The sequence below is a fragment of the Meles meles genome, chromosome 3, assembly GCF_922984935.1.
Source record: "Meles meles chromosome 3, mMelMel3.1 paternal haplotype, whole genome shotgun sequence".
Lineage (NCBI taxonomy): Eukaryota > Metazoa > Chordata > Mammalia > Carnivora > Mustelidae > Meles > Meles meles.
The window spans coordinates 140,586,587-140,657,215 of NC_060068.1; the positions used below are offsets into that span (position 1 = coordinate 140,586,587).

The 70,629-nt window shown below is 47.2% G+C and overlaps 1 protein-coding gene and 1 long non-coding RNA gene across 4 annotated transcripts in view; both read left to right on the forward strand.

The window, feature by feature from the left end:
• The window catches only part of LOC123938811, a 2,367-nt gene extending 1,091 nt beyond the window's left edge, over positions 1–1,276 (forward strand). Inside the window, exon 3 of one of the 2 annotated variants that reach the window (XR_006817776.1) lies at positions 891–1,276. This is a non-coding gene — a long non-coding RNA (uncharacterized LOC123938811). The remainder of the gene's footprint in view (positions 1–890) is intronic. The other variant, XR_006817777.1, reaches the window with a different exon arrangement.
• A 22,100-nt stretch (positions 1,277–23,376) lies between these two features.
• SPARC (secreted protein acidic and cysteine rich) lies at positions 23,377–46,887 on the forward strand. 2 transcript variants are annotated; one of them, XM_046000570.1, is made up of 10 exons: positions 23,377–23,505; positions 33,706–33,775; positions 35,062–35,127; positions 35,676–35,763; positions 37,275–37,396; positions 39,795–39,915; positions 41,782–41,915; positions 42,604–42,752; positions 45,089–45,237; positions 45,689–46,887. In XM_046000570.1, exons 2-10 carry the CDS (start codon positions 33,719–33,721, stop codon positions 45,715–45,717), a joined length of 915 nt encoding a protein of 304 aa, XP_045856526.1. In that variant the 5' UTR covers positions 23,377–23,505; positions 33,706–33,718; the 3' UTR covers positions 45,718–46,887. The 2 variants fall into 2 exon arrangements, with proteins under 2 accessions (XP_045856526.1, XP_045856527.1); XM_046000571.1 differs by having other exon boundaries at positions 35,065–35,127.
• The last annotated feature ends 23,742 nt before the right edge of the window (positions 46,888–70,629 follow it).

Sequence of the window (70,629 nt, forward strand, 5' to 3'; positions counted from 1 at the left end):
CATACCAAACTCCATTTCCGTTCCATCAAATTCCTTCGTCTCCTCATTCCTATTGCCTAACCGCCAGGAAACTGCAAAACCCCACACCTAGGACATGTCGATTTTTGTCTCTTCCTTCCTTCCTATTAATTAAAAAAAACATCTCTTTAGAACTTCTTATTTCGAACTAGGCATTGATCACCAGAAGTTGAAAAGACAGTAGTAGGGGCCCCTGGGTGGCTCAGTGGGTTAAAGGCTCTGCCTTCAACTCAGGTCATGATCCCAGGGTCCTGGGATCGAGCCCCAGCTTCCTCTTCTCTCTCTTCCTGCCTCTCTGCCTACTTGTGATGTCTGTCAAATAAATAAAATCCTCTAAATAGAAAAAAAAAGACAGTAGTATTCAGGGGTCCCATGTACCCTTTCCCTAATTTCCTATAATGGTTACATCTTTCATAGTTCTTTCCTGTTAAATTTTAATTATAGCTCATCAAATCCTTGCAACAACCCCATGAGATCACTATTCTCATGACCATTCTACATAAGAAACTGAGTCCCAGAAAAATTAAATAAATTGTTCAAGATCCCCAGCAATTTGGTGCAGAATTAAGACTTAGAATCAGATTTCTTGACTCTAAAGTTTGTCCACGCTTACCTTTTTTCTTTTTTTTTTTTTCTAGAGAGAGAGCACATACATCAGTGGAGGGGGGAGAGAGGCAGAGAGGGAGGGAGGGAGAGAGTCTTGAGCAGACTCTATGCTCAGCATGGATCCTGACGAGGGGCTGGATCTCAGGACCCTGAGATTGTGACCTGAGCCGACATCAAGAGCTGGACACTTAACTGACTGAGCCATCCAGGTGCCTCTGCAATAATTCTCATTCTTCCCCCGTCCCCTCCCTCCTGATCCTCTCCAGGAAAGAGGAAAAATTCTGAAGCGGCCCAGCCCTGAAGGAATGCGGTTCTTCACATGCCTCAGGGGGAGAGCCATCCCTGCATAGCCTGGCTATGGAGTCATCAGAATGATGCTTGTGACCCAGACAGCAGCTCCAGACACTGCTTCAGCCCCTTTCCGAAGCTGGAACCAATTTTTTCCTCCCCTTAAGGCTGTTCCTTGCCTGGTGTCTTTCTTCCTCTCTCCTCTGCCTGTTTTGATGTTTCTCTGAAGCTGGGGAGTGTGGGGGGTGAGTCTCCTCCACCACGTCACGTCATCTCCTTTCTCTTAAAGGTCTGGCTGTGGCTCACCTTGTCTCACAGACACGAGAAATGGCTGTATGCCTGCTGAATAAACGTGACCTCCTCAGAGGCAGAAATCTGGTTTCTTCTCTTGAAAGTGACAGAAAATCCAACCCAAGAGAGCAGAAGCGAAAGATCGATCTGTTCCCGTTGGTGAGAAGGCGAGGAACAGGGCTGTCTGCCACACAGGGTTGCCCTGGGCTGTGTGTCCCAGAGATTGATTCCAAAAGCTTTTATCTCACTTTGTAAAGCACTCTTGACCATCTTGGGACGCTGCAGAGTAGGAGACGTCCATGGTCTCCTCCCATCAGTCAGCCCTGGTGGCCTGCGTGCTCCTGTCTGTAACCCTAGGAGGAAGGGGACACTGAACGAAGTCTCCTCCCTCCACAGCCTTCCCCAGAAGTCCAGGCCCTGACTTCTGCTGCAAGTCGTCAGCCAGAAGCAGGTCACGTGGACTCCCTGCACTGCCACAGAGCCTAGGAAGTGGGGTACTTGGAGTTGGACGTAGAGCTCCCTGAGCAAAACTGAGGGTCTGTTGGTTAGTCAAAAGAGCAGACAAGTAGCAGTGTCTGCCCAGGCTGGTTCAGTGGCTCAGGCCAATGTCCCAAGGCCAGTCTCTGTCTCTCTCCACTTTGTCCTCCTTCACGTGGGCTTCTTTGCTCACGCAGGCCTCTGTGTGATCTCAGGAAGGCTGCTGCTACTCTGGGATCTGGCATCCACTCCTAGTCCGGCCCAGGAGGCAAAGGCCAGATTCTGTGCTGCATTCTACCTTGTGTTCCTCCCTGGGACAGTTCCCGTGGCTGTGGAGAATGGGATGGCTTAGCTAAGCTGGACTCAGAGTGCAGGAGAAGGTATTACCTGAGAAGAAAATCAAGGCATAGTTCCCAAAGAAGGGGAAATGGATGCTGGTGGCCCCAAATTAAACCTAGTAAATCATAAACAAATATTCTCCTGCTGAACTTCGGGCATCCTTTTGTTTAGAGATTGAGGTGTGGAAGAGCTTCCTAAACATTTGATTAAAATTTCATGTTTTAGAGCAGTGGTTCTCAAAGTATGGTCCGGGGTACCAGGGGGTCCCTTTGAAGGTCCAGACTATTTTCATAATACTACTAAGATGTTGTTTGCCTTTTTCACTCTCATTCTGTCACAAGTGTCTAGTGGAGTTTTCCAGAGGTTACATGACATTCAGCTCTGACACCTAATGTGTTTGTGTATTCTTGTGTTTTAAAAAAATCTTAGCTTTAATTTCTAATACAATAAATACTGATGTTTATAGTCCACTAAATGAAAGTTCTTTTTTTAAATTGTTTTTATTAACATATAATGTATTATTTGCCCCAGAGGAACAGGTCTGTGGGTTGCCAGGCTTACACACTTCACAGCACTCACCATAGCACATACCCTCCCCAATGCCCATAACCCAACCACCTTCTCCCTACCCTCCCCCCGCCACCCCCGGCAACCCTCAGTTTGTTTTGTGAGATTAAGAGTCTCTTATGGTTTGTCTCCCTCCTGATCCCATCTTGTTTCATTTTTTCCTTCCCTACCTCCCAAGCCCCCCATTCTGCCTCTCAAATTCCTCATATCAGGAACATCATATGATAATTGTCAGAGAAAAACTGATTGACTTACTTCACTCAGCATAATATCCTCTAGTTCCATCCAAGTCATTGTAAATGGCAAGATTTCATTTCTTTTGATGGCATAGTATTCTATAGTATATATATATACCACATCTTCTTTTTAAAAAAAAATTTATAAACGTATAATGTATTTTTATCCCCAGGGGTACAGGTCTGTGAATTGCCAGGTTTACATACTTCACAGCACTCACCATAGCACATACCCTCCCCAGTGTCCATAACCCCACCCCCTCTCCCGATCCCCCTGCCCCCAGCAACCCTCAGTTTGTTTTGCGAGATTAAGAGTCACTTATGGTTTGTCTCCCTCCCAACCCCATCTTGTTTCATTTATTCTTCTCCTATCCCCCTAACCCCCCATGTTGCATCTCCACTTCCTCATATCAGGGAGATCATATGATACTTGTCTTTCTCCGATTGACTTATTTCATTCAGCATAATACCCTCTAGTTCCATCCACGTCGTCGCAAATGGCAAGATTTCATTTCTTTTGATGGCTGCATAGTATTCCATTGTATATATATATTCCACATCTTCTTTATCCATTCATCTGTTGATGGACATCTAGGTTCTTTCCAGAGTTTGGCTATTGTGGACATTGCTGCTGTAAATATTCGGGTGCACATGTCCTTTTGGATCACTACATTTGTACCTTTAGGGCAAATACCCAGTAGACAATTGCTGGGTTGTAGGGTAGATAATCAACAAGAAGGTCACCCTCCAGGGCAAGCCTGGGAGTTGCTTTCCGGGTCTGTTGAGCTGGACTACATGGACAGGAAGTACTGAAACAACTGCCTTTGACTGAGTCTTTTTCATGCACCAGGCATTGTGCTAAGCCTTTTATGTGAATTATCTCCCTGAATCTTCTTCACTGCTATATGGGGATAGATAGCATTATCCTTTAATACAGAGGAGAAACCTGAAATAGACAGGTTAACACAATTTTTTTTTTGACTGATTGCTATTGATGGGGTTAGTTAAAAACCATAACTGGATTTCTTTATGTTTTCTCTTCTTAGAGGAGATAGGAAAGTTCCATATGTTTATTCCAGTAATCCTGGTGAGATTGGAAAGGCAGTGGGGCTTGACCCCTTCTCCAGTTTCAGCACCTAAGTTTTCCCCTGGGGTGCCCCTCCTCCCATTCCACGCACCTGTTTGGGGTGGGAAGGCCCTTCCCCAGCTGCAGGACCAGAATGCCCCCCAGTGTGGTCGATCAGAGCATTGCATGCCTAGTGGCAGGGGGGCAACAGCTGCTCCCTTGGCTGTGCTGAAGCACACAGGCTGTCTGAGGAGGAGGTCAGCACACCGAGAAGGCAGGAGCTCTGGGAGAAAATGGACTCATATTTCACCCAAAATCTACCACTAGGGTAGTGTCTACTTTCAGATGAGTTAACATGCTCTTGGAAATGGCAGATTACAGCTAGACCCGAAGCTCTGAGAAGGCAGGGACCAAGTCCAGGTGAATCACAGCATGAAGCACAGTGCACAGTAAGTGTTCAGGAGATGATTGCGGGTCCACTGGAGGCGCTGTTGGACACCTTGATCACTTACTAAATCACAGCTTGACCTGATTGAAGGGATCCCAAAATCTCAGGCCTCTCATCTCGCAGAATAAGAAACCAAGGCAAGGGGATTCCCAGTGAGACCAGCACGGAGTGGGAATTGGGTCCTGGGCTTCCCGACCCTCTGCCCAGGGCTGGCTTTGTAACACCAGAGCTTCTCAAGGTTGGGGTTTGCCACATTTTGTTTCCAAGTGTATTTTAGCATGAAATTGCGCTGAACCCACAGATAAGTAAATTATCTTCTTTTAAAATCTTTCCCAAGCGAAGCCTTCCAATCACAGGGAGAAAAGTCTCAGTTTGGAGCTATTGAATTGCTAACACCTTTCTAGCACTTGCTAATCTTTGTTTTAACAGTAAGGGAGTCAACCTTAGGCTCAGAGCCCTCACAAGGAACAGAACTAATTTAATTTAATATTGTTATCTTAAAGTCTCATGGAAATAGTCAATCATGCTTCAAAGCAAACAATAATTTGTAACCTCCTACGTGCCCACCACCCGGCCTCAATGGCTCTCCACATTTTATCAATCTTATTTTACGTACCAACTCCATCACACACTATTTTTCAAGAGTATTTCAAAACAAATCTCATATGTGTTATCAGTATACCCATAAATAGTTCAGTATGTGTCGCTAGCAGATAAGGACTTTCTTTTCAAACTTGCAACAATTCCTCAGCTCACCTAACACTGTTGAAAGTAACTTCCTAATATCACCCAATACCCAGCCTCTGTTCAAATTTCCAGATTATCTAAAAATTGTTTATTTATATTTGGTTGATGTGATCAAGATACAAAGAATCCCACACACTATGCGCTATTCTTTTTCTTTAAAAGATTTTATTTATTTTATTTAGAGAGAGCATGCAAGCAAGGGGAGGGGCAAAAGGAGAGGGAGAGAGAGAATCCCAAGGAGACTCCCCACTGAGCACACCACCCAGGTGCCCCTACACTTTACTCTTTTTTTTCCACTTTTTAAAAATTTCTTTTCAGTGTAACAGTATTCATTGTTTTCGCACCACACCCAGTGCTCCATGCAATACGTGCCCTCCCTATTACCCACCACCTGGTTCCCCAACCTCCCACCGCCCGCCCCTTCAAAACCCTCAGGTTGTTTTTCAGAGTCCATAGTCTCTCATGGTCATCTCCCCTTCCAGTTTCCCTCAACTCCCTCTCCTCTCCATCTCCCCATGTCCTCCATGTTATTTGTTATGCTCCACAAATAAGTGAAACCATATGATACTTGACTCTCTCTGCTTGACTTATTTCACTCAGCATAATCTCTTCAAGTCCTGTCCATGTTGCTACAAAAGTTGGGTATTCATCCTTTCTGATGGAGGCATAATACTCCATCGTGTATATGGACCACATCTTCCTTATCCATTCGTCCACTGAAGGACATCTTGGTTCTTTCCACGGTTTGGCGACCGTGGCCATTGCTGCTATAAACATTGGAGTACAGATGGCCCTTCTTTTCACTACATCTGTATCTTTGGGGTAAATAACCAGCAGTGCAATTGCAGGGTCACAGCGAAGCTCTATTTTTAATTTCTTCAGGAATCTCCACACTGTTCTCCAAAGTGGCTGCACCAACTTGCATTCCCACCAACAGTGTAAGAAGGTTCCCCTTTCTCCACATCCTCTCCAACACACATTGTTTCCTGTCTTGCTAATTTTGGCCATTCTAACTGGTGTCAGGTGATATCTCAATGTGGTTTTAATTTGAATCTCCCTGATGGCTAGTGATGATGAGCATTTTTTCATGTGTCTGATAGCCATTTGTATGTCTTCATTGGAGAAGTGTCTGTTCATATCTTCTGCCCATTTTTTGATGTGATTATCTGTTTTGCCCCTACACTTTACCCTTATGTCTCATTTAATCCATTGGAGTTCCTCCCCACCACACGTTGCCCCCCCCACCTATTTTGATGTCATTTATTTAATAAAGAAACTATGTTATTTATCCTATAGAATTTCCCACATTCTCGATTTGCCTGGTTGGATAATTGTGGGGTTTGGATCTTGTGGTGATTTTATTTTATTTTTTAAAAGATTTTATTTTTAAATAATCTCCACACACACCCAATGTGGGACTTGAACTCACAACCCTGAGACCAAGAATTGCACGCTTTACCAACTGCGTCATCCAGGCAACCTCTGTGGTGATTTTAAGTGTGTCCCTCTATCCTTTTCTATTTCCTATAAAGTCAGATTCAGACTGGTACTGAAAGTGGCTCCTGAGGAACAGAATCTTAAAGATGGATTACCTGAATTGATTTTCTGGTCGAATTAAGGGCACATATGACATTATTTCCAGTGCTAAAGGGGACACCTATAGTCCATGGCACGTGGTGTCAAAATAGTTACTCAAACTATTAGCTATAGGTCCTGTCATCAAGTACCTAGAGAAGGCTAGGCTCTGAGTAACTGAATATTTGCTGTCCTAGAATGTCTTAGTGAGAATAAGGAGTGTGATGCAGTGGACTGGTTGCTTCTGAGGGTGCTGGAGAAGGGAAGGAAAGAAAAGCCTGAGTTCAGGGCTGCTGATTTCCCAGCTTAGATGACTGGAGGCTTTCATTTCATTTTTTACTATAAAATTGATGTCTCAGGCTATAAATGTTTGTTGCTAATGATATTTTTTTTTTTTTTTTAAAGGTATAGGAGAAAGAGAAACATAAACATTGAGGTAACATTTGGTTGAATTATGATAACTGTGGAGAAGGAGAACAACAGCCTGAACAAGTGTTTATATTGGGTTTTATAAACTATTTTTTTTTAATTTTTTAATTTATTTATTTGACAGAGAGAGATCACAAGTAGGCAGAGAGGCAGGCAGAGAGAGAGGAGGAAGCAGGCTCCCCGCTGAGCAGAGAGCCCGATGTGGGGCTCGATCCCAGGACCCTGAGACCATGACCTGAGCTGAAGGCAGAGGCTTTAACCCACTGAGCCACCCAGGCACCCCTGTTGCTAATGATATTAACACAATTTATTTATCATACATAATTAGTTTATCTATCCTATTGTTTCAAAATACTAAAATTAATACTAAGAATAAGACTATTATATATATATATGTGTGTATATATATATATATATATATATTCCTTAGTATATATCTCACTAAGGATGAGTGTCTAAAACACTGTTAAATTTGCTTGAAATAATGATTCTCAGGATGATTATGACCCTAATGTGGTGTACAATTAGGCTTATTTGCTTCTGTACTTTCTTTAGAAATTACTTTATCTCTTTGATATGCTTTAGTATTTTTAATTATGTAAAATATTTAATAGTTTCAAGGTTAGAGCTGTATAACAAGATATATTCAGAGAACAAGCTTTTTGAAAAATTTTTTAAAAGATTTTATTTATTTATTTGACACAGAGAGAGAGAGAGATCACAAGTAGGCAGAGCAGCCAGCAGAGAGAGAAGGGGAAATAGGCTTCCCACCGAGCACAGAGCCTGATGTAGGGCTCGATCCCAGGACCCTGAGGCCATGACCATGACCTGAGCCAAAGGCAGAGGCTTAATCCACTGAGCCACCCAGGCACCCCTCAGAGAACAGCTTTTATAAACAAGGGAACTATTTCTATTAATTTTTGTTTCTCTTTGAAAATATAAGCAAATGCATATACGGTTGACCCTTGAACAATGCATGTATTGAGGGCACCCACCTCTACACAGTCGAAAAGTTTAAGTTTTGACTCCTCCCCAGATTTAACTACAAACAGCCTGCTGTTGACAGGAAACCTTGCCAATAATGCAAACAGTGGAGTAACACACATTTTGCACACTGTATGTATTGTACACTGTATTCTTCCAATAAAGTAATCTAGAAAAAAGAAAATGTTATTAAGAAAACTATAAGGAAAGAAAAAATACGTCTACGATGCTGTACCGTATTTATTGAGAAAAATCCATGTATAAGTGGACCCGTGCCGTTCAAACCTGTATTGTTCAAGGATCAACTCTGCCTATTTTCATTTCTCTCTCACTTGCATCCTAAACATTGTTCTGCAACTTGTTTTTTATTGATTATTTGTTTTCCACCTAATATATACTGAAGATCATTTTATAGCATTATGTAGGAATTCTTCTTCATTCTTTTTTATGTTGAGTTAAAATTTGATGGCACAAGTTTTATTAGCACTGTGTCAACTGCTTTCTATTTATGAAAAGTATATCAGTCAGGTGTCTGGCAGGAACAGATGGCACTTTCAAAATGAGTAATCTGGTAAGTGAATCAAGGGACTATTCATCCAGATGTGGGCCCCATGGGGGTAAGCCACAGGGATGGTGCAGTTTCTCTGGGCCAGCAAAGGCAAGGGGCTTGAGGGGCATGGGAAGAAGTGGTTCCTCAAACCAGAAAGGGACCATCCGACAGGAGTCGGGCCCTGGGGCTGAGGAGAATAGCCAGCCTGTGCTGATCCCAAGGGATGAGCTGGAGGAACAAATACTCCAACCGCACTCTTCTTTCTTTCTCTACCCTATTTCCCACTGATGCTCCCCGTTGACCAGTCCCAAATGGCAACTGAGACCATGGGAGACCTCGGATGGGGGCTTTCGGTGGGCCTCTCTGGCCCAGAGCAGACAGGAGTGGTGGAGAGCGGATCTGAGGGACAAACAGGACACAGCCCGCGCAGCAAGTGATTATTTTTTCCACTTGATAGTGATAAAAGCTTTCCTTTAAATTCAACATATTTAGGTTTCAAAAATAAGTTGAAGTAAAGCAAATAATACAATAGGTGTTATGAGGCTGTGGCAGAAAAGGGAACATGGTGCCAGGTGACAGAAGTCTGGGACCACACTGCCCTCTTGTATTTTAGGTAATGGCCTCCTCTTCCTCCTGGCCCCTCCCTGGCTGCATTTCCTCTGGACCTTTGAGAGTTGCTGAGAAACATTAGGGAAAGGATATTTTTAATTGGGAAGAGGAGGAGAGACCCTGGTAGGTCACAGGGTGAAGGAGTTTGAGAAACCCTGAAATGGACACATGCTCTCCTGGGTCCCCGCCCCCCAACTTTGCAACCCACACCCTTGGCCACCCTCCCAGGGAGCACAGGCACTTCTTTCTTATTCCTTGAGTAATGACCTCAGAGAAGCTTCGGTTTCTCTCCAAGAACCCAGGGAGGCAGAAAGCTGTACAACTGGAGGGATGGGAGGGATAAAAAAGACCGTTCTAAAGGGATGCATTCCTCTCACCTGTCCACGCCTCCATCTCTAGATACAATCACCGTCAATTCCAGGAGTGACTGAGCCCTTCTTCTGTGCTGGGGGCTGTGCAAATGCTGGGGACACAATAGGGACAAGGTCTGTTTCTCCATCTGGAAATTCCCAGTACAGTGGGGAAAGACAGGTGAGTAAACAGTTACAGAGCCCATAGGTGAGGTGCCTGATCCCAAGGCTGGAAAGGCCGGGTTATGCAGGGACTTGCAGCCACCTGATGGAGCTTGTAGGGTAGCCTGCAGGGAATGAAATGTTCAGGCAGGCAAATGACATAATCAGATTTGTGTTTAAGAGACTCCTCATAGTACCCTAGAGGTAGCTCTCAGCTTGTCCCCACATTTCTATCTCTACTGTCCCTGGACCTCAGCAATAGCAAGTTCTCCCTCCTGAATCCCCCAGCAGGCTGTGCCTCTGCTCTAGGTGAATTTCTCTTTCCCTTGTTTCTTTCTTCATCCTCTCCCTCCCTCTTTCTTCCTTCCTCCTTCCTTCCTCCCACCCTCCCTCTTTCTTCCTTCCTCCTTCCTTCCTCCCACCCTCCCTCCCTTCCTCCCTTCTCTTCCTCCCTCTCTTCTTTTTCTCTTTCTTTCTTTCTCTCTTTCTTTCTCTCTCTCCCTCTCTCTCTCTTTCTCTTCTTGTTTTAGTGATATATAATTCACGTAACATATGCTATAGGCTGAATTATGTCTCCCCAAATCCATATGTTAAAGCCCTAACCCATAGTACCTCAGAATGTGATCTTATTTGGAGACAGAGTCTTTAAAGACAGACGCTTTACAGAGACAAAGTCTTTAAGTTAAAATGAGGTCATTTTAGTGGGCTCTAATCACACACAACTGGTGTCTTTATTAGAAGAGGAATTTTGGAGGGAAGACCGAGTGAAGACACAGGAAGAAGACAAGCCAAGGAGAGAGGCCTCAGAAGAAACCAAGCCTGCCAACACCTTGATCTCAGACGTGCAGCCTCCAGAACTAGAAGAAAGTACATTTCTGTTGTTTAAGCCCCCAGTCTGTGGTACGCTGTGTGGCAGCCCCGGCCAAGTCATACATCATCCCGCTGACCCATGTTAAGGTGTAAAATTCAGTGCGTATTCACGGAGTCGGGCCACCATCACCACAGTCGGCCCTAGGCATTTTCTCACCCCAAAAAGAAACCCCACACCCATTAGCAGCAATTCCCCATTCCCCTAGGACCATGCCTCCCACCCCCTTCCCGGCAACCACTAACCTTCTTTCTGTCTCTATAGATTTGCCTGTTCTGGCCATTTCATGTAAGTGGTATCATGTCTTTTGTGCCTGCCTTTTTCACTTAAGCATAGTGCTTTCACAGTTTGGTTGGACTACTTTCCTTAGTGTCTTTTTTTTTTTTTTTAAGATATTTATTTATTTGACAGAGAGATCACAAGTAGGCAGAGAGGCAGGCAGAGGGGGGCGGGTAACAGGCTCCCCGCTGAGCAGAGAGCCTGATGCAGGCTCGATCCTAGGACCCTGGGATCATGACCTGAGCCGAAGGCAGAGGCTTTAACCCACTGAGCCACCCAGGCGCCCCTCCTTAGTGTCTTTAAGCTACGTGTACGTGTGCTCTTTCTCCCCCATAAAGATCAGTCCTCCATGAGCACAATTCATGTCTGATTCATGACCTTATTGCCCACAGAACGTGCCTGCCATATAGTGAGTTCGTTTTTCTGTGAGATCATTTTCAGTATAAATAAGGTTAAAAAAAGTACATTAAAAAATTAATATACTGTCCTTAGAAAAGATTACATTGTGTGACCTTGCCTATAGTTCAACATGAAAGTAAAATCCCAGTTAACCCTACCATTCATTAGCATAAATTTCCCGATACTTATTGTAGCATTAAGCCTTAAACTTTCTAACCTTTGCATCGACAAATATTGACTTTGTTAAGTGGTAATAAAACAAACATAACATAAAATTCCTATGGTGCGTTCCTGATGATGGAAAAATCATCACTGTCAAACCAACGTATGTCTTGCATAAAGCACAAGGACTGTATCAGTGACCAAGACAGATAAGGTCCTTGCTCATGTGGCTCCTAGATTCTGGGGAGCATGAGATAGAGAACAAGTCCATAATTAAACACACAAATTCATCTGATCTTGTGACTGGTGCTATAAAGAAAATACCCCGGGTGGTATGGTAGAATGACTGGAGATTGCGGGTGGGTAAGGAATTCTGTTGAGATTAGGTGCCTAGTGAAGTTTTCTCTCAAGAATTAGTTAAGCTGAGATCAGATGGATGAGAGGAAGGGAGTTGTAGCTTGTCTGTGAAGACCTGAGCTAGACACACTCCAGGTAGGGGAATAGCAAGTGCCAGGTCCCTGAGGTGGGAAAACAACCATCATGCTTGACATAGAGAAGGTATGTAAAGAATATGGAACAGGGAGAGAGTAGCTAGACCCGAAGCCTGATAAGCTGGGGCCAGAGACGGGTCTGGGCCTGATAAGGCTTTGAGGGTCAAGAGAAAGCATTTGGATTTTATTCTAATGGAATAGGAAGCACTAAGGGTAAATCAGTGAAAACTAAGTTTGGTGGCAAGTAATAGAAAACCTCAAAATAATAATGACTTAAACAAGATAAAAATATTTCTTTCTCAGGTAGAATTCCAGAGTTGATATGGCAGCTCCTGGCCATCAGGCACCAAGCTGTTTTTTTCTATTACCTTAGCTAATGGCTTCCATCCTTAAGGTCACTCTGTGGTCCATGGTGTTTGCTGGTGCTCCAGCCATTGTGTCTGAATTCTAGGCATCAGGAAAAAGGAAGAAAAAGAAGGGCAAAAGAAGTGGGCTTCTGTATGGTAATCAAAGTATTACTAAAATTAACAATAATTCTGTCCTTTGGAGTCCCTTTTCATCCCACCAGAAGTGAGTGTCTGCCATCTTGGGGTGGAGAAGATATGAAGAGGCCCAGTTTAGTCCGCTCTGCCTGCCAGGAGTGAGCATGAGGAATCTGAGGAGGAGAGTCCACAATACATGAGACATTTGGATTTAGCCAGAGGCAGAGCTGCTTCTAGAGTGCACATTGCCTTGGCCAATTTTTTTGGTGGGTGGAGTGGAGCCCCTGTCTATATAAACAATTTGATTTATTTTATTTTGTTATTTTTTAAACAGTTTTTAAAATTTTTTATTTTTATTATTTTTAAAGATTTTAAATTTATTTATTTGACAGACAGAGATCACAAGTAGGCAGAGAGGCAGGCAGAGAGAGAGAGAGAGGGAAGCAGGCTCCCTGCTGAGCAGAGAGCCCGATGCGGGTCTCGATCCCAGGACCCTGACATCATGACCTGAGCCGAAGGCAGAGGCTTAACCCACTGAGCCACTCAGGCACCCCCGAGCTTCTCCCTTTAACTGAACGGGAACCTATAGGTTAATATATACCTGCAGAGTGAGAGTCCTAATCAGTGATAAGTAGCAAGTCACACAACAGTGTGTCCCCGAGGGGAGGGGGGCAGGTGGTCCCCGGATGAGCCTGTCAGACCATGCTCCACACTGATGTGGCAGGGACACAGTCACTTTTCTGTGTTTCCGCTAAGTTGGAGGTAAGTTTCCCCCACAGCTGTGTCTGTCTGTGCCTGTCTCTTCCTGTGTCTACCTCTTCACTTCTGTGTCCCTCCCCATCCTGACAGAACGCACGTGTCTTTCTCTCTCTCCCTTTGGCTCTGCTCTTCTGTCTTGATCTCACCAACTCATTTAGCCATTTTGCCTTGGCCCAGGAGTCAGCTATGTGCCAGGACCTGCACCAGCAGCTCTGGGGAGCGGACAGAGCCGAGTCCAACAAACCCTTGCTCTCTGTCTGCATTTCTTTTCAGAACTGGAAGGAAATCAAGTGGAAATTCTGAGCGCTTGGAGGAGAAGAGGCCGAGGGTGTGGGACGTGGCGGGGAAGGGAGGGCCCGCCAGCTGCCGTGGGCTGTGAGCGAGTTGCCGGCTTCAGCTGGCTGGGGCGGAGATGATTTCACACCACAAAAATGTCTGAATCAGGAGAATAACCCAACTTGGGATGCGGCTGGGAGGCAGGCAGTGGAGTGGGGGAGTGGGGGCTGGAGATGGGTGTCGGGACCAGGAGCCAAGATAAGTGGCTGGCTACAAGTCATCGTGGCCATTGGGTGTCCCTCATTGTTCCAGGATTTCAGGAAAGAAAGGCTCTCTTCTTTCTTGTTGCAAGGGAAATCGCAGAGCCCGGCCTTGAGAGAGATAGCAGGTTAGACTCAGGGTTACAACACAGAAGGATCATAAGCTCTGCTTAAACCTGAGGATCCGAGCAAGCGATCCCAGGGAGGGAGAGAAGCAAGAGACAGAAGAGAAACCGAAGAGGAAATACCGAATCTAAAGACTAGAAGGCCTTCAGTTAAATGACCTAGGGAATTTCAAGTTGCATTAGCTGCAGAACTCTTTGGTCACATGAGAGACGGCTACTAAAATAGACAAACAACAGCTCCCTCTGGGGCTTCTAGGGGGAGAACCTGAGCCTCTTGGTCCCCATCATCACTGTTTGGAAATTATGACCTAATCTAACACCCTCCTCTTACAAATGAGCAAACCAAGTCCCAGAGAGGGGAGAAGACGTGCCCAAGGCATTTATGGAGTGGGCGAAGAGCCTGGGTCTCTTGACTCCTTGCCCAGTGCTCTTTTTAAAAGGATGGGAAGGACAAAAAGGGGAGAAGTCCAGAAGGAAGGGGAGAAGAGATATGAGACGATGAAAGAGAAGAGGAAAAGAAGGAAGCAAGAAGCTTGGACTCTCGAGTTTTCCAAACCAGGAGGTTAAGTGCTAGCTGTTCTGCCAGAATAATACAGAAGAGGGATGGTTAATTTCCTAACCATCTTCTTTCCTAAAGACAGGTGAATTCAGCCCCCATAAGTAAAGATACCAAACTGGTGGCCCAAGGGGATATTTCTCTCCAGCACATGCATTTTGTTTGAGGAGAAAACCTTTAAAAGGGGGAAGGAGGGATCTGAAAGCCTCTGGGTAGGGCATATTCTCTCCAGGTGGGCTCAGGCCCCACGGGTGTAGTCCTGGGGTATTTCTTAGAAGGGATGCCTGTCCCTGAAAACACTGAGCTTGCCTGCCTGGTAACCCCGGTTTGTCCTCTAGGATGTACCGGGCTGGGGGAGGAGGTAGGCACTACCAGCTGTCTGCCCAAGGTGAGCAGACTGCAAGGTTCTGGGGAGTGGGTCTGACATCCGCCAGGGCTCTACATGGCTCCTGGAACCTGCCCCTTTCCACGGCGCCCAGCAGCATTTGTGCTTGTGATACTCTGTATCCTTGGACAGATGACCCTCTCTCTCCATGCTCATTGTTTCTTCGCTGGTAGAGCCGGTGGGCCAAAAAGAAATTTGTGCATTTCAGGTTGGTTTTTTTTTTTTTTAAGTAGTGAAACCAGGGGCACCTGGGTGGCTCAGTGGGTTAAAGCCTCTGCCTTCGGCTCAGGTCATGATGTCAGGGTCCTGGGATTGAGCCCCGAATTGGGCTCTCTGCTCAGCAGGGAGTCTGCTTCCCCCTCTCTCTCTGTATGCCTCTCTGCCTACTTGTGATCTCTCTCTCTCTCTCTCTCTCTCTCTCTGTGTTAAATAAATAAATAAAATCGTAAAAAAAAAAAAAAGTAGTGAAACCAGTATGTCAGATGGAAAATAGTTCTGGTGTAAGCAGGGATGAGCTGTAGGCCTGGAGATCTGCCCCCTTAAGGCTTCTGCTCAGAGCTCCTAGAGTGGCACAGAAGGCAGTCTGAACACCATGGACACAGCATCACGAAGCTTCCTTACTAGAAGGTCCTGTCTGAGGAAAGCTGTCAGATCCACGAGCAGGGAGAGAGCACATCCTGAGGCAGTGTTGGACCAGCCTCAGAAGAGGGTCATGAGGCCTCCGCCTTGGAAGTGGTGGGGGAAAAAGAGATCATCATTGGAGAAGAGGGGTAGGGGCTCAGCAGCTTAGTCCAGCTCTCCGTCCTCATCCCCGAAGCTGTCCCCTAGGTGGGCTGAGTCACCGCTGCCACGTTGCTGGGCTGGCGGGCCTTCCGAGCTCCTGGTTGCAGAGCTACTAAAACTGAAGGGAGGTTTGGTTTGCGGGCCACGTCAGGCAACAGTTAGGAGCTGCCACGTTGGAGAGTTGAGTTATTGGGCCTTCCCCCTCCTTCAGAAAAGACTTCCAGGCGTGTGGGGTTTCAGAAGAAAATTGGTGCCTGCGTGTGAGTGTTCCCTGGACCTGGACCAGCAGCTGCAGTGGGACAGAGCCAGGGACGGGAGCAGACAGAACCAATCCACCGCCGAGCTCCTCCAACCCCATCCAGGCCACGGGGAGCCCCGCACAAACAGTGGGGGAAACAGAACCCAGGAGAAAGGCTGAGGGACCTGCCAGTTCCTCACAACACTGTACACATCTTTAACATCTGGGGACTGCGTGTCCACATCAGTAGCGGAAGTCATTTTTCTCAGCGTAGTCTAATAGAAAGAGCAAGAGCCCAAAGAATTCATTAGATTGGGTCCTGCCCCAGCTCTGCCATTTACTGGCCAGGACAAGTCACTTCATCTTCAAGGACTTTAGTTTCTTTTTAAGACAAGGGCTTTGGAAGGGGCTCCTGCATGGCTCAGTTGGTTAAGCATCTGCCTTCGGCTCAGGTCATGATCCTGGGTCCTGGGATGGAGCCCCACATCACCTCCCTGCTAAGTGGAAAGTCTGCTTTTCCCTCTCCCTCCGCCCCTCCCCTTGCTCATGCTCTTTCTCTCTCTCTCAAATAAATAAATAAATAAAATCTTAAAAAAAAAAAAAAGACAAGGGCATTGAATCAAACTTTTCCCAAGGAGTTCTTCACGGAACACAAGCTCTGTGGGATGCAGGCACAAATTCATGAGAAAGATGGCTCTGTGACCGTTTCAACAGAGTTCAGCTGGTTTCTCTCCTGCAGAACTTCTTGGAGGCTTTAATGTTCCATCGTGCCTCAGGGATAGTCATGAGCAAGGCCACAAACGCTCCATTTCCCGAACTCACTGGAACCAGGGTGCCCCTTTTTCCTGACAACTAACATTTTGTGGAAGACACTTTGGGAAATGTTGACTATCTCACGCTTTAATGATAAGAGAGGGAACATTGACGGGCAGCTCAGGATGTGCAACAGCGAGCCAAAGGGGTGACAGTGATGATCTCACGACTCCTCACAAGAACCCCGTAAAGTGGGGGCTGACTCTGTACGCTTGGGGAACTGCAGCTGGAGGTTAAACGGCTGCCCCAAGTGTCCAGAGCTCAGTAACTTGCCCTAGAACCCAAGCCCAGAGATCGGACCCCACAGCTGGGCCTCTTACTGATTCTCTAAAACCCATGCTCCCTTGAATATTATGCTTTGCACCCGGGAAGGTCAAGTGTGATCATGCTCATTTTACAGATGAGGAAAGCCAGGCGGAGAGGAGAGATGAGTTGCTCAAGGACAGACTATAGGCAGGGCCTGAGGACATAGGTGCTACTAAGGACAGAGTCCAGCTGGGAGTCCAGGTTAGCACTTCTCCTCGGGTGGGTTTGTGTCAACATGAGAAAGGGCAGCCATGTGTCACCTCAGTGAAGAAGGGGGCTCTGTGAGGTATGCCTCGTCAAGCTCTCCGTGCAACCCCGGGGGAAGCAGCAGGTGCCCTGGAAGGAGACCCAGGTTGGCTGTTAAGTTTGGATGTTTCATTTTAGCTCCACCATGGGCCCCCTGTGTGATCTTGGGCAAGTCCCAGAGGGACACAGCTCAAGCCCAACATGTGCTTAGCACGTCCTGACTTTTCTACCTTACAGACCAATTGTGCCACTCAATAAGATTGTGGGTGTAAAGTCCTTTGTGGGGGCGCCCGTTAAGTGTCCAACTCTTGGTTTCACTCAAGTCATGATCTCAGGGTGGTGAGATGGAGCCCAGCTCTGCACTCTGCAGGGAGTCGGCTTGACAGTCTGTCTCCTCTCCCTCTGCCCCTCCCACGCTTGTGCTCTCTAAACTAACTAACGAACGAACGAATGAATGAAAGGAAAAATAAAATCATTAAAGACATTTGAAAATCCTTTGTGAACCGTGAAGAGCTGAGGGAAAAAATCCAAAGCCGCTTGGTGGGAGGGTTACAGGTGGGGAGAGCGCTGAAGTGAAATTTCATCGCGCTCTCTGTTTGGCCTTGCCCCGGTCAGCGGCCTCTCTGCCCAGGGGACGGAGGGCCAGATGACAATGGGGTTTTTGTGCCCTTCAGCCAATGGAGGGCCTTTCTGGGGAAAGATATGGTAACAAGACGACAGGCTGAGTCAGTCTCTATGCACTCGGGCCTTTCTAGCTCTGCAGCCTTGACTTTGAGCCCGACACACAATGAGGGTATTTCAGAGTTTTGATACATAATCTTCAGCCCAAAGGGATCAGCAGGTCCAGTGCCTGCCTCCAGAGACTTGGAGCAGTCAGAGCTGGCCTCAGCCTGGGCCTGGAGTTGGGAGACCAGGGCTCCAGCCCGTTTGTCCGCACTGTGACCCTGGGGGCTCTATGATGCTCGCATTCCTCAGCCCTGTAGGGAGGGTGTAGGTTTGAGTAGGGCTCCCAGGCTTACTAGCTCTAAGCGTTGAAGAATAGGAGAGATTCAGCCTGATCTGGGGCAGGTTTGGGGCAGATGGGAAAAGGGAGGCAGCCTCACCAAAAGTGTGGCATGGGCAGCGGTGTGTGTCCAGAGGCAGTGGAGAGTAGGGGGTCTGGATGGGATCTACAACTCTGGGGCTCTGAGCAAGTGATTTAGTTCTCTGAACTTTTGTTTCCACATCTTTGAATCTTTTTTTTTTTTTTTCTTTTTTAATCAGGGAGTGAGAGAGAGAGAGAGAGAGTGAACACAAGCAGGGGGAGGGCAGACAGAGGGACAAGCAGGGTCCGTGCTGAGCAGGAGCCCGATGTGGAACTTGATTCCAGGACCTTAGGATCATGACTTGAGCCAAAGGCAGACACTTAACCACTGAGCCACCCAGGCATCCCTGTTTCCTCATGGGAATAGTAATTGTACTTATCTCAGGTAGACCAAATGATAGCCCCCCAAATGTGTCCGCGTCCCACTCCCCTAATTGTAAATATGCAATCTTTCATGGCAAAGGGGGCTTTGAGGATTAAGGGTTTTGAGCCAGGTAGATTACTCTAGATGAGCCAATGGGCCCTATGTAATCCCAATCTTTATAAGATAGAGGCAAGAGAGGCAAAGTCCAGAAACAGATGCGATAAGGAAACAGAGGTTGGAGTGATGTTCTTGGAACACGAGGACAGGTCACCAGCCAAGGAATGCAAGTGGCCTCTAGAAGCTGAAAAAGGCAAAGAGGCGGCTCTTCCCCCAAGCCTCCAATACCTCGATTTTAGGACCTCCGACCTCCAGAACTGTTAAGTAATGAATGTGTGTTTTAAGTCACCAAGTTTGTGGTAATTCACTACAGCCATAAGAGGAAATGAATACATCACCTAAGTGTATATATTAAGTGAAGATTAAGTAGGATAACGGATATAAAATGTTTGGCCCAGTGTCTGCTCAGTCTTACTGGAATTATCATTTTTCTTCCTGGTTAGTCAGAATTGTTCCTTCAGGACCCGGTTCCCCAAGGGGCCTTCAGGTTTCCACAGACACAATTTGTCAGTCTTCCTCCCTGCAAGGCCCATTCAGGATTTATGGCCTGGAGATCTGAAACACCGAGATTCTGATTCTGTTTCTGATGTAAGGCCTTAGGGGATGTTTCTTGGCACCATTTTTATTTACTTAACTTTCTGCTTGGTTGCTTTCCTTCTTGCCAGAAGCCAAATCAACAGAGACACCCTGATCTACTTCCAGAGTTCAGACCTCTTGTTCCCTGTGCGGGTACAGCTGCCCATACCTGGGAACACTCGTTGCCCACTGGGCCCCAGTCCAGCTCCCAGAGATGGCCCCCCAGTGGTTCAGGTGACAGAGACTTTGGAGTTACCCAGCAGAAAGACAAGCAATTCTTGGTGGGGTTGAGAATCGGCATCTGAGTCAGGGGTTAGGAGACCTGGCTCTAAGCCCCAGCTCCCCTGGATGGTTGGGGCCTCGGTTTCCCCATATCTACAATGTAAGTTGTGAGCCTTACCCTGACTCCCTCACCAGACTACTCTGTCGCTCACTGAGATATTATGCAAGGAAATAATCTTCGAATGGCTGAAAGGGTGTAAAAATTGTAGGAATGGAGAGGGGAAAGAGAAAGGAGAAAAGGAGGAACAGGAGAAGGGGGACCTCCAGTGATTGGCAGTTCTAGGCACACTTTCAGTTACTTGAAGAGGCCAAGCTCTCCCCACTCCAGGGTCTCGGCATTTATTCCCCCTCCCCCCACCCCTCTGGCAATGTTCCCCCTGCAGCCCTTCTCACTGAGTCACCAGCAACTCTCCTCTCCAAGTCAGCCTCTTCTGAGAGGCCTACGCTGACTATGCTCTCTGAAGTAGTTCCCCCATCCCGTTTTCATTTCATCCTGTTTCTCTCCTTCATAGAATTGGTCACAACCTGAAACAGGTTCATGACCTGCCTTAGCTATTGGAATGTCTCTGTCCTACTTACTGCTGTGTCCCCAGTGCAGTGGAGCCAATAAACAGATGAGGGAGAGAGCTGATGAGCTGATGTTCTAGACTTGTGGGGAGCCCGGATGTGGTGCATGTGTGGGCATTCCCAAGACAGTGGCTGGTAAAGCCTCCTCGAGTCCTCAGGCTGTGGCCGGACGCTAGGGTCAGGAAGGGCAGGACCGAGGTAGAGTAGGTAATACCTAGAGAGCAAAGCTGGAGAGTGGCCAGACGGGGTGGTGGCAAGGCAGCAAGGATTCCGAGGTACTGATTTCTCATTCTGCAAGCTGAGGTGGGTAAGCCGCATTCTCAACCAAGAAGAGGGGGACCAAATGGTTGTGTGGTCTAGGGTCCACAGATGTCAGAGCTGGAGGGAAAGTTAGGGGGAGGCAGAGTGGTTGAACATTTGGGTCCCTTAACCCTGGCTTTGAATCTCTGAATCGCCATGTGCTGGGTCCATGAGCTCGGGTGTACTATTGCTCTGACCTGAACCTCATCTTCCACATCTATAGAATGGGGATGATAAAAGTTCCTATTTCATAACAGTTAGATCTGAAAGTATATACAAAGGATTTAGTTCAGTGTGTTTAGTAAATTCTGTCTTGTAATACTACTATTATGCTGTCCATGCATATTACAAATGGAAAAGTTGTAGTTCAGGTGGGCATGAGCCCAAAGTCATTTGCTGTCCCAGCGGCAGAGCAGGGACACACACCCAGGTCCACCACACCTGGCCCAGCTTCACTTCTTTCCCTTCCTCTAAAGCCCTTGGAGGTGGCAGGAGGACCAGCCTTAGTCCTGGCAGTTCCCTTCCTAGGTCAATATTCTTGCTTCCGAGGCTCCTGCTTCTCAAAGGGTGCTCCTACCCTGATATGAAATCTACCTAGTTTTCCTCAGAGGGATCCCGGCTCAAGGTATCCTCACGGGGGCCCATGAGTCGCTCCTGAATGGGACCTCTGTTCCAGACTGTTAGCCTTGCTCCAACCAGCTTTCCAGTTCTGGAAATAAAGGCCACATGGGAATGGTTCCATCCGCTCATTCTCATCAGAAACATTATCTCAGTTTATGAAGAAAAAACACAACGCTTAAGTTAATTTTAGTCCCCGCGATGCCTGGGAGCTGTAGCAACCAATTGTATAAAAATATGCAGCTGTCCAGATGGCAAAACTTATCAGAGTCTGCCAGGAGCCTGTATTGAATAGCCAAGACAGAGCATCAGCTCTTAGCCCCTGGATCAGGGAGAGGTTTTTGGGGAGCACGGGGAGCAGAGGTCCTGTCTTGGATTCCTGACTTGTGCCTTTGAGAACCTGAAGAAAGCCATGAGCCTTCTCTGCAGAAAAATGCACAGACACCCAAAATTTATGATCAATTTTTCTAAGTTTGAGGGTCTTTGGTGGAAGACCCACGTTGGGCACTATTCCAGGCTGGAACGCCATTAGAAGACAACCCGCTCATTAAGTGAATGCCAGCTCTGTGCTGGCCGCTGTTCTAGACACTTTGAATATTGCAGCATGTATTGAATACATGACCCCCTGCCCTCGTGGATCATTTGTCTGGTGGGGGAGACAAATAGTTTCTGAGAAGGACAAATGTTAGGAGGGAAGAAAGACAGTGTAAGTCGGTGAACTCTGTCTGTGAGAGAGGCAAGGAGGCTGATTCCCACTGGGTGGTCGGCAGTGGGTGGGGAAGCAGGTCCTCTAGGAGATAACAGAGACCTGGTGGGTGAGGAGAGTCCAGGCACAGGACATCCAAATAGACAACTGACCCTGGCAGGGGTACGAGCAAGTGCAAAGAACCAGGGGTAGGAACAATGTCGGGGTTGCTGAAGAACTGAACGGAGGCCAGTGACCTCGAGTAGATCGAACAAGGAGGAGAGGATGGCAAGAGAGACAGGGGCCATTTTATGTAGAAGTTTATGAGTCTCTGTCTTCTCCCTTTCCATGTTGTTCAAACCAAATCCATGCTTCTCGAGCCGCCTACTCCAGCCAGCCTTCTGCACTGCCCCAGTCCAAGCACGCCTGCACTCTGAGCCCTGGGATAAACCTCACAGTCTGCACCACTCGTGGGAGTGGGTGTATGCGTTAGGCGGGCCCTCTTGGCAGGCTCCAAAGCTCCTGCAGGACAAGGACCAGCTATTAATTCTCGTATCCCTCAGAGTTCTAGGAATGCACTCACGAACATTCAACATTCATCAATATCCTCATAAAGTTTCAACCAAGACCTGTTGCGCCGAGAAGTTCATGTAGCACAAGAGCGAACCAGTCCGGGCGCCTGAGTGGCTCAGTGGGTTAAGCGGCTGCCTTCGGCTCAGGTCATGGTCTCAGGGTCCTGGGATCGAGTCCCGCATCGGGCTCTCTGCTCAGCAGGGAGCCTGCTTCCCTCTCTCTCTCTCTCTGCCTGCCTCTCTGCCTACTTGTGATCTCTCTCTGTCAAATAAATAAATAAAATCTTAAAAAAAAAAAAAAGAGTGAACCAGTCCAACGGTGGTGGACTCAGCCTGCCCAGACTCCTGTAAAGCAGGTGATCTTGGGCAAGCGACTTAGCCTCATTGGGCCTCTGTTTCCTTATTAGTAAAATGGGCACAGTAACTATATCTAAGTCAAGGGGTTGCTGCTGAAGACTATGAAGTCTCCATAAGCCTTGACTGTTGTTACTTCTAAGATTATTATCTATTCTATACTGATGATACAGACTCCCCAGCTAGAAAGCAAATCTCTTATATGTCTATTCCTGGTGCAACTAGAGTCAGAGTTCTTATTTTTAGACCGAATTTCCCATCTTGTCTGTACAGAGGCGAGTCTTGGCTTTGCCTTTGTCACAGATCCAGTCCCCTCGAACTGGCAATGCCCTCCCGCACATTTCCTAATCTTGTAAAGATCACTGGTTGGGAAGTCAGGACACTTGGGCCTAGTTCTGCCCCTGGGGGCCTTTGGGTAATCCTTAGCCCTTCCAAACCTCAGTTTCCTTCTGAACAAGAAGGAGGTGGTTGCAGATGAGTCCTGTGGACCCTTCCAGCCCTGGCGCTCCATGAGTGTATAGGCAACAGCCAGGGAACCCATGAGGCAGGCAGGGTTGGGGAGTCTGGTCAGGACAGCCCACCACAAGGGGAGGAGAAGAGAAATGAAAGACCTAGTGGGCTTTGGCGGTGGGGAGAAGGGGGAGGGGGAGAAGGAGGAGACAGAGGAGGAGGAGGAGGGACCGAGGGGTGGAGGGGAGACAGACCCAGCCCAGAGCCCTGAGTGGTTTCCTGTTGCCGGGCTCTAAACCCTCCACATTCCTGCAGACCTTCACACCACCCGGAGCGCACTCTGCCAGCCACCTGCCTGCCACTGAGGTACGCACGACCCCTGCCCGGCCTTTCCCTCCTCTGGGTGCTCCACCCGACCCCCTAGTTCCCTCCTGCAGTTTGTGTACAGAAAGAGGAGCTGTGCTGGGAAGTGCTGGGTCAGGGATGGGTATGCGTCTCCTTCGGGCACCAACCGCACTCCCGCTAAGGACAGGAGCCTTGGACTCACTGCCTTTTGCTTTTCAGGTGTTATAACTTGGTTTCCCTTTCAGGTTTGCAGCAAACAATCTCACTGTGTCTTTGGGAGAGTGTTTTCTCTGTCTCTGTCTCTGTCTATGCCTGCCTCTCCGGTTTCAGAGGCTGCCGGCTTAGCCTCTGGGCTCCCTTGGCAAATGTGGCAGCCTGCTTTCCTAGGAATCTGATCTGGTCACAGCTGCATGGGGCCCTCTGGCAGCCAGGGTCTGTCCTGCTCCCCATTCCAGGAGAAGACTCTTCCTAGACTAGGTTTTCCGTCAGGGGTTCTGTTTTCCAAAAGGAACTTTGCATGAATGATAAATAGAAGGCAAACGGAGGGGGGTGGGTGTCTCGACTTCTACCTCGAATCAGCCCCTCTGGGAAGGTTCCCTTTTCCCTGGAATTCTCCCCCATCGACCCCTCCCCCCAACACAGGCACTCCGAAATAGCACAGTCAGATAGTCACTCCCGGGTTAGGCATTGTTCCCATCCTGGGCTGCCGGGGTGTAAGCATAGGAACTTACTGGCAGTAGCCCTCAGTGTATGTAGATCTGAAGACCCCAGACATCTGATATCATCCAACCCAAGCCTCTGGGTCCTATGGGAGGCTGGGTGTGGTGGGGGATGCTGCAAGAAGGGGGGTAGGGGTAAGGCAAGCCAGAGAGAGTCCCTGGGCAACCTTCTCACACCTCCTTGTTTAGAAAGTCCACACTCTACAAGGAAACGGTGTCTAGCCTTTTAGGATATTAAGTCCTCTTTGGACACACTCTTTCTACCTTCTTTGGCCCATTGGCTGGTTGGTGAGTGGACTTCCTGGGGTCTGAGGGACACTAAGGGAAAAGGGGGCATTGAGATGAGGCATGTCTTCAAGGAAGTCCAGTCTGCCCAAGAGAGAACAGAGAGGCACACATTTTCCTCCTGAAAGGACAGCATTCTACATAGAACACGGGGAGAATGTTCTTACTAGCAATTCTCTAGGGTTAAATTTCTATCTTCTCTAAGTGCCAGTGGGAGAATGAGAAGCAAATAAGAAGTAGGATGGCAGCCTTAAGACACACATTTTATATGCTATCTTAGGTAAGTCTTTTGGACTTAGTTTCCCTATCTGTAAAGTAAGAAGGTTGGACTTGATGGTCTTTGGGGAGCCTGATGTCATCTGAGACTTTCAAGGGGAAGTCTCTTAAACCAGAACCCATGGACTGGCCTTTGAATGGGCTTTAAGATATCTTCAAGCCACTTAAAATTGTATGTATAGTAGTAGTAGTAGTAGTAGTAGTAGTAGTAGTAGTAGTAGTAGTAATAGTGTGTGTGTGAGAGAGAGAGAGAGAGAAGGAGAACAAGAACAAGAGGCATTCACAGCCTTTAGTGTTAAGATATACTCCAGTGGATGTACTGCTTCCCACAGGGCTGGAGGGTATGATGATCTGGGAGATGGAGTGTGGGACTGGAAGCAGATGTATATTTGCAGGGGGATCCACAATTTTGAAAGGCAGTGTTTGGGGAAGAGAGGGTTAACTCACAGAGCTCCGCTGCCACATCGACAAAACCCAAAGCAGAGGGAGGGGGGGGGGGGAGGGGGGAATCGAGTGCCTGGAGAAGGAATCAACTTTTGAAACTTTCTCCAAGTCCCACCCACAGAAAGGCTCTTCTTTGCTGTGACTCATTCTGGGAGGAATGCGAGTTGCCACGGTAACCTTTTTTTCAGGGTCTCTGCCTGCTGGCTGGGAGGGGACACTGAAACACTCAGAACATCAGGCTCCATCTGAATGTCCCCCACCCCACTCTATCCCCAAGTATCAGGACAGCAAACTCCAGGTCCAGCCCTACTGATCTCCCAGGATCCCAGGGCAGCTGTGGGGCTGTGATAGCCTCCTTGATCCTGTGTTTGAAGACCTGAGTTGCACTGCTGTTCCTTCCTTTGGGCGGTGCCATTTGACCTTGACCTCATGGATTCTCCGTTCTGAGCCCCAGTTTATCCCTTGGTTACAGAGTAGCAACAACGGTCACCTCGGTCACCTCGAAGGGACATCATGTGGAAGAAATGGGATGCTATGCAGGAAACACTTGGTACACTGTGGTCCCCCAAGCCCACCATGCGGCGGGGTTTTTAGAACCGATAAACTCAGGGCATGTGAAGACTTGGTGAAATCATTTCCAGCTTTTTTTGTCTGGCAGCTCTATCATCTTGGGGTTTGCTTATAACTTCTCTTTATTAAAAGTGCTAACAGGCACACTTAAACAAAATAAATGTTGTTTAACTCCATTTTGATTTGGGCACCTTTGTCTTTCCCAAGAGTGTTGTACCCTGTCCAGTGTGAAAAGAGCATTGGCCAAGGGGATGGCACAGGCAAGTCACAACTCACAGTGAGTGACATTGGGTAAGACCCTTCCCTTCTCTGCGCCTCCGTTTCCTAATCTGTTTAATGGGGAATCTAGGCGGTCTCCAGGGGTCCTTCCAGGTTCAAAGTCCTGAAAACCTAAATCCCAGAGGTTGCTTTCATGAGAAGAAATGACTGGCCTGCATTTTTAACCCCTGAGTCCCTAGTTGGAAAGGAAACAAGAGAGGAGGGGCTAAGGAATCTTGAGTTGCGTAACAGTCCTGCTAAAATCTTTGTCCATCTGTAGAGACTTGTCAACCAAGAGCATGGCTGGGGTTTGCTATTTACAAGAGCAACTTCCCTTGCTATAAATAAACTATAAATAGGAAAGGACGATGGAGAAAAGGCAAGAGCTCAGGATATGAGGTAAACAGGAGACTATTTGGCCTTCATGTTATTTAGCTAGGTAGCCAAGCGTGCAGGGATCAGGGAAGGACACAAACCCACAAGGATGTAGACTGTAAACATTGATTTTACCAACAGGCACCCACTGGCATAGCTAAAAATAAATGCCTCCATACGTGGGCCAAGACAGAAGGCCCCGCTCTCACACGCCTCCCCCTGAGGCATACGTTGACTCACGGACAAGTTCCAGGTATACAACCTGATGCACGTACAAACCCGGGTGCTGACCTACATGGGCCCCAACAGACAGATGCTGCGCCCGGTGGACACTCACACATACACAGCTTCATGCAGATGTCCTCGAGGCTATAGGTCACCATGATAGACGCACTGCCAGGCGCGCAGATGTGACTGCTGCTTGTAGCCACGCGCTGATGTGCATAGTCAGATGTAACTGCAGGTTACAATGAGGGGGTAGACACTCTGGACACCTACAGCACCAAATCACTGGCCGCGCTTTGCAGGGAGAGAAAGTGAGGATCACAGAGGGAGGATAATCACTGAAGGTCACGCAGCCAACCGATGTCTGAGCCTAACTTCCAGATGCTCAGAAGTGTCCAAATGTTCACTTTCCTCTCTCCTTTCCTTCCCTCCATCCTTCCTTCCTTTCTAATTCTTTCCTTCCTTCCTTTCTTTGTTGGTTTCCATCTGGTCACTTTGGTTTCACACCTGTGCACCTCCTTCTACAGGCAACAAGCCCTGTGGATGACCAGTGATAGTGATACTTTCTCCCTCTCTTTGTGGGCCAGTGTGGCCTATCCCAGCCCTCAGGGCTTTGCCATGAGGCCCCCACAATGTGACTAATACTATTCCTCCCTTCACCTGTCTTTAAAGGAGGAAAGAGAGGGCTGGAGCTGAGCTCTCAGTGAACCTGGGGATTAATGAAGCTACTACATTTTCTCTACAGCATAGAGCCCAGATCCCGACCCCAACCCTGAACTCCAGGATGGCTGGGCTAGACAGAGCCAGGGCCAGCAAGCAGTGACTTGGCAGAATAGAAAAACAACTTCCTCTTATCCAGGAGGAAGAGATGTCTTAGGTAGAAAATTAGCTCTACCCTCACTCTCAAGGAATGGAGCTTGGTGTCTATAGAAAAAAAATATGGATAGAAATAATCAACACTGTCCAGAACTGGGTTCTTTCAGAAACTTGATGTTAACCTTCTCATCTGGGGATCCCTCTGGGTCGTCTCATGATAGTCATGGCATTAGGGTCCCAGACTGATCAGATGAGAAAAGAAACAGCTAAACAAGGTGAACATCTCAATGTTTCTGAATATCTGGAAGTTTAGCGTCGATATCAGCCTGCTGTGTGACCCTTGAGTGGGTTATTTTCCCTCTCTGAGACTTAGTTCCTCTGTCTCTAAAAACAGAAGCATGGCATAGAGGGTTCTCCTGGCTTGACAATACCAGTCCATTGGTAGTGGCTGCCAGAAGAGCTATGTTCAGGATTCAGATGCCACTCTGCACTTTGGGGGAAGAAGTCATGTGATCGATTAGTAATGTCTGCCACATGCACGGCAGGAGCAGGTGGAGACATTTCCACCAGGTATTTGTTATCTTTGGTATGTGACAGCCTGGATTCTGATATTCTTTCTCATCCCCTCCATTTGTGGTCACCCTGATGCATCAGTGGCCCCTAGAGGGAGCCAAGGAGGAGAGCTTGAAGCTCCACCCTGGGCCTCTCCTAACCACCAGGAAACAGTGAAACGTGGCATCTTAGATGCCTTTATGGAACCTCAGTTAGGCTGATTCTAGTCCCAAACTCCAGGGCTGCTTTGGAGTTGCCCCAGAACCACTTCACTCCTAGGCTTGAGCACCCATAACACCCTAAAATTTTCCCCTATCTTCTTCCCTTCCGGCAAGAAATATTAAAATTGGAAGCAGAGTCAAGGGACAGGTTTGGGGGGAGGGGGGTGATACTCTGAAAGGCTTCTGCCTGAGCTGACTTAAAAAGTCAGGGCTGAAAGAAACCTCAGGGACCATCTTGCCCCAGGGTTTTCAGACTGTGTTCCTAGGAGAACCCAGAGAGGCTCCATGGCATCACAGGGGCGTCTGAGTGGGGAGGACTTTCATCCCCATCTCAACTCCTGCGGACCTGCTGTTGTTTTTTTAATTTCACGCTGATTCCTTGAACAGATTATAGTGAACTCATGTTTCAACAAATGCGAAAGGCTTTTAGCTACTTTAAATATTGGACTTCCCAGAAGACCTCATTGAAAGAGAGGGCTTACATAATTTTGAACAGCGCCAATCTAAAACAACCTCCCCATTGTGCAGATGAGCTGTGGTCCAGGGAGGAAAGGAGCCTTCCCTAAGTTTGCACAGTGATCTGGGAGCAGCACTGCCAAGACAGCATCCCGGGACTCCCGACGTGCTTGTCACGAGACCACCTCTGGGTGGCTGTGCTTGCTCCCAGGCGGGAGCCAGCCAGGGTGGCCGCATCGGCTGCCACGGCGCCTCTCTGGCCTGGCTCAGACCTCCTTCCAAGTCTCAGCTCCCTGGCGGGCCTGGCTCACAGAGGGGGTTCCTTTATTAGCCTCTAGACTTGTTTTTCTCTCTTTGGGCTTGTTTACCAGGAACGTGTGTTTTTGGAACCCTTGTTTCCAAGCCAAACAGTGGGAGAGAGATGCTTGGTTTGCGTCAGCAGCCCAACTAAGCGGCCAGCCTGGGGCCCAGGCTTCATCACTGGGTTCTCTGGAGGCTGGGCTGGTGTCCCCTTGACCAAGAGAAGCAATGTCTCCTTTGTTCCACCCCAACACCCTTTCTCCCTGGGCCGAAGACAAAGAGCCTGGATTCTTGCCCTGGATTCTTGAGGGGGATGGAGATCCTGGGATCTGTGGGATTACGGTGCTCTTCCAAACAACGTTGCTTACTTCTTGTATTCTCTCATATAAATCACCCATGAGCCTTTCAAGGTAGGTGTGTTATTTCCATTTTACAGATGGAGAAATGAATTGAGGCCCAGAGAGGGAGAGTCCCTTTCTGAAGGTCACACAGTGGCCAAGTGGCAGAGTGAGAATTTGAGCCTGGACATTCTGTCTCCAGAGCCCCTGCGCTTGCCTTTATGCTGCATTGCATAACCACTCTGCATAAACACTGGTTACCTTTATAACCACTCTGATGTGTAGCCACTAGCCCCATGGGGCTACTTAAATTTAAATGAATTAAAATAAAATCTGATTAAAAATTCAGTTCGTTTACACCAGCAATATTTCAAGTGTTTGGCAACCACATGTGGCCAGTAGCTATCATAGTGGAAGATACTGACACAACAAATTCATCATCTCCAAAGGGTTCTGTTAGACTGCACTGCTCTGTAAACCTCTTTCTTCTCAAATCGGATTTGATGATTGTAACTCAGATTCTGTGCTTCTCGTTCTTAAGAGCCCGTGATTCCAAGATTTGCAATCTAAAAATCCGTGATTCTGAGATTTCCCCCGGTTGTGACATTCAGGGACTTTTCAGTGTCCAGGGAGAGCCCGAAGGAGGCCCTTTATATTTTGAGGGAGATGAACTGGGGGGCTGGCTGTACTTTTCCATCCCCAGAGTCTTTCTAAAGAAAGAGAAGTGACCTCGGCTTCGGGTCCTGCTGGCAGCCAAGGACGGGTTTTCAGCCATCTCCAGAGCAAATAAAGGCAAAAGGAAGGGACTTGATGTACGGAACAGGGGGAGGAGGCGGTGGTGGGGTGGGGGTGAGCAGTGTCTGTGTTTGATGACCACCAAGCCAAGGGAAACACACCTCATGTTCCTGCCCTGGTCCAACTTCTCTCCCTGGACCTCGGGCCAGTTCCCAGCCCAACTGGGCTCCATTCAGGTGAGCACCTGGGAGGGAGCAACTGCCAAGAGAAACTGTGAGATGAAGAGCTGGCCAGTGGTGGAACAGGGCTGCGTGGGTCCTCATTCAGCCCTGCCACTCGCTCCCTGGGACTCTTGGAAGATTTCCTCCCTTCTCCAGGCCTCAGTCTTCTCACCTGTGCTGCAGGACAGCAAAACACTCCTTGAGCCTCCAGTGGGATGCTCGAATGTCAAAACACTTTGGAAAGGATAGACATAGGCATCCTCATAAACTAAAGAGATATGAAGGAAGGAGTTTTCATTTAATACTAGTCATTTGTACAAAGCTGTTGAAATTTTCACTGAGTATACCACATCTAGGTTTGATTGGCAAAGGATGTGTTCCGAATACTGGGGTTTGATTCTGTGTTCTGACCTCCTGGGGTTATGGAGCCCCCCATGAGCTGTGCAGGATGGGTGCCAGACCCATTTCAGAGAGCCTCAGGGAGGGCTCCCATACACATTGGAAGTTTGGCTGTACAGGAAGAACTGTCCAGCTGTGGCCCTTCCCTCTCATCCCAACATCTGGAAGAAAGAGTTCTAGGACTGGCAATGGAGCACTGGGCACTGGGCAGAGCCCCAGATTTGGAAAATCTCTTTCTCTAACATTTTGGCTCTTTTTAAAAACAAAACAAAACAAACAAACAAAAAAAAAACCACTGGCGCTTTCTGCCTTTCTCCTCCACTCCCCCACCAGACGGAACATAGTCCCTATTAGGCCCAACTCAGTTCCACGAGATGGGGGCTTAGTCAAGGCAGTCTGATGTACAAGAGGCCTGAGTGTTGCATGATTTCCTGCTTTCAACCACAGGCTCATCGGGAAAGTGGGACTAGGACCTCTCCCACGCCTTGTCTGTGTCCGTGGGACAGCATGGGTGTGAGGCCTTTAGACACTATAAGCAGTACAAGATTTAGAATTATTTTTCAGTTCTGGCTGTAAAACCAGCTGCAGGAAGGGTGAGCATGCCACTGGGAAAGAAGTGCAGGAAGTGGGGGAGGCAGGACAGACAAAAAAGCTGACCAACCGACCTTCCCTTGGTCAGAAAGGGGAGCGTGGTTGCTCCGTTCAGATGAAGGATGCAGACCGTAGTGATGTTGGTTTTCCAGGCTCTTCAACTGTAAGATTATTGCATTTCCAGTCCTAGCATGGACTAGTCAAGTTCCTGACACGACTTCTGTCACTGGAGGCCGGACAACACCTTTCTGTGTTTCTAGCTAGCCATCTCACTCTGCCCCTTTGACTTCAAACAGTCTCAGACAAGTCCTCCATTGATGCTTTCTCTTCTGTTCCATTCATAAAATCATAGGCTGGGGTTGTCTTGCTTGTATCTTCCAAATGCGAAAGGAAGCAGGGAGATTTTTCCACCTCTAGGCCTGGGAGGGAACAAGCATACAACTGTATGGGGCAGGAACATTCTAACAACTGCCCGGAAAGGGAAGACTGGACTCCTCTGGGAGTCAGAGCCAGGGTGAAGCAATGCCAGGCCCCCAGGCTGATTCCTCTAGATTTCTGTTAGTTTTATTTCACAGGCCATGAAATAAAAGGTAAGGTTTTGTGTCTATATTAATACCATAAAAGGCCAGTATGAAGTCTACTCTTCTTTGCCTCTTTCTACTGTTCGAATGCTATAATCCAAGTGAAGAAGGGTTATACCACAGGTGATGACACAGGCCAAGACCAGCATGTGCCTGCAGCATTTTTTTTTTTAAGATTTCATTTATTTATTTGACAGACAGAGATCACAAGTAGGCAGAGAGGCAGGCAGAGAGAGAGGCGGAAGCAGCTTCCCCGCTGAGCAGAGAGCCCGATGCGGGGCTCGATCCCAGGACCCTGAGATTATGACCTGAGCCAAAGGCCGAGGCTTAACCCACTGAGCCACCCAGGCGCCCCTTGCCTGCAACATTTTAAGAGCATTTCAAGAACCCACCCTACAATCTCAAAGTTTACCTAGTCTAACCCTCACAATAATGAAAGTGGAGACAAGGTCTAGAGAGGACAAGCCATTAACCAATACACCCAGATAGTTTTGAAGCAGATCAAGGATCCCTGGCATTGAATTCCAAGCCAAAGGTTTTTTTTTTCCCATGATGCCAGCGTACCTCCAAGGTGCTTGGTCAGTTGAAAAGTCTTAGAAAGAACTAGGGATGATGAACTCAATATAGAAATTTGTGGGGACGAAAGAGGGAAGACATGGCTACAGCTCACCTTGACTAAAAGCTTCTCAGGGCCAAGGGGGCACTCTTGTTTTGTATAGCCACGGGAGGAGGAACAGAGTAAACCAGATGTTTGAGGGAGGCAAATTTAGAACCCTACAAGAGAGAGCTTTCTAAAGCCATTTGGAAATAGAAGTCCATCCAGTGAGAACATGAAATAAAATGTCCCCCTACTGTTCCTCTGTGAGAGATGGCATTTTGGCAGAGAACCATCAGAGAAGATTCTGCTCCCAAATCCTTTGTAGTCATGAGATTTTTGGAGTAAAGAGCTCAGCATCTGGAGAGTAAGGTCTCAGCAGTGATCAGGGCAGGAGAATATTCTAGATCTCAGCTAACATCCTTTAGCTCTGAAGGGAAAAGAAGAGAAAATATGAACACATGCAAGTATTTGGATAATTTCCTTAGAGGATCCAGAGAGGTGCTGCTGTCCCTTCTGGGTAGAAAAATGTGGCTACCCCCAAGTTTCCACTGGTCACACTCCAAGACTATTGTTCCTTGTTTTAGAAGGTAGATCTCATTGTCTCCAATTGGCAGTAGGCTTCTGCCTATTAACTCTGCCCATCCCCCTCCTTCCTTCAGAGGGAGTAGGAAGGAGGAGGAAAAGGAAGAGGGGGAGGGTTAGGAGGATAAGAAAAAAATTTAAAAGAATCCTAGAACATCAGGGATTTAGGGGTCCTTGAAGACGATCTGATTCAGTATCGTCCAAGCTTGACTTAGTTAGCCAAGCACCTTTGTTGAACCACTATTTAAAAACTTCAATAAATGTACTGACAAAAGAGACTCCATATCCTAACCATAAATGGAAAAATCTTTGTCTCTTGTCATAAATGGAAGGAAACTATAAAAATAAACACAAAGAAGACAAAACAACTTCGTTGGAATTCCAGCGGGATATAGTTTCCTGTGGAGGCCCTGAGCCAGAGGCCTGTTCTCTGTTACAAAGGAGATAGATAAGTGCTTGAAAGGTATTTAAGACATCCTAACCCCGAACTGAGGTTTTCTCTTCATACAGATGGGATTGGAAGATAATTGAGTAGAAGCAAATTCTCTTGCATCTTTTACTATGACTTAACATGCACCATCTAAAATGACCTCGTGTATCACAGGAATTCAGCGTCAGAAGGAGCTCTTCATCAAGAGGATGCCCACTCACTCAAATCTCAATCTCTGTCCCCTCACAGGGTTCCCAGCACCATGAGGGCCTGGATCTTCTTTCTCCTTTGCCTGGCCGGGAGGGCCTTGGCAGCCCCTGTAAGTACCTAGAGAGCATATCTGTTGGTCTTCCACCACCAGCTCCGTGGCACTGGCCCCTGGTTGCTTGGAGGGGTCAGGGACTTCCCTCTCTTATTATTTCCCTTATTTTTAAAAAAAGATTTTTTTTGTACACTGGTAAGCACAGGAGAAAAATTGAGACGGCCCCCACTGGATGCAGAGCCCAGGGAAGAGAGATCTCCATGTAAGGAGAACGTGAACTTTTTAGCATCCACAGAGCGGGCTGGTTAGTTTCCAGATCATTGAGGACTATCCGGTTGCAAGCCACAGGCTCCAGTCTGGCCAAATGAGGGTGGGTAGGGGAAGGTTACAGAGGTAAATTGTAAAGTCAAAGGTATTGGGGAGGACTGGAAAAGGGTAGGTTCAGGATCTGGGAGGTAAGAACAGACAGTGGTCTTGGAGATGTCACCATCCGAATGGACCTGCTCCAGCAGTTTCGTGTCTTGCAAAAATGGGTCAAGAAGACTTAAAAACAGTTCAAGGAGAACCCATCTGGTTGAGCTTGGGTCCTGGTCCTGCTTCTTGGCCAGGGGAGTGTGGAGCACCCTGATGGACAGGTAGTCCCTCCAAGACTTGCATGCAGGGGGCCAGTAATGGTCGTCCAAAGCTAAACAGGAAGCCATTACTGGGAGAGGGAGGAAGCAGCATGCGCAGTTTCTCTCAACCCCTCATTCCCCCATCCTCTCTCCACTAGGAGGTCTGAGTGATGCTAGACTCTGGCAGGTGGATTCTGCTGAAAGATTAGGCAGGCTTAGCATTACTTCTAGAAGAAGCCCCAGGCGGCCAGACACCTCAGAGCTGTATATTATCTTGCTGCTTCTTACTCCAAGCTGACACGGCAGGAAGGAATCACAAAATCACAATAATAGTATCGTACTTGTGGGGAAGATAATGACTTCTGTTAAAATGCATGATGTTCTTGCCCGTGGGTCTCTGTGGGTCCCACTCTAAGCTGAAAGGAGTTGGTTTGCATCAGTGGTCTTCAGATTCATAGGAGTTCAAGGCAATGGAAATGCTTCTCCAAGCTAAATCTTCTATAGACACCCCAGATATAAAATATAGAAAGGGGGGTGCTCCAAAGTTCCATAGGGCCCCTGTGTTTGGCTTCTCTTCTGTCCTCATCACCCTCCTTCCCATGGCAGCCCCTGAGGCAGAGCCGTGGGGCTCTCCAGTGAGCTGCTCTCCTAGCTCCCCTGGCTGGAGGCACTTCAGAGCCAAAGCTGGCCTTGGCCCTGACCTCTCTGAAACACATTTTCTCTTCCCAGCAGCAACAGGAAGCCCTGCCTGATGAGACAGAGGTGGTAGAGGAAACCGTGGCTGAGGTGGCAGAGGTAGGTGGGTGGAGACCCCAGACTCCACCTTCATTCCGTGGAGAAACCCGATGGGTGCTGTGGGGTCTTGACCCTGGAACAGAGCATTTGTCCCTTCCCATGGGCACACACAGCACAGATGTGAATCCCATGTGTCCCCCAATCCTGACGCTCCTGAACGCTTCCCAAACCTTCCATGGCACTCTAGAGTTGGGAACTACGATTTTGAAATTTTTAAGCTACGGGATAATTTTTCTTGGGTGACTACCCATAGGCTCCCCATACACAAACACAAAGGGAGAGCTGCAATGGTGCAGCTGGCGGGGGTGGTGGGCTTGGTACCGCTCCTACCCCAACACCCCGGTGGTGGCCTCTGCAGCATCTCAGTGGGCCTGTAAGAGTCCGTCTAAGTTCTGGACCCTGGCATTTGTGCTCCCTGGGCCCTGGGCCCGGCGCGACTTTCCAGCTTGTCTCTCCTCTTGTGGGACCTAAAGCTCCGGGCAAGTCCCCTCCAGTGTTTATCCGCAAGTGTAGGAGCCATTGGACTCATCCTTCTCCCTCCACCCCAGGGACCTGTGGGAGCCAACCCCGTGCAGGTGGAAGTAGGAGAATTTGATGAAGGTGCTGAGGAGACTGAAGAGGAGGTGGTGGCTGAAAGTAGGTCCTATTCTCGTGTCTTGTCGTACCCAGTCTTTGCCCCCTGCCGGTTGAGCTTGGGGCCTGGGGACAGCCTACGTGAGGTTCCTTCCCAAGGAAATTCAGGGTGGGCTCCTCCCTTCAGGGTGGGCCGTGGGGGAGAAACAGTGTGGACTTAAAGGCTGGGCATCTTCTCTGGAATTTGGGCATGATCTGCGTATAGCCCCACTGTCTATGCTCTGAGTGTCAGGAAGGGATGTTCCCAGGCTGGAAATGAACTTCTCCCCTCACAGCTATTTGCCCTGATGCCAAAGTTGGGTCTCATGTTCCCACTGAGGGCACAGGTCCCACACGGTCACTGCGCTCCTTGACGACCTCTGTCTCAGCCCATGCCCCAAGTGGGTGCAGACCTGAAGGGACTCCAGGAGTTTTCACGCTCCTTAGCTTATTTGATCTGCATACAGCCACGAGGAAATAAGGCCTGGGAACCGGATAGAGCTCATATAATGCTACGCTTGGAGTTGGTGCCAGGAAAAGAGAAATGTCCTAGGGCTTCCGCCTCCCGCCCACTGTGCTGGCATCTCCATCCTGCAGAGTGGAGAGACATCATACCTGAGGGGGTTAACAGCATGGACTTGGGAAGCAAAGCCACCTAGGTTTGCCTCTAACCTTGTTGACTCCCGCTGAGAGTGCCCTCTGACAGCCTGCTTAGCTGCTCTGAGCCCAGCTCCCTCGTCTCTAACACGGGACTGATGAAGACGGTAGACCCTCACCCCACAGTTGTTGGAGGTTATGAGATGAGGCACAAGAGCCCTTGGCTCAGCGCCTGGCAGGGCAGCCATCCAATAAAGAATGACTCAAATATCCCACATCACACATATGGAGGAAACGGCCAAATGGAGCCATCAGCTCGAGGGCACAGAGTTTTGGCTGGAGCAGGTGGGCATCTACTGAGTCTATTCCTTCCCTCCTCCAGGCCCACCCTCATCCGGTGTTTACCAGACACAGCGGGGCTCTATTGTTCGGTGCAGGCCTCAGGGCGCTTCTCCCTTTTCCTTTACGACCACTCAAGTCTGTTTTGCTTGGCCTCTCAGCTCCCTGGCTCCCTGACAACAGCTGATTTTCCGAGTCATTCAAGAAGGTTTATTTTATTTTATTTTATTTATTTATTTTTGAAAGTTTATTTTATGACCCAAAAATGCCTCACTATCATTGAGGAACAGAGAGCTGAGAACGCAGTGGTAGCTTCAATCCTCAAGGGAGTCACATGGTATCCAGTGCTCCTGGGTCTCAGAGTAAGCCTGTGGCTCCCCAAAATGTGCCTGACCCTGACCCTGACCTCACACTGAATCTCTAATCTCCGAGATTAGACCGAGCCAATTTCTCCCTTAAGCGCCAACTGCTGGGCTCAGCAGAAGAGAAAGGAGGACTGAGGGCTGCCCAGAGCAAGGAAGGAGTTCTGCCCCAGGATCCATCTGGGTGGGTTGGGGTGGACCCAGTAGTGCTAACTACATGCCCTTGTGCTCTACCAGACCCCTGCCAGAACCACCACTGCAAGCATGGCAAAGTGTGCGAGCTGGATGAGAACAACACTCCCATGTGCGTGTGCCAGGACCCTACCAGCTGCCCTGCCCCCATTGGCGAGTTCGAGAAGGTAAGGCCAGGCGGTTGGGGGCTCAGGCCTTTGAAAACATGAGTGGCTGCCCAGAACTCTGGTGGCTCGGTGGTTCTATGGGGCAGCTCCAGTCTCAAAAGTCCCCTCACTAGATAGTCACAGCAGGAAAGTGGAGGTAAGGCTCTGCCTGTCACTGGGTCCCTCCAGCAACCAGCAAGAATTTATTCGGCACCAGCAGGTTCCCAGCTGCGCACCAGATCCAGAAAAGGAACATACCAAGAACATCAGACACTGAGATAGAAGCTTTCTCAGCTTGGAAGCAGCCTAGCGAAGCATCGGGTCCAAAAACGTGGGTTCTGAGGTCTGACGGAAGGTTGACTTCAAATTCCACCTCCGCCGTGGTTAGCTATGAGATCTTAGCCAAGTGCAGAGATTTTCCAAGTCTCAGCTTTCTCACCTCTAAAGTGGGGGTAGAAATGGTCTTTATTTCTTAGGACTTTTGTGGGGATTTGTTAGGTAGTACTTAGTACTTAGTACCCAATATACGCTATTTTTTTTTTTTAAGATTTTATTTATTTGAGAGAGAGACAGAGAGAGAGCATGAGCAGTGGGGAGGGACAGAGGGAGAAGCAGACTCTGCACTGATCAGGGAGCCTGATGCAGGACTCGATCCCAGAACCCTGGGATCACTACCTGAGCTGAAGGCAGACACTTAATGAATGGAGCCACCCAGGCATCCCCCAATATATGCTATTAAAAAAAAAAAAAACGTTCAAAGCCCATCCATTCTGCCTCCAGTAGGGCTCCTCCATCCATCTGTCCATCCATCTGTACAATTATTTATTGAGTGCCCACTGCTGACAACCAAAGTGCTCGTGATGACCGAGCTCAGGACAGCAAATCTGGAATCAGCATTGCTCCCACAACTTCCTGTCTGGGCTTTTCATCTTCAGTCTCTCCCCAACATAACTTCTCCTCTGGGCTCCAAATTTTAGCATCATTGTCAACTCTTCTCTCCTCCTTACCCCTGTTACCCCCATCCCGCTGGTCGCCAGTGTCCATCCACTCTCCCTCTGCAGTGATATATAAGCAATTCCAAGTAAGTGAGTACAGGAGGTATGATATAAGGCTCCCTGCCCCTAACACAGATACTTACTGCCACTGTCCTTGCTCAGCCCTTGCTACCTCTGCTCGGCCACCCCCCTGGACAGACATCCTTTAGGAGAACTCGCACAACTCAGTGCTGGGCTATATTCACAGCGAAGACTTACTACAGTGACATGTTAAAGATACACAGCTAAGGAATAATGGAACAAGACATAGGGAGAGTCTTAAAAAAAAGGGAAAAAAAAAGACACAGGGAGAGTCCGGAGGAATCCACGCACAGGCCTGCTTACTTTCTCCGCTGCACGAGGCGGTCTCACAAAAGGCTTTCTCGCCGCAGCTACGAAGATGCAGCCACGTGTGAGCAATGTTTCTGCTCAAGGAAGCCCATTATTTGACTCAGCACCCAAAGCTTTCACTGAGTGCTGCCTAGCACGTCCTCAAATTCCTGACTCCCAGAAGGAAAGCAGACTTCAGCGTGAACCGTGTTGTTTGTACAAGCGGTCTAGGCACAGTGAGGCATCCTTATCATCTGTGGAAAGTTTTACAGCTGTGCAGGGACTTGTTTACCAGCCAAGATCACAAGCAGGCCTTTCTAAGCATACCAGGCTTGCTGTGTTAACTTTTTCCTGTAGACTCTTCCTCTTTGCCATCCCCATCTTTATTTTTAAAGATTTTTATTTATTTATTTGACAGAGAGAGAGGTCACAACTAGGCAGAGAGGCAGGCAGGGGGTGGGGGGGAAGTAGGCTCCCTGCTGAGCAGAGAGCCTGATGCGGGTCTCAATTCCACAACTCCGGGACAATGCCCCGAGCTGAAGGCAGAGGCTTTAACCCACGGAGCCACCCAGGCACCCCAAAGATTTTATTTATTTACTTGACAGAGATCACAAGTAGGCAGAGAGGCAGGCGGGGGGGAGCAGGCTCCCTGCCGAGAAGAGAGCCCAGTGTGGGTCTCGGTCCCAGGACCCCGGGACCACCACCTGAGCTGAAGGCAGAGGCTTTAAGCCACGGAGCCACCCAGGTGCCCCTGCCATCCCCATCTTTAATTCATCCTTTCCAGAGATGCCAGGTTTGTTTTCCCCTAGCTCAGTCTGATTCGGTCGTACCTCTGCTCAGAGACCAGCAGTGGCTCTTAGCATGGGCTGCACATTGGTCTGGGGGCCCAGAGAGCGGGTCCTTGTTGCAGCCTCACCACTAACTCCCTGTGTGATCTTGGGCTAATCACATTCCTTGCTGGCCCTTTGTGTCCCCGTCTCTGAAATGGGCAGAGATGGTGGTACCCACAACGGGCTTTGGGAATGAAGGCGAGGTGCTCTATGCTTTGCCTACAGGTATGCAGCAATGACAACAAGACCTTCGACTCTTCCTGCCACTTCTTTGCCACCAAGTGCACCCTGGAGGGCACCAAGAAGGGCCACAAACTCCACCTGGACTACATTGGGCCTTGCAAATGTGAGTCTCTCCTTGGGCACTTCCAGCCTCCCAGCCCACAGAGAGCCCTGGGCTCCCTGGACGCTGGCTCTGCCGCCCTCATGCTGTGTGACATTGGGCAGGTCTCTTCCCCTCTCTGAGCCTCTAACAGGATTGCCATTTATGAAGTGAGAGGATTGTCTAGGAGTCGCTTCCTCTCAACTCTGCATTCAGGACACCTCCCAGAAAGGACTGAACAGTTGTGGAAGCATAAGACCAGGGAGGATTTTTCTTTAGCATCGAAGACAACTCATTCTGTTTCTTTAATGATCAGGATGTCTTCTACAGGGCTAACCCAAACTTTTACTGCTTCAACATTGTAAAGCAAAAATGATGTTCTGTCTCGACCTATAAAGTGGTTTTAGTTTTTAGTTTTTATTTATTTATTTAAGTAATCTCTACACCCAATGTGGGGCTCAAACTCACGACCCTGAGATCAAGAGTCGCATGCTCTTCTGACTGAGCCAGCCAGGCACCCCTGGGCCTATAAAGTTATTTAAAATATTTGAATTTGAATGCTTTAAAATAGGAGGCATGCCTGTCCGTTCCCTTTAGGCCCTGTTACTCAGTGTTGCCATATCCTTGGCCTTTTTACTCCATCACATTCCTATCTGTCCACTTAAGGCACATGATTAACCACGTTCTTCTAGAAACCCGGGGAGTCAGGTGTTGGGGGGAAGGGACGCTATGGTATTGTCTAGCTTTTTGTTGGTGATGCCAGGTACAGATTCCATGGGCCCAGGCACCTCCTTCAGCATTGGCAGTCTCCTTATCATTTGAAACACCCAAGGCCACATCCGGTTCCCCTCCAAGATAACACCCATGTTGTGTGTCTGGTACGCTCTGGCACCAGATGGCACTGGGGAGAGCCACTCACCTGCCTTAGGTGTGCAGAGTGCAGAACTGTAGAGGAGAAAACCAGGTTCTCCTGTAGTCAGCCCCACTCTCCCGGTTATGGGGCCCGGGGTGTGAAAGAAGGCCCAGGAAGGAGGCTGGGGAAGGAACGTCAATAGGAACGTTGACATAGGGAGACTGAGTGTGCCAAGGGGCCTTTTACCAAGTGGCCCTTGCTGTCCTCTGGGACGCATTGCTCACTTGCTCCCACTCCTAGTGTGTCCCCTACAGATGCTGCCTTCCACTCCCTGGCTGGTGGTGGAGAAGGAAGTGGTCCTAACCACAGAGGGAACTTACCCTAGACTTAGGATGAGGGAGGGACAGGCCTCTAAGCTCCGGGACAGCCACATGCCCTGGATGATGGATGAGCTCTGATAATGTGGTCTTGAGCAAGCCCCTTCTCCCCAAGCTGACCTTTGATAAGTCCAGCAAGAGGGTGGACTTGGTCCAACATTCTGGGATTATCTAAGTTCCAAAGACTAGGAGGGAGTCATTATCACAAAGAACGTTCTGGTGGCTGAGCAGTCCTGACCTCCCCACCCCCGCCAAGCTGGGCCCATGGATAGATGTTACTCCTGAGCCTCACAGCTTTGAACCCCTCCCAATGGCTGGCAGCACCAGCATGGGATGGGCGTCTGCTTTCAGGCCCCATCACTTAGAGAGATGCAGGAGTCACTGGGGTGACCCATTTCCTGCAGCAGGTCAGATCAGGCCAAGGGGAAAGCCTTGTGTCTGCGTTTGCAGCGCATTCTTCCCTCCACAGAATCTCCTATGCTCATTGTGGTGTGAAGAAACTGGCCCAGAAGGGCCAAGCCACTCACTGTGCCAAGGCCACTGGCTGAAGCAGCTGTGGGAGGAGGCCCTGCGCTGGGAAGCGGGGCCTGGCCAGCATGTAGGCCCTCAGGCTTGCAGTGTCCGAGTCTGTGCTGACAACTCTTGTGTTTTGGACCCCAGACATCCCCCCCTGCCTGGACTCTGAGCTGACCGAATTCCCCCTGCGCATGCGGGACTGGCTCAAGAACGTCCTGGTCACTCTGTATGAAAGAGACGAGGACAACAACCTTCTGACCGAGAAGCAGAAGCTGCGGGTAAGTGCTCTCTTTCCAGCCTGTGCCAGTGTCCCTGCCTGGCACCGAGATGGCTTCTGGCCCCGGGCTGGCTGAGGCCCACAGTCCCTTTCCTAGAACTAGGCTCCCAGGTGTAAGCCTACACCCCTGCTCTGATGAGCGCCCTTTTCCTGCGTGCTGGACACAGACTTCTCATTGTCTTTGGAGGCTGAGAGTACGCATTCACTTCTCAAAGACTCTGAGAAGTCCTGTAATGAAGAGACCTGCTCGCTTTGTCCAGCCCCCAGCGTCAAACAAAAGGGACACAAACTGCCCTATTTCTTTTCCCTTCTGAGTCTGTGGATCTTAAACTTGACTGGATCTGTCAAGCACTTGAGTACGGATAGAGTGCAGATTCCTGAGCCCGGCCTCCTGCCTGCAGAATGACTGTCCCTGTGAAACCAGGCCTAGGAAGCTGCATTTTAATACACTCTCCTGCTGAGTTTGATGGGACAGCTCTATGGGGACAGAGCCCTTTGAGATCACCCCACTCCTCCACTTCTGCGGATGAGATGCTGCTACCCGTGTCTGCCACTTCCTTCCCTCACTTTGAACCTTGGCCGTGGCTGGTCTGTTCCAGCGCTGGCCTACTGTCCAAGGTGGAGGGGCCCTGGACTGGGCCTGGCCCGTGTCCTTTGGACCCTTCGTCACACCGCATCTGCTCCCACAGGTGAAGAAGATCCACGAGAACGAGAAGCGCCTGGAGGCTGGAGACCACCCCGTGGAGCTGCTGGCCCGGGACTTCGAGAAGAACTACAACATGTACATCTTCCCCGTGCACTGGCAGTTTGGCCAGCTGGACCAGCACCCCATTGATGGGTAAGACCTCCGGCCCTCAGGATCACAGGGGGCCGTGCTGACTTGGCACGGGAGTAGACGGCATCACAGGTCAGGGCCAGTAAGCGCACTGGGTCCGGAAAACCTCTCAGCAGCCTCTGCTGCTCCCAGCCCTGGAGCCCACAGTCTGCGTAGGGGCCAAGGCAGGAGGACCGGGCATAGGAGAAAAGATGCACACCCGAGGGAAAGAAAGCCACAGTACATTTTCATGCCAGAAGAAGCAGAAGTCGGCAGGAACGGAAAATCCCCCCTGACCCCTGGGCTTGCTGGCCGTGGGTGTCCATGAGTTGTGAGAGAGCGAGCTAGGAAGGAGCACAGACTCCATGGGGCGGCGGGGTGGAGCGCGGGACGGCCTGCACGCTCACTGTCCTTCAGCAAGACCAGAGACGCCGCCCCAACAGGGTGAATGAGCCCTGGGGGTTCATAAAAAATCCACAGAGCCAATCCCATCCTTATTGCAAGCCCTTGGTTTAACTGTTCTTGCCTCTCATCCGGATGAGTTCTGAAGTGTCATGGATAGGCAGGCAGCTGTCAGCCAATGAACGCTGCCTGAGCATCTACTGTGTGCTCAGTGCTATTCTAGGCGGGTGGGGATGGAGGAGGGGGTGGGGCACGGTGTTTAATCAGAATTGATGCGGTCCCTGCCCCTGGGACACTCACACTGTGGTGATGATCTGCTCTCACAATCGAAGGAAAACGTGAAAAGGCTCCCAGAAGGTGCAGGTGGTGGCTTGCTGCATGGGAGGCCGAGCGGTGGTGGTCACGACCCTCACGTAACTTTCTGGTCTCCTCTTGCTTGTTTTCGGAGGCGCATGGGAAGGAGGGCCATCCTGTGTACACGCCTGGGGGAGCTCACTCTCTACAGGGTTGCTTCTCTCTGGGGGGGGTCACCCCTTATTCTTGGTCCAGGCTGTGTGTCTGGAGTCCGCCCCCCCTGGCGGCAGTCCGCCTGGGCTGGGGTCTCCTGAGCTCTGGGAAACTCCTTGCTGCTTCTCTCCCAGGCTCTTTTCATGGCTGGGATCCAACTGAGTCATTTGTGGTGGAGGGGGGAGGAAAAATCAGGGGGACATCTGGACCTCAGGCTGAGCAGCTGGATCCCACCAGGATGAAAGGACCAGGAGGGAGGCTTCCAGCTGGGGCTACAGGGACTGCACAGGCTTCCAGCTGTGGCTACAGGGACTGCACATCTGGGAAAGTGCTCCAGCCTGAGCCAGGGGATCCATCCGCCCCCCCTTCTTGTCCCAGAGCTGCCTGAATCCCTGAACCTCTTGGGACCTCAGTTTTCCCACCGATATACTATGTTAGGGGAAGGAGTGCTCCTTCCAGTTCAAACATTGTGTGGTTCCTCCCATGAGTTGGGGGGTAGGGCAAGAGGGTCTGGGGGTTAGAGAGAAAACTGGTCTCAGTGTGGCCCCTTGGGGAAGACTGTTTTGAGGACAACTAGTTGAGGGCTCTGGGACATAGGGAAAAAATTCATACATGTGCGCTGGAGTCAAGGCTGGCTGAAGGAACAGGACAGGACAGTGGGAGAGAAATGAGACGGCCTCCCTCTCTCACATTATGTTATTAAAAAATTAAAGCTCTCTGAAGGTTTCAGTTCTTCTGGCCCTCCTGCCAATTCCAGTCCTTTCCCACTTCTCCCCAGAAGGCAGCACTGTTATATTTTGATGTATCTCTTTTTACAGTTTTTTTTTTTTTTTTTTTTTTTTTTTTAAAGAGAGAGAGCGGGGTGGGGCAGAAGGAGAAAGAGAGAATCTTAAGCAGGTTCCATGAGCACATGGAGCCTGACGTGGGGCTCGATCTCACAACACTGAGATCATGACCTGAGCCGAAATCAAGAGTCAGACGCTTAACCAACTGAGCATCCAGGTGCCCTTGGACTCTTTTCTGTGCATTTGTAGCTACATGAATGTGTGTCCACCAGAAACATGCATTGTTGTTTCATAGGAGATGTTGATCTTCCGATAGCAGAATATTTTCATTTTAAGTTTCTGTACTCTGATTCTCAGCCAGTTAAGAAACAGTTAAATGCACCAAGAGACCTGTCTTATGAAGCTATGGGATCTCAGAACTGGAAGGACTCTTAGACATTCCGGTCAACTCTCCCTGCTTTGCTGGAGGGGAAACCGAGGCTCAGAGTGGGGCAGTGCCACAAAGTGCCACTAGGTCCTACAGCAGGTCAGCGGTACACTGAGGGGTAGACTGGGATCCTGGCTTCCTGTTCTGTTTGCACGCCCCTTCCTTCTGCCCTGTGGGGCAGGCTCGCTCTCCTCTGTCTCTCATGGAGAGTCCTCAGGCCCTCCCCCTCTTGCCCGCAGGTACCTGTCCCACACCGAGCTGGCCCCACTGCGTGCGCCCCTCATCCCCATGGAGCATTGCACCACCCGCTTCTTTGAGACCTGTGACCTGGACCATGACAAGTACATCGCCCTGGATGAGTGGGCCGGCTGCTTCGGCATCAAGGAGAGTGAGTGTCTGAGCAAAGGGGCCACTGTCCTCTCCCCACGTCCCCTCTGCTCTCTCTGTCATCTGTGTGTCCATCCTCTCGGCCCAGCTCTTCCCTCTGTGCCTAGTTAACTCCTTTCTCTGCTCTCCCTGTCTGGGTGGGCCTTGTTCGCTCAGGTGGCTTCTTGTCCATCTGCTTTCTCTTTCCCTTCCTCACTCGTAGCACTCGGTCTGTGCCTAGCGCTATTTTGAGAGCTGGCAGGCACCCAGAGAGGGACAGGAAGTAACTTGGCAGCATGTGTAAATGACAGGACAGGCCAGGGACAGGGAGACCAAGGTCCTCAGTCCCCAACTTCCTTGGTGACCTTGGGCTAGTCCCCTGACCCTTGCCCCGGGATGGGTGGGACCCACCAATTCCTGGGCTAGTGTGTCTTCCTGAATTTCTAATTCTGTTTTCTTCTCTTGCTTTGCAGAGGATATTGACAAGGATCTGGTGATCTAAATCCATGCCTCCTTCTGCAGTGCCGGATCCTCCCTCTTTGATCTTCCCCCTCCTGTTTCCCCTAATGTTTAAAATGTTTGGATGGTTTGTTGTTCTGCCTGGGGACAAGGTGCTAATATAGATTTAAACGAATACATTAACGGTGCTAAAAATGGAAATGGTAACCCAAGTCATGACATTCTTAATCATAACACGGCTATCGATGCCTCTTGCTCACCCACTAACGGTCCCATTCTTCTCTCACCATTTGCTATGCTGCCCCATGTCCTAGTGGTGTATGGGTGGGAACTTTGATTTGCTCAAGTTTGCCTTCAGCACATCCTGCATTTTCAGATTTTCTCTCCATATCTCTGTTTGAAACTAGTACTCACCAAGTTAGTCTTTGTATTCATTTTATTTCAAGGTATTGGCTGCCAGGGGGTCATCCCCACGTGGCCTGAAGGTGGGCAAAGGGAAGTAACAGGCACGTGATGCTGCCAAGGATGTTTCTGGAACTAGGGGACTAGTGGGAGAAAGCCCTGTAGAACCCACCAGCCAGAACTGCAGATACGAAGGCTTTCACCCAGAGAAAGGACCTGAGTCTGTGTTAGGAAAACACATTAACTCTCACATAAGGCCGGTTCCTCACCATTCTCTACCCCTTCATCTTTCAGTGCCCTTTCTTTTCACGTTAGTCTGTTAGTTCAAACTTCTGGGAGCCGGGGTGGACCATCAGGTCTCTGGAATCCGCCAGGCCCCTGGGGAGTGGATCACCACACCCTGCAGGGCTTCTCCCCTCCTAGCTGTCTTTGGGAAATGAAGGACTGGGAGGCTGTTCTGTCAAGGAAGGCCAAGGTCAAGAGTGAAGTGTAGAAAATTGCAAAGTAGAAAAAGTGGAGTTGGGGAATTGCTTTTGTTTGTTTTGTTTTCACATTTGGATAGTTGTCACGAGAGGTCTTTCCCTCGGTTTCTAGCATGTTCCTCCTTTTCTCCCTCTCTCCACCTTTTTTCCTTCTATTAATCAAGAGAAACTTCAAAGTCAATGGGATGGTCGGATCTCACAGGCTGAGAACTCGTTCACCTCCAAGCATTTCATGAAAAAGCTGCTTCTCATTAATCATGCAAACTCTCACCACGACGTGGGAAGTTTGACAAATCTTTCAAAATAAAAAGTAATGACTTAGAAACTGCCTTCCTGAGTGATTTTGCATGCATCTCGGTCTTAGACACCTCATTACCCTGACCTGCAGACACAGGGATTGAGTCGTCTACACACAACTGCATGACGGCAAACCTTTGCAAACACTACTACGCTTTGGTGCACACACAGGCTTCTTTATACATAGGGGGTATATTTGTACACGGGGAATATATGGTTCCTATAAGCACAAATTTAGCTTATTTTTAACACTTTATTTATTGGGGGTAGGCAGAGGGAGAGGGAGAGAGAGAATCTCGAGCAGACTCCCCACTGAACATGGAGTCGACATAGGGCTTGATCTCATGACCTTGAGATGATGACCTGAGCCAAAACCAAGAACTGGATGTTTAACCTACTGAGCCACCAGGCGCCCCAAGCTTACTTTTAATTTTATGAACTGTGTGCTGAACTTCTTTCATTACTGCATTTCATTATCAGAAACACCAGGCTAAGCAACTACCTCTTTCCACCACCCATTCATCCTCTTTTTAACCCCCCATACCTATTTATTTATTTCAAAATTTTATTTAAATTCTAGTTAGTTACCATACAGAGCAATATTGGTTTCAGGAGTAGAATTCAGTGATTCATCACTTACATACACACCCAGTGTCCACCACAAGTGCCCTACTTAATACCCATCACCCATATTGCCCATCCCCCACCCACACCCCTCTATCAACCCTCAGTTTGTTCTCTGTCTTTAAGAGTCTCTTACAGTTTGTTCATCCATCCATCCAACCAACCATCCATCCATTCACTGAGTCAACAAATATTTATGATAGACCAATTAGGCACCAGGTCCCATGCCAGGTGATAGAGACTCTATTGTGGCAAAGCAGGCAAAGCATTTGTTCTAGAACTTCTAGTCTAGTAGATTAAACCACTTCACAACTAGGGGCCCCTGATTGGCTTGGCAGGTAGAGCATGCAATGCTTGATCTCAGGGTTGTGAGTTCAAGCCCCACAGTGAGTAGGGAGATTACTTAAAATAAAATATTAGAAAAGCAATTGCACCCCTAAATATAGGTGACAAGAAGTGGGAAGTGCAGTTAAGGAAGAGTAAGAGAAGCCATGAATATGTACAATGGGAGGGCGCAGCCTTACTCCAGAGCTTCGCGGTCCACATGGTAGCCACCACACTGTGTGGCTATCTAGATTATTTTAGTTTAGTTGTAAGTTTATTTAATTAAACTTAATTAGTGGTTACCTATTGAACAGGGTAGATCTAGAGCATCTTCATCATCATGGAAGGTTCTATTGGACAGGGCTCTTCCATGGCTTCTTTGAGAAAATTGGAGCTGAGTCACAAAGGAAAAGAAGGGATTAAGCTTGTGGAGTAGGGAGAGAGCAGGGAAAGAGCATTCTAGGCAGAGGGAACAGCATGTGCAAAGGCCCTGAGGTAAGTGGGGAGCAAGATGAGTCCCAAGCTGGTAGGGTTGGTGCACAAAGTGAGGGGTGGGTCATATTGGATGAAACTGAAGAGGTGAGCACAGGCCAGACCACGCAGTCCCATAAGCTATGGTAAGGAGTTCGGATTTTATTTTTTGTGCACTGGGAAGTCATAGAAGGGTTTTAAATCAGAGAGACAAACACTATTAGATTAGCTTTAAAAAGAGCACTCTGATTCAGGAAAGAGTTAATGACCTTGTAAGTCCACAGAACACTTTTCAAAGTTCACGCGTGTTCATCGTGCTAGTGTGATAGCTCAGGCTAGTAATTCAAGACTCCCTTTAGAGACAGAAAAATAGGCTCAAGAAGTGTGCTCCACTGTAGTGGGTCAGAGGGCTGAGTCTTCAGGTGCCAAGTTGTTCCCCCCAAACTTTTTTTTGAAATTATTTTCAAACCATTAAAATAATACAAACTCATAAAAAAAATCAAATTGTATTCCAGTATTCTCCTTTTTCAAGAGAGAGGAGTTGACTGGCTTGGTCCTGCCATTTGAGGAAAGCAAGCCCAGAACTAGTAGTCTCAATCTCAAGGGATCCAAACAGAGACTGATTAAATTGAATTCTGGTATTTGTTCATTCACTCATTCCTTCAGTGGTATTTATCAGATGACTGCAGGATGCTAACCACGTCCTACATGCTCATGAGTAGGGCAGGTGTTGGTCCCTGCCGCCTTGGAGCTTTCCTTCTAGCTAGGCAGACAATGCACAAGCAAGGAATAATACCATTTCAGGTAGGACATGAGCTGTAAAGGAAATGAAGCAGGGAGCTGTGATGGAGCATGGCTTTACAGTAGGTTTGTTGGGTAAGGAGGGAGATGTGACCTCTGACGTCAGGACCTCAGGATGTAGTCCTTATGCCTTGGTTAACCCCAGGGCAGATTATCCGTGAGATGCATGGCTCCCATGATTATAACAGCTCTGCCACCAACTTACAGATGAGAAAAGAGGTTCAGGGAAGTTGAGTGACTTGATCATGTGATGAGACCATGAGAAAAGGAGGAAACTGGAACCCAGAGCTTTCTTCCCCATATTGAAATGTCTCCCTCTGGGAGCTTTTCAAGGACAAGGCAGCATCAAAGGGGCATAAAGCATGAATCTGCTGGCTGTAGAACCATTGATTAGCTCCTTTAACAGGGGCCCTCCGAATCTAGAATCCTTCAAGGCAGTGTGTCTATATCTTAATTGTGCTTTCCCTACCTTTAAATCAAATCACTTAAAACAAAACAAAACAACTTAATATTTAAAGGAAATTATTTCATTACCTTAGGTAGAAAATCAGTACCATTTACTGTAACTAGAGATAAACCATAAAGATAAATACAATAAAAATATAAATACAGTGAAAAAAGCAATGTTATGCAATTATGAATGTGTCCCATGTTTGAAGGGTGGTTCTGTTTCTTATTAAAAGGAAAAAAAACCAAGAGATTTTCTCTTTGATAACCGGATGGCCCCAGAGAGAACTGAATTTTAACTAATGTCAAATCTATAACGCTCCTAAAATCATCTGGGCCAGGGCTGGGTAGGTGCCGGGGTGGGGGGGTCTCTCTCCCTTTGGGCAATTCCTCTCTGCAGGGAAAGGAGTGTGGGTCCTTTGGAGACCATCTGAGTCCCAGGTAACAGAAGGCTCCTTCCTTCTGAATACCTGTGCAGAACTAGATTGAGTCCTTCGAGTCCAATGACCCAACTTCCAGTTTGTTTCTTGTCTGATAATAATGGTCCCTCATAGGTCATTGTGTCTGACACAGAGGAAGCCAATAATAATAAAAAGACTAATACTTCCAACTTAAATGTGAGGTGACCGCCCTTCCCTCCCCCTGCCCCAGACTGATCCTTTGTCCCTGGTCCTTTCTCAGTTGTAAGGTTTCCTGCTTCAAGGCCATGTTCCTTTGTGAAGGGGGTCTGTGCTGGGCTGCCTGGTGTCTATAATGGTTTTGGCTACAGGACTGCAAGGGTTAAACATGTTCAGCAGGAAACGGAGAAATAAGGCTCCCTAAGGAGGTAAAGGGGCCCTGGTCAGGGAGACAGGAGTCTAGTTTCTAAACCAGTGGTGTGGGCCTGGGCAAGTGCCTTCCCCTCTAGGGGTCCAGTCTCTGGTTCTAAATATGGGTAAGGGAGCTGGATGAGATGGTCCTTATTTTCAGAGAGTCTGTGAGATTTCTTCTTTCCTTGTGAACAGGCCGTCCTAGGGATAAGTAAGGCCCCAGGGCCATGGAGGCCTTGCAACCTGGTTCCCAGATGGCTCCCCAGAGCCAGCGGGACCCATTTGTCTCCTGGCTGAGCCACAGCCAGCCGGGCTGTTGAGGAGGGTGAGGGCGCCTCCTGGCGGGATTGGGGAGAAAGGCTCTTAGAGCTGTGGGATGGGTCTAAACTGACTGCAGGAGCATCCAAGCCATAAAGACCCATAGACGTCATCTAGCCCAATCCCCTCTTTTTCCAAATGGGGAAACTGAGGCTCAAAGGGGTGAAAGATATTTCCTCGGGTAGAGTTGTCAGATAAAACACAAGATTCCCCGGTGCCTGCGTGGCTCAGTCTTTGGGCATCTGCCTTTGGCTTGGGTCCCAGGGTCTTGGGATTGAGGCCCACATTGGGCTCCCTGCTTGGCGGGGAGCCTGCTTCTCCCTCTCCCACTCCCCCTGCTTGTGTTCCCTCTCTTTCTGTCAAATAAATGAATAAATAATTAAACAAAAAACCCCACAATATTCCCACTTAAATTTGTTTTCAGATAAACAATATTTGGGGGGGGGTAATAAGTATGTCCTATGCAATACTTAGGACATTCCTCTTCCTCCTCTTCTTTTTCCTTTTCTTCTTCTTCTTTTAAGATTTTGTTCATTTATTTGACAGAGAGAGAGAGAGAGAGAGCACAAGCAGGGGGAGTAACAGAGGGAGTGGGAGAAGCAGGCTCCCTGGGGAGTAGGGAGCCCTACGCAGGGCTTGATCCCAGGATTCTGGGATCACGACCTGAGCTGAAGGTAGATGCTTAACTGACTGAGCCACCCAGGTGCCTCTGTATTTTACTTCTTAAGAAACAAAAAAAGAGGGGCTCCTGGGTGGCTCAGTGGGTTAAAGCCTCTGCCTTCGGCTCAGGTCATGATCCCAGGGTCCTGGGATTCAGTCCCACATCAGGCTCTCTGCTCAGCAGGGAGCCTGCTTCCCCCCCTCTCTCTCTGACTTCCTCTCTGCCTACTTGTGATCTCTCTCTGTCAAATAAATTAAAAAAAATCTTTAAAAAAAAGAAATAAAAAAAGAACTGAGGCAAATATGGATGAACAATACGGTTTTTAAAAGCAGATAGTGAGTACGTGAATACATACATTATTCTATTTGTTGTAACATAAATATTTCACTAAAAATACTTGTAAGACTTAGGAGTACTTTAGGGGACTCTGATGTAGGTGGTCTGAAGACCATCATATGAGAAACACTGGCTTAGGAGGCAAGAGAGTATAAAGAATGGCCCACTTCCAAATATATATTGGTTGTCCTCCATGTCTAACAGCTGGGAGAATCAGGGAATTTATGGGGTGAGCTGGACAGGGCCTGGTCTTGAAGGGTGGGAAAGATTCAAAGAAGCATAGGTAAGTATCACAGTCAGGGAGCAAGTTGTCTGAGTAAATGGGAGAGTAAGAGCCAGGAGACTAGGGTTGTGTCTTGTTCATAGCTGGTATCTAATAAAAGACCTCTCTGGCCCTGTCTGCTTTCACTACCCCCTCAGTAACTACGCTTTCGCCACAGTAACATTCCTTGTGTTCCTGAAACATAACAAGTTCTGCCCTGCCTCAGGGCCTTTGCATTTGCTGTGCCCTCTGTTGGAACTATAGTCTTTCTCCAGCTTTTCCTTAGTTTCCGCCTCTTCATCACACTGTTCAAATGTTACCTCCTCAGAGAGACTGTTGCTGTTTACTCTTCTTACTTGCATTTCCTCTCCTTCATATCAATAATCACAATCTATAATTATTATCTTATTTATTAACTTTTGTTGCCTTACACCCCCACCCCAAAGCAAAATGTAACACAGGCACCTGATCTCTTTTGCTTACCACTGTGTCCCTAGCCCTGATTACATTTCTTGGAACATATTAAGTTCTCCCTGTCAGTATTTGATAAATGAATGAATGGATGAGAGGTGGGGCACGGTGTGAGTAGGAAAAGCTCTTAGAATGAAGACAAGGGTAGGTTGACATTGGGGTCTGAGAAAATGCTGGGAAAATCTCCTTGACATTGGTCTTGGCAAAGGTTTTTCGGATTTGACACCAAAAGTACAAGCAACAGAGCCAAAAATAAACAAGTGGGACTTCATCGAATTTAAAAGCTTCTATAGCTAGGGAAACCATCAGCAAAATGAAAAGGGAACCTATAGAATAAATGAAAATATCTGCAAAACATCTCTCTGATAAGGCGTTAATATCCAAGATATATCAGGAACTCATACAACTCAACAGCAAAAAACCAAACAACCTGATTTAAAAATAGGTGAGTACTTGAATAGGCATTTTTCCAAAGAAGATATTCAAGTGGCCAACAGGTATATATATGAAAAGGTGCTCAGGATCACCCATCATCAGGGAAATGCAAATCAAAACCACAAAGATACAACCTCATGCCCGTTTGAATGGCTGTCATCACAAGGACAAGAGATAATAAGCATTGGTGAGAAGGTGAAGGACAAGAAACCCTTATCCCTAGTAGTGGGAATTGGTGCAGCCGCGATGGAAAACAGCATGTGGACTCCTCGAAAAATTAAGAAGAGAACTACCATGTGATCCAGTTGTTCCACTTCTGGGTATATATCTGAAGGAATGAAATCACTATCCCGAAGAGGTATTTGCACCCTCATGTTTACTCCAGCATTATTCACAGTAGCCAAGACTGGAGTCAACCCAAGCGTCCATCAATGGGCCAATGGATAAAGAAGATGTAGTTTGTATATACAATGAGGTATTATTCAGCCGTAAAAAGGAGGAAATCTTCCTCTTTGTGACAACATGGATGGACCTTGAGGGCATTATGCTAAGTGAAAAAAATTCTGGCAAAGAAAGAGAAACGTTGTAAGTGCTTGCTTATATCTGGGATCTAAAAAGGCTGAACTCAAAGAAATTTGAGAGTAGAATGATGGGTGCCAGGGGCAGGGGAATGGGGAAAATGGGGAGATGTTTGTATAAATGCCAAGCTATAGGATGAGTGAGGTCGCACAGTGAGTGTAATCAACAATACTGTGTGATATACCGGAAAGTTATTAAGAGAGATCGTAAATGTCGCCACACACAAAATAGGGGTAATTTTGTGAGGGGACAGGATTTTAACCAGCCCTATTGAGGTCGGCATTTTGCAATGTATCAAAATCATCCCACTGTGCATTAAATCATCCCACTGTACACCTTAAACTTACCTAGGTTATTTGTCTATACTATCTCAACAAAGGTGGAAAAAACAAAACAAGTAAAAATCTCTGCATTTCCCAGGTCCCTGCTAATTGAGTAATATGTAGCTCTCCGTCTGTTAAAAGCAGCCTGGGGTCTCTTTGGTCGCGCATTTGCCGAGGGAAGGGCTAAGGAAGCCGGCGGTGCAAGTAGGCCAAGACGGTAACAGCTAGGTGCCGCTGGTGAGGCCGGTTTCTGCAGCGGTGACGGAGCCCAGGGGAAGTGCCAGGCCGAGCAGAGGGCGAGCATCCATCCACCGAGTCCCGCTGCCCTGCAGTATGTCTTAAAGCAGAGCAAAACAAAGCAACGACAAACAAACACCCAAACAGCTTTGTCGGCGTTTGCAAAGGAGAGCTACATTCCGGGCTCAGATCTTTGGGAATAAGTTCATGGGTTCGTTGAAAAGCCACGCGGGCCGTGAGACAATTCTTCGTGGAGCGGGACTGTCGCGGGCCCTGCTGGACGCCTGAGTCTCCGCCCCCGCCCCCGCCCGCTAATGCCGGCTGTGCCCCGAAACTGTGGCGGACCCCGCAACTCCGAAAGGACTCCCCCACGCCCCCCGCGGGGGAGGGGCGCCATACGCCACCCCGGAGAAGCGGTTTCCTGGAAGCCGGCTGAGTACCACCTGCCACCAGCAGGGGGCAGCCTGACTCAAGAAACGGGAAGTCCTGGGCCTGGCGGCGGACTCCTCCCAGGTCGGCTGGGAGGGCCCCGCCTGTCTGTCCTCAGGATACCCAGGGAGCTTCTGCTCCACTGCAAGCTCCCAGGGCCCACCGTTCTACAGTGGGAGAAACTGAATCTCAGACAGGCAGAGGGATGGGAGATTTGCTCCACACCTACTTTGGTGGCAGTCTGTGAAGCGATTCAAGGAGCGGAAACCCAGAGCCCTGTAATGTCATCATCCCTGTGCTCTGAGAAACATTACTTTTTTTTTTTTTTAATATTTATTTGAGAGAGACAGAGAGTGAGAGAGAGCATAAGCGAGGAGAAGGTGAGAAGGAGAAGCAGACTCCCCGTGGAGCTGGGAGCCCGATGTAGGACTCGACCTGGGACTCTGGGATCATGACCTGAGCTGAAGGCAGTCACTTAACCGACTGAGCCACCCAGGTGCCTTTTTATAAGATTTTATTTATTTATTTGAGAGAGCATGAGAGTCAGGTCACAAGCCAGGGGGAGGGGCAGAGGGAGAAGCAGGCTCCCTACTGAGCAAGGAACCCGATGTAGGGCTTGATCCCAGGGCCCTGTGGGATCGTGACCTGAGCCAAAGGCAGATACTTAACTGACTGAGCCACCAGGGAGCCCTGAGAAACATTATCTTCACATCCCTGGTTCTCAGCCATGGGACACACAGCCAGTCATTGAGCCCTCTGGTGCCCAAGGCTGGCTCCTGGGCTTAGCAGAGAAGACAGTGTGCTAGGGGGAAATAAGAGAAGCCTGCTGACCTGGTCCTTGTCCCAACCCTGGCAGTAACTGCAGGACTACCCGATTCCCCAACTTTCTGTCTGTAATGAAAGTGTGGTAGGGACACCTGGCTGAACAAGGAGCAGGATGTGGGATGTGATTCCAGGCCCCTGTAATCATGACCTGAGCTGAAGACAGACACTTAACAGACTGAGCCACCCAGGTGTCCCTCTGGAGAAATGTTGTAATATAATATGTAAAGATATTTGTGTGTGCATATATATGTATACATACTTTTAAAAATTTTTTATTTATTTAAGTAATCTCTACACCCATTGTGGAGCTTGAACTCATGACCCTGAGATCCAGAGTCCCACGCTCTCCTGACTGAGCCAGCCGGGTGCTGTAATAAAATATACATTTAATAAATATACATTTAATAAATATACATTTTATCACAGATTGGATTATAGTATACATTTTATTATGTGCTTTGTTTGTACTTTAAAGTATCACTAGTAATCTTTCCACAGCAATGATGTGTATTTGCCTCCACAGCAATGATGTGTATTTGCCTCCCTTCTTCTGGTGCCTGCATCCCATTCCACGATACAAATGTCCCACAGTTAAATGGCCCTTCTCTGCCTGCCTCCCTCCAGCCCAAAGAGTGTCGAAATCACATGAGGTCGCCCCAGTTCCAGTTCCTGAGTCACTGTGGGAATCTTGTAAGTCTTTCCCTGCCTGCCCATCAATTTTCCCACCTGGTTTAGCAACTTCTGCCTTCCCTCCCAGGGGCTCCTATGACCCTCCTATGAGGGTCTCTTGAGATAACATCTTATGAAGGCCTTTGCCAAAAGCATGCCTTTTTCTGCCCCTGGAAGGAATTATTTTCACTTGTTCTGAAGAAGAGTCTCTGCATGTACTTGTAACTCCTGCCAAGAAATCTGAGAGGCCCTGAATTCCTCAGTGCCTGGATCCCAGAATCACTTAATCTGCTGGCTGCTCCCTTCCAAGGGGCACTGAGATGAGGGAGTTACATGCTGCTTAAAGGCTTAGAGGGTGTCAGCTTGAAGAGAGGAGAGAGTGAGGGAGCGTCTGCTGCCACTTGGCTCGACCTCTCAGATGAAAAGGTTTGGGAGAAGCGAATGTTTACAGGGATTAGGGCAGACACACTGGAAGAGCCAGAGTTCCCCTCTGCTTCTCAAAGATGACAGAGGATTGTCATCATCAAAGCCCCCTGAGGAAGACTCGGACTCTTTCCATTCCAGAACCACTTAGCATAGGGGACTGTGAGCACCTGAAGTTTTGTGGGGATTGGGGCAGACCATCACGGCTGCTTTACCTTGCACAACTCCAGGGGGCTCTGTTTACATTGATGGTGCTGTGAACAGTGCCCAGGAGAGGTACAAAGTGACGCTGATGACCATACTACAGCAGCCAGTATGATCTTTCTAAAATGTAAAAAACAAAAACAAAACCCACAACAACCAAACCCCAAAACAAAAAAACCTAATGATTTCTTGTTATACCCAAAATAAAATCCATATATCTCTCTGCATGATCCAGCCTCATTTTCCTAACTTTATGTCCTACCATCATCCTGGCTCACTAAATTGCAAACACACTGACCTTGCTGATCCTCACACTGGTCTAGGGGCCTTAGCTCCTACCTCAGGGCCTTTGCATAGGCTGCCTCTAGACCTTCCCAAAGTTGGCTGCTTCCCGTTATTGAATGCTCATCTTATTTTCAAACATGGGCCCTTTCTATTTACTCCCATCTTATATTCGAAGTCCCATCCACAAGAAGCTATGCTCCTTTTGAATATACTCGTCCTTTTTCCAGCAGCTGGCAGATTAAGCTTATATCCATAGAATCAGCACAATACATGGGACCTTATAGACATTCACAGTTATTTATTGAACAAATATTGACTTGAGTCAGGGCAGTGATGACACCTTTGAAACTGTAAGGTGTTGTACTTGGATGAAAGCCACCCCAAGAAAGCCTACACCAAGTAGGAAACTTAGTGTCTCTTAGTTTCATAAGTTCTTGAAAAACAGAACTTTTCTTTGGGGTCAGTGCATCATTTTATCCCTCCCTGCCTGTGTAGGCTTACAAATGGTGGGGCTAGCAGTAACAACCCAATCCAGCTCCTTTACTGTAATGACAGGGAAACCGAGACCTTCTCAAAGGCGAAAAAGACACAGACATTAGAAGTTGACCTGGGACTAAGAACTACTGGGCCAGTGTACCCGGTGTCCACTGTATAGATGAAGAACTGAGTGGGTAATGTACTTTGAGGGGCACCCTGATCTGCCCTGAGAAACCCATCACAGTGCCCCAAATTTCCAAGCATTTCTCTTTCATCTGGGTAAGGGCAGTGTGTCTGTAGAAGACTCCTATGAAAACAGAAATACTTTATGACCATCTCATCCCTCAGAAGAGATTTGCTTCTTAGATAAGCAGATGTGGAAAAGTGAAGGATGGGACCTGAGTGGGGAGAAAGTTCCTGGGTGGTGATGGCAGCGTTTGTGATGAAGGGGGGAGTTTGGGGGTCTACGCTTGGGGGCAGGAGAGTGGAAGGGAGGTGTGGCACCCTTGCCAACCTCTGCTAATCTCATTTTGCCTCAGGCTGGCCTCAAAAGGGAACCACAGAGAACTGTTCGGATGCCAATAAATGAATACCAGCAGCAAACAAAGAGCTGTTTGTGCTGGGGAGAACCAGTCCCACGGGTGGTTTGGGTGTAGCGGAAAGCAAGGCTCAGGTTTTGGGACAGATGGCATTTAGAAAGCTGAGGAAAGAGAGGGCCATCCCCTGTTTCTCTGGGCCACCCTGCCCATCACCCCTGAGTCTTGGGAACAGTCCGCATCAGAGACACCTCCCGGGGGGCTGCAGTACCCCATTGGAACTCCTGTTCAGTCACTCTGCCCTCCTGGAGGGTGAGGTGAGGGAGACCCGGGGCAGGGGGTCTGTCTAGAGTGCTTGGACAGCTGGAACAGGCAGAAAACAAGCAAGTTCAGCAAGACTCTGATATTCTAGCTAAAAAGCTGGGAACTGTCCACACCCTACTCCCTGCAGTCCGCAACTAGAAACATCTCCAAGAAACGCAGTGGAAGTAAATAATGTTACCAGCAGACCTGGGCCTGAGCATTCCCTGGTTTTGTCTGCGAGGTCTGTTCCATTCAACCTCTGCTGCTCCAGGGAGGGAAATATAAGGCCAGGAACTGCCTCCAGGGTTTAGTCTGAGGTTGGCTGAATAGGCTTCCAAAATGCATGGCATTTCTCCTTTTTCTCTCCTTATTCAAAGCCCAGCTGTTCCAAAAGGCTCCGCTAAAATCCTTTCTGGTCCACGGCAGCTTCTTTCCTTTGAGCTCCAAGGGCTGTTTTCCTCCCTTGGCACTTTGCACAGGCAGCCCCATATGACCACTGGTTGTCGTATCCCCAAATCCTCCTTGATCTCCTTGAAGGCACGGTGCTGAGCACACAAGAGGATACCCCTGATTAAAGCCTGGAGCCAGATGGAACCCGCGTCACCATGATTGTCTCTTCCCCTCAAGTATAGATGCAGAAAAGTAGAGTGATATGTACCAGGGGCGGGGAGAAGGGGGCAAAGGGGAGTTGCTGTTGAATGGGTGCAGAGGTTCTGTCCTGCAAGATGAAGAAGTTATGGAGACTAGCTGCAAAACAATGTAAATATCCTTACCGCTACTGAACTGATGACGCTCAAAAGTGGTTAAAATGGTAAACTTTATGTTGTACATATTTTACCACAAACTAAAAAAAATTAAATAAGTCTTTAAAGCTATTAAGTGATGTAGCAAATCGTGGATGCTCCCCAAGGGCAGGGATTTTTATCTGTTTTGTGCACTGCCGTGTCCCTTGTCCCTTGAAGGGCGCCTGGCATGGGGCAGGTGCTCAGTACATGTTTAGGGAGTGAGTGTACCCTAGCCACTTTGCACTGATGATTTATTCACAACCCCTGTATTTTAAAATCATTTTTATTTTTAAAGTAAACTCTACCCCCAATGTGGGGCTTGAACTCCCAACCCCCAGATCATGAGTCTCATGCTCCACTGACTGAGCCAGGCGGGCACCCCTATTCATGACCCCTTTAAGTGTGATGGTGATACTGCAACCACTTTGAAGGTCAAGCCAAACTCCAGAGTGTCTTATGGGACTTGCCCTTTCCCCTACTTCTTGCAACCAGCTGGTGCCAGAGCAAGGACGCCAACTGCGTGTGGGCTGTTATAACCCAGAACCTACCTATCGGCAGACCTCACTAGCATTCTTATGGGGAACTTCAATAGAGAGTCATGTTTCAAAACACCCTTTGCTAACTTGCCCTATCAGACATGAAGATATCAAACCATATCTGAAACTGGACAAAACAAAACAAATAACTATGTCCGAAGGGCACAGTACTTCTCATTTCTGTTAAAATGACTGTTTTGGCCATATTCCTTCTCTTCCCCAACATGCTTGGCTTGAAGCGGGAAGCTGTGATATGCCTTCATCCTGTCTTCAGCATTCTTACACAATTTACTTCCATTTGCTCCATATCTACTCACACCTACTTTCCCCTTTTTTATTGTTTATGTCAACTTTTTATTGAAGCAAAATACACACACAGAAAAATGCACAAATCTTACGTGTACAACTCAATGAATTTTCACAAACTGAACACATCTATGTGATCAGTACCCAGTTCTGGAAATAGAATATTACCAGCTCTTCAGAAGTTCCTTTGTGTCTCCTGGAAAGACTCTTACTGATTTCTGGTCCAATATTTTCATTTTGCATGAGAAAAAAAACAAACAAACAAGGCCCAACAGGGAAAAAGATGCGAGCCCACAGCACAATGCTTTGCTGCAACCTTGTAGACTTGGAAATGCAACGTCTCCTGCACGGAACACACCCCCTATGGTGCCTCCACAAGTCCCTGTGGAGTGGAACAGTCTGGGCCCCTCATTCCCCTCTGCCTGGATGGTGCTGAAGTCAGGGCATGAGCTGTACCTGCTTTTTGTGGGACTGTTGCTATACCCTGGCCATTCCCAGGGTTCTGTTCTGGCCTCTCCCCCTGACAACACGCTCCTAAGAAGTTTAACAAGATTGTGCCAAAGGGCCCTAAAGATCTGATCATCTCATGGTTAGCAAAAGAAAGAAAGAAACAAAAGGAAAAAGAAAGAAAGAAAAAAAAGAAAGAAAGCCCTCAAAATGTTATTCTTAAAATTCCCTAAATTAGTGAGTTGTTATTGCAAAAAAAAAAAAAAAATCTAAAAATAGAGAAGCATACTAAGCAAGTATAGAATATTCTCTTGTCTGGATTGTGAATCAGTCAGGGGTACCCGTGGCTGCATGGTTGATGGGCTTTATACATGTGTGTCTGTGTAATTTTTTTTTAACAGCTGCCTCTTTTCCTTTCCTCCTCCTTGGCTTTCTCTCAAAGTCATTGTTTTGCTGCCAAAAGCTGGATGAGAAGGAGATGGGAAAGAGATAGAGTGACTGCCCCTGGCCATGTACCACAAAAGCCCAGGCTTCCCATTCATTTTTGGTGTGATGACTTTGTGTGTGATAGAAACACAGAGCAGCAAGGGTGTTCTTAGCACCGAGGTCTCTGTAAACAGGATCATGCACTGGAAAACAAAGAAGCTAGAATGGGATGCAGCTGTAATGAATGTTCAACCACATAATCCTTCATATGGTTGGTGGATCTCTCCCACAAGAATGCAAATAAAACCCAAGTCCTTTGACTCCCAGGGCAGTGCTCTTTGTACTCTTCCACCTCAGTTCCCAGGGTAATTCTATTCACTTTTTCTATTCTGCCCTCCTTCCTCCTCAAACATCTATGGGTACTTGTTGTACTACGGGTGCCAATTTTGGATTTGTGAAACAATGTCATCATGGCAATAACACAGCAAGCTTGCCCTTGAAGAACTGAATTGGCTAGGGAAATCTGGCCAGTAGCATGCATAGCAGTCAGAATAAATTAGGTTGCAAGTGACAGAAACTGAGATCAAATGAACTTAAGCAAAAAGGGAATTCATCAGCTCATGTAACTGATAAGTTGGGATTTCAGGCATAACTGGATCAAGGGCTCTCTTCTCTTTCTCTCCCTTAGCTCTTCTCTCTTTGCCTGTTGGTGTTAGCCTCTCTTTTTTGCTGCTGCTAGGCTTCCTTGCATGGATGGGTGTGATGGGTTGAATGATGGCCTCCAAAAGATGTGCATGTCCTAATCCTCAACTCGTGAATGTGTTACCATACATGGTAAAAGTGATTTTACATATATCATTAAGTTAAGGACCTTGAGATGGGGATGATCATGGGTTATCCAGGTGAGCCCAATGTAATGAAAGTCCTTATAAGAGGGGGGCACGAGGGTCACAGTAGAAGAAAGAAATGTGATGAGAGAAGCAGAGATCAGAGAGATAGAGAGTGTTTTGAAGATGCCACTCTACTAGCCTTGAAGATGGAGGAATATGCAAGCCATAAGCCAAGGATTGGAGATAACCCCTAGAAGCTGGAAAAGTCAAGGAAATGAATCATTCCCTAAGGCTTCCAGAAGGAATGGGACCCAGGTGACGCCTTGAATTTAGGACTTCTGACCTCCAGAACTATAAGATAATAAATGCATGTTCTTTTAAGCCACCAAGTATGTGGTGATTTGTTACTACAGCAATAGGAAATTAACACAATGGGCTTGTGTCTCCAGGTTTAAATCTTCTTATGTACTAATCCAAGTGGTCTTTGGGGGTGGAGAAAGTTTCTTTCTCCCAAAGTCCCCAGGAGATTGCCAAAGATTCTCCTTGGCCACAATCAGGTCATGGGACCGGTGTACCAATCACTGGTGCCAGAACAGGCAAGTGAGAAAGCTGGCTCGGCCTGAGGGTTGTGTCTGGGGCGGTGGCTTGGGCGGGCACACTGTGACCCACAGGTCCCTTGGAATCACCTGAAATGGAGAGACAAAGGCCTGCCGGAGGGGTAAAAACAGCACACATTCCCTGCAGTAGGGAATATTTGGAGTGATGTGAGGAGAAACCGAAGGCTGGATTAAGAGGTGCTGAGGGTAGGAGGGGTGAGTGAGCCAGAGGAGTGGCAGACAGAACTGTCTGAAAGTTCTGGCCACTTCTGAGCCACATGAGAATTTTTGTTGCTGCATTGCAGAGTTGTCAGTGTGAGAATAGCTGGAGGCAGATTCTGTGTGTGTGTGTGTGTGTGCATGCACATACATGCTCTGCACACATGTGCATAGGAGGTAACTGAGTATGGTGGTTAAGCTCTGAAAAGTCTGAGTTCCTAGCCCAGATCTGCACACTGACTAGGAGAGCAACCTTACGTAAGGCTCTTCATCTCTTCTGAGACTCAGACTCCTCATCTGTAAAATGGGGACACTGGGTTGGAGGTTAGAGTGCTTGCCTTTTAAATTTTCCTCTTGTTTGGGAAGCCAGGGGCTGTGAGCCCTCAGTAGGGGCTATTCCTGGGTGAGTTGGTCATTGTGGTTTCAGAAACTCTTCAGGCTCCGTCAAGTCTACATGCATTTGGTTCTGACATGCCTGGCCTGGGATTTCTTCCAGGCTTTCAGCTTGCAGCCCCAGAGCTTGACTCTATCCCTAACTTGTTCATCTGGAGCTCATAGAGAGAGGACTAGTTCATTTGTGCTCAGTAGCTGCCTAAGGAACTCCATGCAAAAGGCTTGGGAAAGTAGCTTCTGTTTGGGGATAAGATGTCAGTGTCCCCCTGGAGAGTCGAAACCATCAGCAGTTGGGCCTTTGACCACTTCCCGCATGCCTGGCCCTGTGCAAACTCCTGTCAACCAAAATTCATCTCCACTGCATAGCAAAATGCCAAGGAACCACAGCTTACACATATAAGGGTTGTTTTTCCTGTTTATAAGGAGGTTTGACACAAGGGGTTCCATATTGATGTGATGGTGCTGTGTAATTATCAGGAATCTGGAATCCTATCTTTTTCTTTTTTAGGGCAGCATTTCCCCAAAGTCTTTGGTCAGATAAATTTGAGCCATACTACTTACTATAAATCCCCTTTAGAGATGGACTCACACTCAACCCCAATATGCTTTGGACCTGCACTGCTTCCCTGGCACTTTTTATGGATAATATTAAGAAGTATATGCTTTTGGAGGAGGAGCAAGATGGCAGAGGAGTAGGAGACCTAAATATCATTGGGTCCCAGGAGTTCAGCTGGATAGTTACCAAATCATTCTGAACTGCTACAAACTCAACAGGAGAGCAAAGAGAAGAAGAGCAATTCTTTTTTTTTTTTTTCTTCTTTTTCTAAGAAGAGAAATTCTAAGAATAGAAAATCGACCACTTTCCAGAAGGTAGGATGTGTGGAAAAGTGAATCCAAGGCAACATTTGAGAAGATAGACTGTGGGGGGAGGGGCTGGCTCCCGGCAAATGAGAGAGCAGTAGAGCACAAAATCAGAACTTTTAGAAGTCTGGTCTACTGAAGGATATCATTCCAGAAGCTAAGCAGGGGAGTTGGGGGGGGGGGGGCGGTGTGTGGAGCCCTCACAGGGACAGTGTGGTCTCAGGACCTACAGGGTCACAAAAAGACCAGGGATGTCTGAGTGTGGCAGAGCTCCCAGGTAGCAGAGTTGGGCTCTCAGAGGAAGGGCTCTCAGTTCAGGGTTACCTTAAACTGTGATCCAAGGCACAGCTGGGCCACTGCTTTTCAGGCAGGGACCCAATAAGTAACAGATCTGGGGAGACTCACCTTCCTCCAGGAGGAACAGCACAGGAGCATGTTGCAGGAATCTGCTGGGTTTGGAGACTTCAAATGGGACAGTGTGCCAGGGATAGAAATGCTCGGTCACAGGCTGGGTGAGCTCGAAGTGCAGCCAGAGACCAGGGAGACAGAAGGGATTGACTGCTTTTCTCAGAGGGCACACTGAGAAGTGGGTCTGAGCTCTCAGCTCCTCCAGGCCATAGATTGGGAGGCCACCATTTTCATTTCCATCCTCCAGAGCTCTATGGAAAGCATTAAGGGAACAAAAGCTACCGAGACGGAACCTGAGCAGATTGCTTAGCCTGGCACCTGGCAAGGGTGCTGCAATTCTGCCTCGGGCAAAGACATCTGAAAGTCAGTACAACAGGCCCATCCCCCAGAAGATTAGCAAGAACACCCAGCCAAGACCAAGTTCACCCATCAATGAGAACGATAGAATGCTAGAGCTAGGGGAATATAGCACATAGAATTCACAGTTTTTTCCCCACGATTCCTTACTATTTTAAAGTTAAAATTTTTTAATTTTATTTTTTTCTTATTCTATTAAAAAAAATTTTCCTCTTTCCTCTTTTAACCTTTTTAAACTATTTTGTCTTATAATATCTCTTTAAAAATCTTTTTAAATTTTCGTTGTTATAGTCATACTCTATATCTTCATTGTATTTAACCTTATTTTTTGTATAGGCTTTTCTTTCTTTAAAAATTTGGATTACAGTTTCTTCTAATAAATCAAAATATACCCTAAATCTAGCACATGGGTTTATTCTAGTCTCCAGTCTGATCACATTCTTTCCTCTTTTTTTTTCTTTTCATTTCCCAACCAACTTCTTATCTTATTAATTCTTTTTTCAGAATCTTTTAAAATTTAAAATTTTCATCTTTACAGTCATATTCATCCCTTCATCGTGTTTACCCTTATTTTTGTATATATGTTTTTCTTTCTTTCTTTTCTTTTTTATATTTTTAAAAGATTTTATTTATTCATTTGTCAGAGAGAGAGCACAAGCAGGCAATGTGGCAGGCGGAGGCAAAGAGAGAAGCAGGCTTCCCGCTGAGTAAGGAGTCCAATGCAGGACTCAATCCCAGGACCCTGGGTTCATGACCCCAGCTGAAGGCAACCACCCAACCAACTGAGCCACCCAGGCATCCCAAGTTTTTCTTTTTTTAAAATTTTGGGAGGTAGTTTCTTCTAACAGACCAAATACACCCAAAATAAAGTGTGTGGTTCTGTTCCATTCACCAGTCTAATTCCCCCCCCCCGCCCTTCTTCTTCTCCCAGTATTGGGTCTCTTTGGTTAGTGTATATCTTTCTGGAGTCTTTGTTACCCTTTTAGTATTTTGTTCTCTCATCCATCTATTCTTATCTGGATAAAATGACTTGGTGGAAAAACTCACCACACACACACACACACACACACACACACACACAAGAACAAGAGGCAGCACCACTGGCTAGGGACCTAATCAATACAGACATTAGTAATATGTCAGAACTAGAGTTCAGAATGACAACTATCAAGGCACTAGCTGGGTTCAAAATAAGCATGGAAGATACTAGAGAATCCCATTCTGGAGAAATAAAATCCCTTTCTGGAGAAATAAAAGAACTAAAATCTAGCCAAGTTGAAATAAAAAGCTATTAATGAGGTGCAATAAAAAATGGAGGCTCTTACTGCTAGGATAAATGAGGCAGAAGAGAGAATTAGTGATATAGAAGACCAAATGATGGAGAACAAAGAAGCTGAAAAAAAGAGAGATACACAACAATTGGACCACAAGGGGAGAATCTGAGAGATAAGTGATACCATAAGACAAAACAACATTAGAATAATTGGGATCCCAGAAGAAGAAGAAAGAGAGAGAGGGGCAGAAAGTATATTGGAGCAAATTATAGCAGAGAATTTCCCTAATTTGGCAAAGGGAACAAGCATCAAAATCTAGGAGGCACAGAGAGCCACCCTCAAAATCTCTAAAAATAGGTCCACATCCTATCATCTAATAGTAAAACTTACAAACTTCAGTGACAAAGAGAAAAGCCTGAAAGCAGCTTGGGACAAGAGGTCTGTAACATACAATGGTAGAAATATTAGATTGGCAGCAGACCTATCCATAGAGACCTGGCAGGCCAGAAAGGACTGGCCTGATATATTTATTTATTTATTTATTATTTTTTTAAAATGATTTTTTATTTATTTGACAGACAGAAATCACAAGTAGGCAGAGAAGCAAGCAGAGAGAGAGGAGGAAGCAGGCCCCCTGCTGAGCAGAGAGCCTGATGCGGGACTCGATCCCAGGACCCTGAGATCATGACCTGAGCTGAAGGCAGAGGCTTAACCCACTGAGCCACCCAGGTGCTCTGGCATGATATATTTAGAGAACCAAATGAGAAAAAATATGCAGCCAAGAATACTATATTGAGTTAGGTGGTCATTGAAAAGAGAAGGAGAGAGAAAAAGCTTCAAGGTCAAACAAAACTAAAGGAATTTGCAGACACTAAACCAGTCCTACAGGAAATATTGAAAGGAGACCTCTAAGCAAAGAGAGAGCCTAAAAGTAACAGACCAGAAAGGAAGAGAGACATATACAGTAATAGTCACCTTATAGGCAATACAATGGCACTAAATTCATACCTTTCAATAGTTACTCTGGATGTAAATAGGCTAACTGCCCCAAACCAAAGACACAAGATATCAGAATGGATTAAAAAAAATGAGACCCATCAATATGCTGTCTGCGAGAAACTCATTTTTGACCCAAAGACACCTCCAGATTTAAAGTGAGGGGGTGGAAAACAATTTACCATGCTAATGGACATCAAAAGAAAGCTGGGTGGCAATCCTTATATCAGATAAATTAGATTTTAAGCCAAAGACCATAATAAGAGATGAGGAAGGGCATTATATCATACTTAAAGGGTCTGTCCAAGAAGACGATCTAACAATTTTAAATATCAATGCCCCTAACATAGGAGCAGCCAATTATATAAACCAATTAATAACAAAATCAAAGAAACACATTAACAATAATATAATAATTGTAGAGGACTTTAAAACCCCTCATCAAAATGGAGAGATCATCTAAGCAAAAGATCAACAAGGAAACAAATGCTTTAAATGACACACTGGACCAGATGTACATCACAGATATATTCAGAACATTCCATCCCAAAACAACAGAATACACATTCTTCTCTAGTGCACATGGAACATTCTCCAGAATAGGTCACATCCTGGGTCACAAGTCAGGTCTCAACTGGTACCAAAAGACTGGGTTCATTCCCTGCATATTTTCAGACCATAATGCTTTGAAACTAGAATTCAATCACAAGAGGAAAGTTGGAAAGAACTCAAATACATGGAGGCTAAAGAGCATCCTACTAAAGAATGAATGGGTCAACCAGGAAATTAAAGAAGAATTTAAAAAATTCATGGAATCAAAGGAAAATGAAAACACAACTGCTCAAAATCCTTGGGACACAGCAAAGGCGGTCCTGAGAGGAAAGTATATAGTGATACAAGCCTTTCTCAAGAAACAAGAAAGGACTCAAGTATACAACCTAACCCTACACCTAAAGGAGCTGGAGAAAGAACAGCAAATAAGGCCTAAACCCAGCAGGAGAATAAATAAAGATCAGAGCAGAAATCAATGAAATAGAAACCAAAAGAACAGTAGAACAGGTTGATGAAACAAGGAGGTTGTTCTTTGGAAGAATTAAAAAGATTGGTAAACTGCTGACTGACATTATCAAAAAGAAAATAGAAAGGACCCAAGTTAATAATATCATGAAGGAAAGAAGAGTGATCACAACCAACACCAAAGAAATACAAACAATTATAAGAACATATTATAAGCAATTCTACAACAGCAAATTTGACAATCTGGAAGAAAGGGATGCATTCCTAGAGATGTATAAACTACCACAACTGAACTAGGAAGAAATAGAAAACCTGAACAGACCCATAACCAGTAAGTAGATTGAAGCAGTCATCAAAAATCTCCCAACAAACAAGCACCCAGGGCCAGATGGCTTCCCAGGGAATTCTACCAAATGTTTAACTAAGAATTAATACCTATTCTCCTGAAACTGTTCCAAAAAATAGAAATGGAGGGAAAATTTCCAAACTCATTTTATGAGGCCAGAGTGACCTTGAGCTCAAAACCAAAGATCACATCAAAAGGGAGAATTACAGCCCAATATCCTTGATGAACACAGATGCAAAAATTATCACCAAAATACTAGCCAGTAGGATCCAACAGTGAGTAAAAGGATTATTCTCCACGACCAAATGGGATTTATTCCTGGGTGGCAAAGTTTGTTCAACATCCATAAATCAATATAATATAATATATTAATCAAAGAAAGAACAAGAACCATAAGATACTCCCAATAGATGCTGAAAAAGCATTTGACAAGGTACAGCATCCTTTCTTGATCAAAACTCTTCACAGTGTAGGCATAGAGGGTACATACCTCAATATCATCAAAGCCATCTATGAAAAACCCACAGCGAATATCATTCTCAATGGGGAAAACCTGAGAGCTTTTCCCCTGTGGTCAGGAATACAGCAGAGATGTCCACTATCACCACTGCTATTCAACATAGTACTAGAAGTCCTAGCCTCAGAAATCAGACAACAAAAAGAAGTAAAATGGCATTTGAATTGGCAAAGAAGAAGTCAAACTCTCACTCTTTGCGATGATATGACACTTTATGTGGAAAACCCAAAAGACTCCACTCCAAAACTGCTAGAACTCACAGAAATTCAGTAGAGTGTCAGGATATAAAATCAATGCACAGAAATCAGTTGCATTTCTACACACCAACAGCAAGACAGAAGAAAGAGAAACTGAGGAGTCGATCCCATTTACAATTGCACCCAAAACCATAAGATACCTAGGAATAAGCCTAACCAAAGAGGCAAAGAATCTGTACTCAGAAAACTATAAAGTACTCATGAAAGAAATTGAGGAAGACACAAAGAAATGCAAAAAGGTTCCATGCTCATGGATTGGAAGAACAAATATTGTGAAAATGTCTGTGCAACCTAAAGCAATATATGCATTTCATGCAATCCCTATCAAAATACCATCAATTTTTTCACAGATATGGAACAAATAATCTTAAAATTTATATGGAACCAGAAAAGACCCTGAATAGCCAGAGGAATGTTGAAAAAGAAAACAAAAGTTGGCGGCATCACAATTCCAGACTTCAAGTTTTATTACAAAGCTATGATCATCAAGATGTATGGTACTGGCACAAAAACAGACTCATAGATCAAAGGAACAGAATAGAGAGCCCAGAAATGGACCTTCAACACTATGGTCAGCTAATCTTTGACAAAGCAGGAAAGAATGTCAATGGAAAAAAGAGAGTCTCTACAACAAATGGTATTGGGAAAATTGGACAGCCACATGCAGAAGAATGAAACTGGACCATTTCCTTACACCACACACAAAAATAGACTCAAAATGGATGAACGACCTCAATGTGAGACAGAAATCCATCCAAATCCTTAAGGAGAAAGAACACAGGCAGCAACCTCCTCGACCTTGGGCACAGCAACTTCTTCCTAGAAACATCTCCAAAGGCAAAGGGAAGTAAGGGTAAAAATGAACTATTGGGACTTCATCAAAAACAAAAGCTTTTGCACAGCAAAGGAAACAGTCAACAAAATCAAAAGACAACTGACAGAATCAGAGAAGATATTTGCAAATGACATATCAGATAAAGGGCGAGTATCCAAAATCTATAAAGAGCTTATTAAACTCAACAACCAAAGAACAAATAATCCAATCAAGAAATGGGCAGAAGACATGAACAGACATTTCTGCCAAGAAGACATACAAATAGCCAACAGACACATGAAAAAGTGCTCAACATTACTCAGCACTAGGGAAATACAAATCAAAACCACATTGAGATACCACTTCACACCAGTCAGAATGGCTAAAATGAATAAGTCAAGAAATGACAGATGTTGGCAAGGATGTACAGAAAGGGAAATCCTCCTACACTGTTGGTGGGAATGCAAGCTGATACAGCCACTCTGGAAAACAGCATGGAGTTTCCTCAGAAAATTGAAAATAGTACTACCCTACAACCCAGCAATCGCCCTACTGGGTATTTATCCTGAATATACAAATGTAGTGATCTGAAGGGGCACGTGCACCCCAATGTTTATAGAAGCAATGTCCACAATAGCCAAACTCTGGAAAGAACCTAGCTGTCCATCAACAGATGAATGGATAAAGAAGATGTGAGATACACACACACACACACTGGAATACTATGCAGCCATCAAAAAACCCTGAAATCTTGCCTTTTGCAATGATGTGAGTGGAACTAGAGGGTATTGTGCTAAGCGAAATAAGTCAATCAGAGAAAGACAATTATCATATGATCTCTGATATGAGGAATTTGAGAGGCAGGGCGGGGGGTCTTGGGGGTAGGAAGGGAAAAAATGAAACAAGATGGGATTGAGAGGAAGACAAACCATATGAGACTCTTCATCTCATCTCAGGAAACAAACTGAGGGTTTCTGGGGGGTGGGGGGTAGGGACAGGATGGTTGGGTTATGGACATTGGGGAGGGTATGTTCTATGGTGAGTGCTGTGAACTGTATAAGCCTGATGATTCACAGACCTGTACCCTTGGGGCAAATAATACATTATATGTTAATAAAAAAAAATAAAAAGACAGAAATA

Coding starts and splice junctions, on each gene's coding strand:
- SPARC (XM_046000570.1), top strand. CDS start 33,719: ATGAGGGCCTGGATCTTCTTTCTCCTTTGCCTGGCCGGGAGGGCCTTG. Junction 37,397..39,794: donor CCATTGGCGAGTTCGAGAAG/GTAAGGCCAGGC, acceptor CTTTGCCTACAG/GTATGCAGCAATGACAACAA. Junction 41,916..42,603: donor CCGAGAAGCAGAAGCTGCGG/GTAAGTGCTCTC, acceptor CTGCTCCCACAG/GTGAAGAAGATCCACGAGAA.